The sequence below is a fragment of the Populus trichocarpa genome, chromosome 12 (genome assembly GCF_000002775.5).
Source record: "Populus trichocarpa isolate Nisqually-1 chromosome 12, P.trichocarpa_v4.1, whole genome shotgun sequence".
In the NCBI taxonomy this organism is placed as follows: domain Eukaryota; kingdom Viridiplantae; phylum Streptophyta; class Magnoliopsida; order Malpighiales; family Salicaceae; genus Populus; species Populus trichocarpa.
Window position 1 is genome coordinate 10,014,784 of NC_037296.2, and position 60,948 is coordinate 10,075,731.

General features: G+C 32.0%; 5 protein-coding genes across 8 annotated transcripts; 4 read left to right on the forward strand and 1 right to left on the reverse strand.

The window, feature by feature from the left end:
- The first annotated feature begins 3,634 nt into the window (after positions 1–3,634).
- Positions 3,635–11,941, forward strand: LOC7458017 (alpha-mannosidase I MNS5). Of its 2 annotated transcripts, none has more exons than XM_002317983.4 (15): positions 3,635–3,944; positions 4,565–4,607; positions 4,698–4,763; positions 4,844–4,905; positions 5,083–5,182; positions 5,376–5,558; positions 8,448–8,496; positions 8,586–8,765; positions 9,003–9,123; positions 9,411–9,492; positions 9,583–9,668; positions 9,803–9,903; positions 10,756–10,897; positions 11,006–11,156; positions 11,420–11,941. In XM_002317983.4, the coding sequence occupies exons 1-15, from the start codon at positions 3,817–3,819 to the stop codon at positions 11,642–11,644; spliced, it is 1,719 nt and encodes a 572-aa protein (XP_002318019.4). In that variant the 5' UTR covers positions 3,635–3,816; the 3' UTR covers positions 11,645–11,941. The 2 variants fall into 2 exon arrangements, with proteins under 2 accessions (XP_002318019.4, XP_052301757.1); XM_052445797.1 differs by having other exon boundaries at positions 3,905–3,944; positions 5,109–5,182.
- A 4,452-nt stretch (positions 11,942–16,393) lies between these two features.
- LOC7483473 (snakin-2) lies at positions 16,394–17,366 on the forward strand. Its single transcript, XM_002317984.4, has 4 exons — positions 16,394–16,555; positions 16,648–16,695; positions 16,804–16,846; positions 16,980–17,366. The coding sequence occupies exons 1-4, from the start codon at positions 16,502–16,504 to the stop codon at positions 17,162–17,164; spliced, it is 330 nt and encodes a 109-aa protein (XP_002318020.1). The 5' UTR covers positions 16,394–16,501; the 3' UTR covers positions 17,165–17,366.
- A 2,150-nt stretch (positions 17,367–19,516) lies between these two features.
- LOC7483474 (40S ribosomal protein S3-3) lies at positions 19,517–22,119 on the reverse strand. Its single transcript, XM_006376774.3, has 6 exons — positions 21,952–22,119; positions 21,714–21,861; positions 21,455–21,626; positions 20,310–20,364; positions 20,072–20,203; positions 19,517–19,943 (listed from the first exon to the last, which is right to left on the reverse strand). The coding sequence occupies exons 1-6, from the start codon at positions 21,979–21,981 to the stop codon at positions 19,779–19,781; spliced, it is 702 nt and encodes a 233-aa protein (XP_006376836.3). The 5' UTR covers positions 21,982–22,119; the 3' UTR covers positions 19,517–19,778.
- A 19,842-nt stretch (positions 22,120–41,961) lies between these two features.
- Positions 41,962–47,361, forward strand: LOC7458019 (calmodulin-binding protein 60 A). 3 transcript variants are annotated; one of them, XM_002317986.4, is made up of 7 exons: positions 41,962–42,183; positions 42,592–42,670; positions 43,900–43,952; positions 44,107–44,597; positions 45,338–45,498; positions 46,144–46,350; positions 46,453–47,361. In XM_002317986.4, the coding sequence occupies exons 1-7, from the start codon at positions 42,092–42,094 to the stop codon at positions 47,071–47,073; spliced, it is 1,704 nt and encodes a 567-aa protein (XP_002318022.4). In that variant the 5' UTR covers positions 41,962–42,091; the 3' UTR covers positions 47,074–47,361. The 3 variants fall into 3 exon arrangements, with proteins under 3 accessions (XP_002318022.4, XP_024437746.2, XP_024437747.2); XM_024581978.2 differs by having other exon boundaries at positions 42,022–42,183; positions 42,602–42,670; XM_024581979.2 differs by lacking the exon at positions 42,592–42,670 and having other exon boundaries at positions 42,030–42,183.
- Positions 47,362–56,483: 9,122 nt separating this feature from the next.
- LOC18103771 (succinate dehydrogenase subunit 7B, mitochondrial) lies at positions 56,484–59,930 on the forward strand. The gene is made up of 4 exons (XM_024582112.2): positions 56,484–56,645; positions 56,733–56,798; positions 58,863–58,965; positions 59,625–59,930. Exons 1-4 carry the CDS (start codon positions 56,586–56,588, stop codon positions 59,696–59,698), a joined length of 303 nt encoding a protein of 100 aa, XP_024437880.1. The 5' UTR covers positions 56,484–56,585; the 3' UTR covers positions 59,699–59,930.
- Positions 59,931–60,948: the final 1,018 nt, after the last annotated feature.

The window sequence follows — 60,948 nt, forward strand, 5'->3', positions numbered from 1 at the left end:
TATGAGAGAAAAAAATATGTAGAGTACATAGTTGTAGAAAAATGTTAAGTTTGAGAACTTGTTAGTTTACATAGTAACTCAAGATATTTATAGACCTTGATCACGTCAATTTAACTTGAACATGGAGAGTGTTGATTGATTGGTGGAAATGTTGGTGTGCACGATCGATCATAGTGTTTGACATTGTCATTGATGAAATGGTTACCGAACATCATTGACATGTTAGCGAGAAATATTCATTGGTTGAGAAAGAGGCACTTGTGTTGTTTAAAAAGTGGTTCGTGTTTGCATGTCGATCATTGGCTAAAAAATATGGTGCTTGCATAAGAGTTTATACTTGCAAAGAGTTTATGAGGAAATATGTTAGTTAATCATGAAAAATATAATGTGTGTGGCTCCACATTCTGACCCCTTGATACTCAAAAACACATTGAGGTGTGTATCAATGAGAGAGAAAAAGGACAGACCTTGAACGTAGACCACATTGTTTGGGTTTGGCCCAAAAGTGCCAACATATATATTGCTTAAAACCTGCACCATCATTTGCCCCCTAAGTCTTTTAAACAAATGTGTTTGAAAGACTTGACTAATTGAGGTGGGAGAAGAAAATACTTACAGCATAATGGTTTACATGTCGTGAACATGCATTGCATGAAAATGTTATTGTGCCTGCGTGTGGCTTTTTATTAATGTTTGGTGAAATTTTTGCAAATGTTTCTGCAAGATTAGGAAGAGTTTTAATTTTATGAAGAGAAGCAATCTAGAAAACAAAACAAAAAAGGCATAAGAGTGAATGCTATGATTTGTGTATGTGTTTTAGGATGCATAGATATGAGCAATCACAAGGGAAAGACCTTTGATCCTTTTGAAGACAACAAGTTTAAAGGACATAGAGACAAGCTTTCCTTTTTTCGGGGATTATCTGATCTCTAATAGCTCGTCAAATGTTCAAACTTTCCTTTTTTCATGCTCAAATTTTGTTTTTCATTTCACGAACTGGTGAAAATAACTTTTGGTGATCAAATTTTCTATCTTCTTTTTCAAGGATTTACATTCCTCAGTGTCGTGCCCATGAAAACGATGAAAAAGATAGAACTGATTAGGGTTCTTTGTGTTCGCATTACTTTTCAAGGGAGAAGGGTATTACACAAATTATTTTCCTCTAATAGCAACTAGTACTTCAGTTTGTGTAGTGGTCAAAGGTGTTGTTATAAGCTTGGGGAATGTTAGGCAATCACGAATATGCCCCTTGGTACTCTTTATGAATGCTTTTAGGGGAGACTAATGGCATTGCAGAAACTCTTCCTTCTAGAGATGATAGTGGTCTTGCGTAGTCACATTGGCTTCCTCTACTCGAATATGATTCTCTATTACTTGCTTCAGTTTGACAAAAGTTCTATTATGTAGAAAATATGTGTTCCTATAACAAGAAGTGGGGGACTCCATTGATTAGGGTTTTAGTGGTGATGAGTTCAAGCAAATTCTCCATGTTTAACATTTTCTTGTTGAATCTGTAGAGATATCCTCTGGTGCTTTCACCCTCTCATTGTGTAATGGAAAAGATCTTAATTGTGCATTTTTTTAGTTAGATATTGGTTTGAAAACAAGAGATGAGCTTCACGTAGAGATCTGGAAGACCTAGGATGGAGCTAGGTTTAAGGTTGTGATACTACATCCTAGCAGGTCAGCGAAAGGTCATATGGAAAATTTAATTTACACATGGCATCACTCTTTGTCATTACTAGCTTCAGAGATGTTTTGTATGTGCTTTCTAGGACCTATAAGGTTATCATAGTTATTAAGATTGTTCTTGTAGAGACATAATCCTTAGAAAGTGAGTGTGTAACACATGGTGACAAAGTAGAGATTCTTTCACTTAATGTGAATAATGTGTAGGAGCTGGTGCATTTTCATGCCTTGGTTTCTTGTGACGAGAGGCATGAGAGTAAGACTCAAAAGAAGATTGGTGGTGATAATCATGTATATGGCTAGGGTGTGTTAGATAATGTTTGCTCATCTGAAAAGTTAGAGCATTGTGCCTACTTTGCACAACATTGTTTTGTCTTATTCCTTTGTGAAACTAGAGTTACCTCTATGCTCATGATTTGTTGAATCTCTTATTGATGAAACGAAAAAGGACAAAGATCTTCTTGTGTTCTTGAATGGCTAGAACATATGTCGAGCATTTTCACTTGATAGGATAATTGTTAAAGATCTGTGAGATCTAGAGTCCCTGTTGTGGGGAGATCATTTACTCTCCCCTATCTTGAGAGTATCATCGGCCATATAAGGTATTTTTATGAATAATGAAAGGGAATGAACTAGTTTTTTTGTTCAATTTTCCATAAATGACACCACTAATAAAGTCAGGAAAGACTTCACACAAAAATTGGCCATCCACGATCTGCAAAGCTGGGTCTGGACTTGAAACATAGGTGGGCCTGATTATTAGGCTTAAAAGTGGTGGAGGTTTGCTTGAAAAACAAGCCCTTCATGGGACAATGGACACTCTGATACTTAAGTCAATAAACGTATGAGAGAAAGAAATATGTAAAGTTAATAGTTGTAAAAAATATATATTAAGCCATCACGTCGATTTATCTTGAACATGGAGAGTGTTATTTGATTGGTGAAATATTAGTGTGCACCATTGGTTATAGTGTCTAACATTGTCATTGATGGGATGGTTGGTAAATGTCTGTGACACATTGACGAGAGAGGCACCTAAGTTGTATAGAAAATTGTTCGTTTTTGCACATTAATCATTGACTAAAAAATATGGTGCTTACATAAATGTTTGTACTTGCAAAGAATCTATCAGGAAATATATTAGTTAATCGTGAAAAATATTATGAGCGTGGACAGTGAGTGCCATCATGTTCTAACCCCTCGATACAAAAAAATACATTGAGGTGTGTGTGTCAAAAAAAACAAATGACAAACCTAAATGTGGACCAAACCGTTTGGGCTGGCACAAACAACATCAAAGCATAAAAAAGATCATACATCATAAATCTAATAAAATAACTTATTGCATGATTGGACTATCTGGGAAAGCCTTAAGAAGGAGTATAGGAGCCTTATACAATTCATTTGTTCTCTTCGGATCTTAAGCACTGCCTTTATTACACTATTGGATTTTTCTTTTCGCATAAAAAAAAAACCATTAACAATGTTTTTTTAGAGAAGCTTATAGAAAGAAGGATAGGAGGATCAACGACTAAGTTTTAGGAATATGATTTTTAATAGCCATTTTTTTTTTTTCTTTTTTTGTGGTCAATTTTTCTTTTTTAGTTTCGGAAAAATTTTGATTTTTTGTAAATTAATTTTTTTTATCAACTAATGTTATAAATTTTTAAAAATTAAAAAATATATATTTTAATATATTTCTAAATAAAAAATACTTTAAAAAATAACCTCTACCATATTTATTAATTAATTTTCACTTTTATTGGATTTCCAAAAAATTTTATTGAACATTTTATTAAATTAGATACGTGTCATAATTTTTATGGGCTTAAGGCCAATATTTAACATAGTTTTTCATCAACTCTAACGGGATGATGTATAAGGGACGTTTAAAACAACAAATCAAAAGTATAGGGACTAAGAAAATATTAAAAATAGAGACTATTTGACCAAAAATCTGATTGGCTGTTCTTAAGAACTTCTACGGATGAGCTATAGTGCTGGAATTGCAGTCTTCTCCTAAAAGAATCCATCTTTTCCTTTTTTGTGAAACGCCAGCGTTTTCTTCCTGTCTCTAGCAAAAACCAAAGGAATACTAGTCTGTTTCGTTGAAACTGGAAAGGAACCATGTCGATTTGCAGGTTTCTGAAGTGGGTTGTGTTGCTTCTTGTCATGTTTCCTAGTTTATTTGACCCTTCACTGTCACACTTTGATTCAGCTAAGAAGAAACAAATGCGAGAGAAAGTCCGAAAGATGTAGGCAAAATTCATGCTCAATGTCACTCATTTTAATTTCTTTTTTCGTTTTGTTCTGATGGATGCTTAAGTCTTTGGTTCCTTGGAATGCATGTGTTTGAAAGTTTCTTTTTTAATTTCTTTTTGTGTGGAGTTTGGACAAATATTGCTTGCTCTTTTCAACTTATTGGTTTTTGAGTTGTAGTCATGATTTCTTAGGTGGTTCAGATAGTGTAATAAAAGATTACAGAAACTCAATTGATTTTCCTTATTTTGGAGCTTGACATTATCAAATTCTTACAAGAATAAACAAATAAATAAATAACACTATTTAGCATGGTTTGACCAACCTGAAAAAATAACTGTAAAGAGATATGATCAACTGAAATCCGAAGGTTCTGTCTTTTGATTGATTGCATGCCAAAAGCTCAATTTTTTTAGCACTTGACCATTTATTTAGAAGCTGTGTGACATAATTCCAATTCAATTTGTTCATTATTTGAGCTTGTTGATGAAAATGTGAACAAGATATAAGGCAGAAGAAAAGAGCTTTATCAACAGAAAGTTGAATTATTTTTGTTGACTGGTTTGCCGAGTCAAAATGTTTCTCAGTAGATTCGCTTTTTTGACCTTTGTTGCAGGTTCTACCATGCATATGAGAACTACATGACACATGCATTTCCGGTCAGTTGTCCATTTTCTTTATCCATATTTTTGGATTAGTATATCTGTTTCTTTTGGCAATCTTGAATTTGTTCTTTGATCAAATTGCAGCATGATGAGCTCAAGCCTCTTACCAGAAGTTTCACTGACTCACTTAGTGAGCTTGGAAATTTGAAGGTGATTGATGATGCATTAATGGGAAGTGTAAATAATAGTTAATTGCTAATAGAATTGACAGTCTTTAATCTTATTTTCAGCTTGAGCACTTACCACAAAACTATAATGGAACTGCCCTTACACTCATTGAATCATTGTCTAGGTATGCTACTTGAATACCCAATTAGTAGATTTTGACATTTAAGTCTATAATCTGTGTTTTACGTTTGTACTAATGCAAGTTATTCAGCCTTTTGTTCATTCTTGATGTCAAATAGTTACTAGTATCGTTGAATGATTACTCTGATATAAGTTTTTTCTTGATCTCTTTCTCTTACAGTCTTGTTATTTTGGGTAACTACACAGAGTTTGAAAGGGCAGTTCTCTGGCTTTCTGAAAATCTTTCATTTGATGTTGATGCAAGAGTAAACCTTTTTGAGGTACTAACTTTTTGATCAACTTGGAAATACCTGCATTTAGTTACCTGAAAGTTTCGTGCAATTTAATCTTTTTACTTGGCTCGACTTGTTACAATTTTTGGATTCTGGGAGAAGTGGTTCAGAGAATATCTTGAATATACTTACACTTTTGAATTTCTTAATGGGGTTCTTTCACACCTGTTCTATTGTGTAGGGCAACATAAGAGTTCTTGGAGGACTTGTTTCTGCTCATATTCTTGCAACTGATTCTAAGAACAGGCTGGTTCAAGGATCTTACAAGAATCAGCTACTTGATCTGGCTGAAGATCTAGGACAACGCTTCCTACCTGCATTTGATACGCCCACTGGATTGCCATATGCCTGGATTAACTTAAAGGTACAGTCTGAAAGATGCTTAATTTCAAAGGTGTATTCCAATTTCTAACAATAAAAAACTTGAGCTGAAATCCAAATTCTCTTAACAAGGAATGTTAGTGCACACAGTATTGATATAAGTTCTTATACCCCTTAAACTCCCCCCTACCAACACACAATATGAAACATTGCATTAAGCTATATGCATACGACATAAGTGTATTTTGCTTACAAGCAATGTGTGCACAATGCATTGTTAAAAGATATCATATTTTGTATTGGTTTCTACATTCACCTAAAATGATGTCCTTTTGGGGTAAATCTATGCATATATTATTATCTTATGCAGCAAATGGGTTACTTCCTAGGAGCAATGGCAAAATAGCTCCTTGGTTCATTTAGTTAATAACTAAGACTCCAAGAAGGCAGATGGTTACGTCGTAACCAAAGAATTAGATGGTTTAGATTCCATAGAATTTTTTGTGCACACTGAATTCTTTTCCATATATATATATTTAGCGCTTTTCAGGCAGATCTAGACATACCTCCTTAAGTAGGACAAGAGAGCAAAAAAAACCCAAATAATAGAAATGATGTAGGATAGAAGAACAAAATCACCAACAAGGGAGACACACTTGTTCTTGAAGGGATCAAATCATGAAAGACACACTCAATCTTGACAAAAAAAACCAGGAGAGACACCCTCGATCTCAGAGAAAGCAATACAAGAGAGACAAACTCAATCTTGATGAAAACTCAGTTTATTTTATTCAATAATTCAACGAACAAAATAACTGATGTCTAGGTGCTTATTTATACGCACCAAAGACCATATAAAATAGGAAAACCTAGTAAGTTTTAATTTAATAAGGAAACTAAAATCTTAATTTAACTACTAAATAATAGATAATAATGTTCGTAAATAATAAAATCTAGAATAGCCATACTTGCCCTTCATTCTCCATCATTCTCACTTGGTTGGAAAAAACTCAACCTCAAGTTCGAAAGTGATGAAGTAGCAAAAACTCTGTGAACTTGCACTCCATAGCCTAAAGAAATGTTTTTTGTACTTCATACCTTTTAGTCTTCTCCAATTATGATAACAATATTGGCAATAAGACAGACTATTCAAGTACCTTCTCAACTACAATACTGAATTTGGAAGGAAAAAAAGTCAATGTGATCAACCACTTCTTTGAACTCTTCAAAAATAGAATCTTCAATTTGTAACACTTCACTATCTTTTTGTATAAGACCCGTTGCTTTAACTTCGTCATCCACAGAATCGTGCTCTTCTTATGTCAGAACAATCACATTCTCTTCTAACAAGTTTTCTCCAATATCTTCTTCATTGCCATCAACTTGTTCTACAATGGCTACTTGTTTATAAAATGCCCTTTTATTTTGAACTGATCAGATGTAGTATTGAGTTGAGTGTGGTTGGCTTGCAGAGTTTGGATTTGGGTTTTCAAAGAAGTAATAGCATTAGTGATTTTGGAGACCTCAACATTACTAACCAATGGAGCTTGATAAACTGCAAATCTGACTTTCTGTTTTGGAGGATAGATGATATCAATAAGACTCACATTCTCATAATACATTCATAACTTACCCATGTTTATGAATCAAATATCCATCTTACAACAATTGTCACAAACACAAGTGACATCAAATCTAAATAAAGGCAGAACGAGCAAAAGCTAACTCCTCAAACATAAGTATATTCTCCAACTAACTATTTTAAGATAATATTTCATGTATGACATCCACATTGATAGGATAAAGAATGTACAAGAATCTAACCAATAAGACTAAACTTGGCTCACATCTCCATTCCTTGAGAACCATACTTCTCCTATCATAATTATATTCACATGATATTCAAAAGATTGTCCATGAGCAAGAGTAGTATACATTCCTTTTCCCCCGAAGCCATGATATTTTTTCTTTTAACCACTATAATTCATATCAATGAAGTAGCGTGTAGGAATCGCTTACCATAATCCAAAGGTAAAGAAATCCACATTGATTATGTCACAAGCTGAGAAAAGAATCCCGCAAATTGATTTCACAAGCCCAAAAATGAACCTATAGGAAATCCACTCTATTGTAATTGAATTTAACCAGTCTGATGACTCCCACCAATATACAGTAGTCAAAGGCAAGATGGAATTGTTGGCTTGAAAAAGTGGCTGCTAAATGCTTAGAACAAATATGGTACTCATGTAGCTTTGTGATCCAAAATGTGACCCCTTTTTGCCACCAACCCGTAGTACCTCAATTATACCCCTTTTTCTAATTTTTTTTTTTTTTTTTGAGAGAACAAGAACCATAGATGAATTCCATGGTGAATCCAAATTGATGTTGGACAAAAGAGAAAAAAAAACACCAAAATACGAGAATTGATGTAGGATAGAAGAACAAAATCATTAACAAGAAAGATATACTCAATCTTGAAGGGACCAAATAAAGACAAATCAAGAGATACGCACTCGATCATGGAGAAAGTAATACAAGAGAGACAAACCCAATCTTGAAGAAAACTCAGTTTATTTTATTCAATAATTCAATGATCAAAATAACTAAAGTCTAGATGCTTATTTATATGCAACAAACCAAAAAATAGGAAAACATAATAAGTTTTAATTCAATAAGGAAATTAAAATCCTAATTTAACTAAATAATAAATGCTAATATTTCTAAATAATAAAATCTTGAATAGTCGTACAATATTAAAATTTCTAAATTAATAAATATTAATTTTCATTGTTTTCCTTCATTCTCAATCAATACCTGTCTCTCCTTTTCAGTGAACATTTATTTTAGCTTTTCATAAGTATGAATATGTTCTGCTGGTTTTGTTTGTAAGAAGGATATATGACACTGCAGCAATGCGAAATTCTGTGGGCAGTATGGAGTCATGAAGAATGAGACTACTGAAACAAGCACCTCAGGATGTGGTGAGAGTCTGTTCCATTACAGTTTTAAGTTGATGTCATCACAGAATGTGCTATCCTGAAATTGGTTAACTTTCCATGTCTGAACATAGGTTCTCTGATTCTTGAAATGGGAGCCTTATCACGATTAACTGGTGACCCTAAATATGAGTCTGCATCCTTGCGGGCTCTTCGAAAGTTGTGGAGTATGCGTAGTTCTTTAAATTTGCTAGGAACAACACTCGATGTGGAAACTGGGGAATGGATTGAGCATTCATCAGGGATCGGTGCTGGTATGCAATTGACGGTGCTTTGATATCCTTTAGGTGCTAGATTTTGCATCATGAAGTTTACAAGGTTCCAATAATGAAGATTTAATTCATTTCATTAATTAGTACTGATAGATTCTTTAATGGACTTGAACTGTGCTATAGCTCCCGATGGAATTGCATGCTTAAATTACATTTCACTTCATGTTCATTAACTAACCTTGATGTTAGCGACCCTTGTTTTTGTGTGGTTGCATGTAGGGGTTGATTCATTCTATGAGTATCTATTCAAGGCTCACATTCTTTTTGGAAAGGAGGACTTCTGGAGAATGTTTCATTCTGCTTATCTTGCGGTGCAGAAATATTTCAGACATGGTCCATGGTACTAAACTGAGAGGAACTTTATATAGTATTGAACTTGTGTTTGGGTTCTTTTGTGACTCCTTTTTTCCCCTTCTTGTTTCTTTGTTGTTTTCCTCATTGTTGGTTGGAGTTGGGGTAGGTTGGGGATGGGGGCTTTATTGTTTAGGTGTAGATGGAATTTCGGGGCTTGCTAGACCCCATACCTATTTGGAATCTCATGTAGTGAATCAAGCAAAAGTTGATCGAATTTGTTTACTGAGGACTACAAAATACACTGTTGATGTAAAGCATCTTTCTTTAATTTAGGTACCATGAAGCTGATATGAGGACTGGAAAAGCAACGTATTGGCAACTGACAAGCCTTCAAGCATTCTGGCCTGGCCTACAGGCAAGTAACTGAAATCTTGTATGTCCCAGATGATATTATTGATTTCTCAAAAGGATCATCTGATTTTAGTTTCTATGATGTCATTATTAGGTTCTTGTTGGGGATATTGAAGCTGCTAACTCATCACACCGTGAATTTGTACATGTATGGAAGAAGTTTGGGGTGCTACCAGAAAGGTATCATGCATTTGTTTTTCTATAATCTTCTTTGATCCTGTTCTTGGAAGAGAACTATCAGCTTGTCATTATATCACACTTTCAGTGAACTTTTATTGATAGAAAAGAAATTAACATGGGTAATGAATGCTTAGGTATTTGCTGGACCATCAAATGTTGCACCCTACAGAGAAGTACTATCCACTGCGCCCTGAATTAGCAGAATCAACATTCTACTTATATCAAGCTACTGAAGGTCTTGATTGTTTTATTTTGCAGTTCTTTAGTTTTAGCTTTTCCCTGGAAGTTTTAGATTTTCACTTTATTTCTTTCAGAATTATTTCTTTAAAATGCTTGGGTCAGGTGAATGTGTGCATCCATATACCATTTGCAACTGCCAGTAACATAAGGGGAAAGTTGCCATTTACTAGACCTTTCAAACGTAGAAAATTTGCAAGGCCATCAGGTTCTTGACTCATGGACTTCGTTTGTAAATCATATATGCAATGCATGGCTTCATATGGCTTCTGATTCCCAAGTCGTGTTCTCATGTTGATATTCTTTACTGATTTTTTCTGTATTTGTTTACATATGTTTTTTATATATATATTGCCTCTGAGCATTGGATCTTGTGGGAAAGGGGTGGGTAGGGTTTGAATACATCACAAGAGTAAACTTGCCATTAGAGAAAGAGAGACAGAGGTAACGAGCTAAGAATATAGGTTGAGGTGTGCATGGATTGTTTCCCTTTACCCTGTTTTTCTGCATGAACATCGAGGCCAGACAAAAGGTTAGAATATTGATACTGCTCTTCATACAGAATAATGGCATGAGGCTGAGTGACTTCTCTATTAACAAACAACTTAACATCTGAAGTATTTTGAACATTGTTGATTCTACTATTCTCAATTTAATTGGCAAAAAGGGCACAACTGAGGGAGGACAGGCATTTTTTCTTACTGACATACATTTATGCATAAATGCATTACTGATTGCACAGCTCTTCAATTTTGCTATACAGTCTTTTAGTTGGCTGAAGTGCAAGAAAAGCTCGATTTGTCACCTCTTCTAAACTTGTATGTATATTATTGCTTATGAAAATTCCCAGATCCGTGGTACATAGAAGTGGGTGAAGCAATTGTTGATTCTCTTAATTTATACACCAAAGTCGAAGGAGGATTTGCAAGCATTAGGGATGTCACAACTATGCAAACAGAAGATCATCAGCATAGTTTCTTTCTTGCTGAAACGTAAGTGGTTTGTTGCCCTGACAACTCAAGTTTAAAGAAACTTCTTTTCAGCTATATCATTGGTATATGAGAAATAAAATTTCTCATGTAATATATTCTTTTTTGCAGGTGCAAGTATTTGTATCTTCTCTTTGATGATTCATTTTTGGTTGATCGGAATTATATATTCACTACCGAGGGTCACCCTTTGCCTGTGCTAAGTGCTTGGCACGAGAGACTGCCAGAGATATATATCCCATCAAACTGGACTTATGTCAAGGTCTTTCCTTACAGTTCTCTCCATCTCTAGTGCTTATTAAAAAATAATATCTAAAAGAAAAACCTCCTGCGAATCCAGAAACTTTCCATGCCAGATAAGAACAGTTTACTTTCGACTTTTTCAGAAGCTTGTGAATTGCTGTCATACAATTTGGTCCAACCCTTTTTTCTAAATTTCAATTTGGAGTTGTACAGATTATATTCATTTCGTTCCAAATTAAATGCGAAGACCAGCTAGGTAATGAAGTGTTTTTACTTGTGCAGAAAGAAAAGCCAAAACGAGCAAGTGCAATGTCTCTGCAAGTCTGTCCTGCATTGAGTTTGAATTCAAGACATGGTGAACAACTGGTTGAGAGTGCTTGCCACATCCCTGATGCACGAAATGACCACAAGTGTTTCAGTGATGAAGAATGTGGAGTTGACTCAACTAATTGTAGACGAAGATCATGTAGCCTGGGCGGTTACTGTGGGCTATGGTTGATCATATGAGACATTGATGGATCATGATATTCTTTCACGACACAGCAATTTTTTTATAGGTAAACGAGGGTGAGGGGAAGAGAAAAAGGATTTCTTATAATCTTAAGAACGGTGGATAGAAAGTCTGGCAGGCATGCAATTATAACATTAGTTTGATAAAATAGAAAAGGGGAGAGCATTACATGTTACAGAATTTCTTCACCATAACGCAGTTTTGTATTTTCATCTCATTCTTGAAGCAAATATCCAGAGAGTATATCACTGCTGAATCTCTTTTCTTATAAACATGACAATTTGCCAGTGCAAGTTACTCTGTCAATGTCATTATTCAAAACTACAGAAAGAAATATGGTGCTAATACAGAGTTGCCATGAAGTATTCTGCAACCCACGAGAGGTGGTCCTCTTCATTGAAGCATTTAACACCAATTCTTCAAACTAAGGTGGAATCTTTATATAGGCTTTTCTTTTTTCACTTCTGCGATGTTATCTTCCCTTGTGACCTCTGCTGTATCATACTGAGACAACTCCAGACTGATGTTTGCTGTGCAATCATTTCTTTATTCTCAATTCTTTGTAGTCTTACCTCACATATTTGAGCACTATTTACGGCAATTCTAATATTGCAACTGTGGCACAGTGGTGAAATTATCAAAATATTTTAAGAGGTCAAACGTAAGATATCCCTTCAAATTCTCTCAAGGCAAAGACAGCCTCTCAAAGTTCTCATTTTTTATTTATTTTATCCGTAAGATATCCTTAGGTCAGGTTTTGGACCTAAAACTAGATTTCTTTCTCATCGAGTTTAAATAGGTCATCTATACAATGCCTAGTATAGTTTTGAAACCCGACCCGGTGATCGACTCAGTCTAATGATCGGGTCACGGGTCAGATGAGTTGACCCGGGTTGTCAACCTAAAAAAAAAATAAAGCCAGAGAGAGTCAGAGACAGAGAGAGACGCTTTTTTCCTGTGGCATATATCTATCCCTCTATTTATTTTCTAACTCCCCTCTCATATACATTAACAGCCTGTTAATAACAGGTGTTAAATTTTAACACAAATCACCCACTCTCTCTCTGTCTCTCTAGCTCCAATAGAAGCCTCGACAAAATCCTCCCCAAGAATTCAAAGGACCCCAAGCCCCAAAAAAGGATAAGGGTCGAGATTATGGCACATTTGATGGAGAAGCCGCTGGAGCACGTTTTCAGGCAGGGGTGCCCTGCTGCTGCTGTAGTGAAGAAGAAGAAGAAAATGAGCTCTTTTTTTTGTGAATATGACATCTGAGGTGAGCTCTCTGGTAAGGCTTTTGAGTGGATACACAGATGATAGGAACGTTGTGGTGATTCTGTAGAGAGCGAATCTCAAGAATTGGACCTCGATTTGCAAGTGCCAAGTGGATGGGAAAAGAGCCTAGACTTGAAGGTAAATTGGTGTTTTCATCTGGGTTCCGTTTGTTTCTTGAGAAAATATTAAGGAAAAGAGCATCGAAAGGGTCTCAAAATATTATGATGATCATCCTAGTCTTTTGATGTTTCATGAGATCATCGAAACAGAGTTTTTGATGCTCAAGAAGAGATTTTATATGTTTTTCATGCCTGTTTAAAATTATGATTTTTTCTTCTTTTTATTTTCTTTGAATTGAAATTTAAGGGCTTTACAATTTTTTTCTGTTGGTGCGAAGATATTTTTTATTAAATGATTTACTTTGAAATCCTCTGCTCTTTGATATCCTCAGTTTGGTTTCTGAGAAAATGTAGAAATAGAAAATGAGAGTCCAAAACAACGTGGTTTCACGTCCATGTATATTAAAAAAAAAAAAAAAGAGGCCGGGTCTCAGCCGGGTTTGCCCGGGTTCCGGATCGACCGGGTTTCGCCGGGCCAACTCCCCAACGGGTTTTTACTTAGACCCGGACCGGTTCCAGGCCCGAGTCGGCCGGGTCCCGGGTCGGCCCGCCAGACCGGTCCGGGTTTCAAAACTATGATGCCTAGGACGTTCATAGTTAGCTTGCATCCTTATTTAGGATTTGAATATCATAACTATTAAATTAAAAAAAAAACTAAAATTATTCACTATAAATCAAGACACAATTTATCATGAATTGTAATTATTTTTTCCTAAAAAAAAAACCTTAATAAACTTGGTATTGGATGTAGAATAATCTATTCATGAGAGTTCATTCGTTATTATTAAATTGATAAAGGTTAAAATGGTCTTTTTGTATTTTTTTAAACATAATAAAATGATTGATTTACCCTTAAGAATAAATAATACTAAATTGGTGTATATGAGCTTTTTCATCTTTTTAATCTTTTTAGCACAATAAAAATGATTGAATAACTTTTAAAAGCAAAAGTTATTAAACTAGCTTACAAAAGCTTTTTCGTGTTTTCAATATGGTTTTTGGTTATAATCAAATTGATTTAGGGGTAACATGATATTTTGATAAATATTAAATATTATTAATAAAAAAAAACTAGTTGCACGTGCCAATATATAAAGCACCTTCATGCTCTTAGAGAGGTGTGTGAGGAATCGTCTAACGATGGAACACCAGCTTCCACAACGACATTGGAAACGTCACGGCGCCTCTTTCCATTTGGGACAGCATTTGTGATGGTTTAGGCAATAGTTTGTTGTCATTATCATTTTCTTCTTTCCCTCTTTTCTCTTTTCTTCTATTGAAATCCGTGTTGACTATTGAAAATTTCATAGATATCCTTTTATTATATTTCAACTTTGATCTTCATTTGTTTAATTTTTAATTTTTGTTATTTTTTTTTTTGTCAAATTTGAATTTATTTTCAATTTCATACTTGGATCTATGATTATGATTTGTAATTTTTTAAAAAAATTTAATCGTCATTTTTTTTTTGATTTTTTGATTTAGATTCTTTTGTGAATTTGATTTTTCTTTTTAATTTCATCCTTTAATTCAAAATTTTAGATTGTCCTCTTGTTTACTTTTTATTTCAAATTAGGTTCTCATTTTTTTAAAAAAAAAATTATCCTTTTATATCATTGACTTTTTCTCAATTTTATTCTTTGAAATTTGATTTTTTGGGATTTATGATTTTTCTAGATAGGGTGTTTATGGTTCAGTGACTCAGGTAACTGGTTTGAAAAGTTAACACAAGTTCATATCAGTTTTTTTACTTTTTTTAATTTCATCATTTGATGTTGTTTTACAAGCATTCTATACAATGAGGAGTGGTAATATTGAACACAAAATGACAACGACAAGGTAACATCTTGTCATTAGATACTATACTAAAATGCCTTAGTAAAATACTATAGAAATATTATTTTTCATCCTCAAACTATTTTTTTATTATATCCTTTCATGTCCAAATTAATGACCAATTTAAAAGTCAAGGGATCAAAGTGAAAAAACACAGAGAAACTAGGTGGTTGTTTTAACACTTGGCATAAAAAATTATCTTTCCTCCAATTTTTAAGTTTATAAATTTGTAGTTCCTAGAATTTTTTACAATTCAATTTTGATCTACGACTTCATTTTTCTTAGTCTCTGGTAAGAGAGAGAAGAGAAAGATGCTAGATTCTAATCAAAGAGAGAGAAAATAGTTTGTTCGACTTGTTTCCGATCATGAAAAAAGTTGATTTTAGTGTCAACGAATTCCTTTTGATAAAATGAGTTTTATTAAGGTGTTTTCTTTTTGTCTCTATCTTGCTTAAAAATATATATATTTAACCTTGAGAAGTTTTCCTAGTTGAGTGACAATTCTTAACACTGATTTTTGGGTGATTTTAGATCACAATTGAGTTTAGATGGATCTCTATAGTGTAAAGCATAGTGGTGACAAATATATTTTAGGGTCCAAAGACTTTTCTTTTTCTTTTTTTTCTTGTAATCATTATGGTGATTAAAATCTAGATTTTCACTTAACAAACAACTCGCCATCTATCAATTTATTTATTAAAAAAAAAAAGAGTTATTGTTAAATATAATTTAGCATAAATGATAGTTTAGAAATCTAAATAGTTTAGCATCAATTTCTTTTATATTAAAAAAAAACTGTTTCGCATCTGAGAATTTTTTATATTAAAAAAAATGGTTCAATTGAGCTGGAAGTAACCCAGTTGTATTGCTAAAAAAAATAAAAATAAAATAAAAAAGAGGAAAAAGAGCGACTTTTTTAGTGTCTATCCCCACACCAGACCTGCAAACGTCAATAGTTGTTTAGATTTTCAAGTGCTAGCTGGCATCCATCACAAGTCCAGCTGGATCACTAATCATCGTCAATCCAGAGTTGACAGGGGACAAGGGTGTGTTTTGGAGTGTTATAATGGTTATTTTTAAAAAATATATTAAAATAATTTTTTTATTTTTTAAAAAATTATTTTTAATATTAATAAATATAATTTAAAAATAATAAAAAATATTAATTTAAAAAAAATTATATTTTTTTAAAACATTTTTAAAATACAAAAACAAATTTTCGATGATATCACACATGAGTTGTACGGACCTTCCAGTTACTTCTCTAAAGTCAGGAGACAACACACCCACCCCCATCTAGCTGGGTCGGCTTCATTTCCTAGTCATGCTTTGTTTGTCGTGACTTGAGGCTACTCATGACTTTGCAGTCCAGAGGGCAAGAGATATTTTCATCTTCATGCCTGTGACTTGGCCTACCTGGAGATGGCCCCATGAGCTAGGTCATACGTGGCCTATCTACACCTGGAGATGACCCCATGAGCTAGGTCATACTGTAATTACAAATTCTATGAATGACTAGTTTAGTCAATAAGTGTCAAGACCTCTATAAAGTGCGTGTCAAGGCCAGCATTTATTTCGTGTACTTTAAAATTTGCTTAATATCAAGAAAGTAGCAGCTAGCCAGCCATGGCAGTACGTTCGCTTCTTGCTATGATGGTTTTGCTTTTCTGCCTTGCTGAGGTACAGGGTTGATCTGCTTTCACGGTTTATTCCGCACATGTATTTTGTTAAAGAGTATGAATGCATGATCTGCCTTTGAACATTGCTTGCAGGTATCGTCTGATCTCAAGATAGATACCGAAATACCCCAAGTTTTCCAGGCAAGGCTCGGCCCTTGCTGCGCATGTTTAGTTTCTGCTTCAATATTTCTGGCAAAACGTTTCTAGTTAATGCTGTTTGTTTCTGCACTTGTGGGGTTTTTTTTGCAGCTTGTTGTGAGAGGTGGAAACAGGAGGCTCATGCAAGACATAGGTACGCCTTATTTTGCTTTTTCCTTTCCAGCTTTGATACATACTGCGATGGATTCAATCCGCTGTACATGGAATGTTTGATTGCCCCTTTCCATTTCTATATCTGTAACATTTCTTTCTCCATTGATCTTCAGATTGTGGAGGGTTATGCAAGCAGAGATGCAGTCTTCACTCAAGGCCTAATCTGTGCAACAGGGCATGTGGCACCTGCTGTGTGAGATGCAAGTGCGTGCCTCCTGGGACCTCAGGGAACAGAGAAGTGTGTGGGACATGCTATACTGACATGACCACCCATGGGAACAAGACCAAGTGCCCATAGGACCAAGAACCATGAGCTTTGGGTAGCTTTCTGTCTTGGGTTCTCTTTTCAGCTTTTGTCTAATCAAATGATAATGTAGCCAAGAGATGCTGCGGATAGTGCTTGCATTTTAGCTTTTGTTCTTGTTTGATTTCATGCGTGGTAGGGATAAAAATGTTAAAATAGGTGTTTGTGAAAATCAATGTCTGTTGGTTTCGACTAATTATTGCTCCCTCCTTTTCCATTACATCATTAGATTATTGACTCGCTCGCGGGGATCGGTTAAATTTTTCTTAAATATTAAAAAACAAATGGTGATAATATTTTAATTTTTTCTATTGGAAAAATAATTATAGTGTGGGTATTGATTCTAACTTGGAGAAAAATTCTATGATGATATTTTGTTTATAATATTAAATTATTAATATATTGGATTTCATGCTAAACTCAAATTAACATCTCAAATTTAAAATTATAATTAAAATAAATTATAAATTTAATTAATTATTAATTAAAAGATAAAATTAAAAAAAAACTAAAAAAATAAATTGAGTTAATTTGAGGTTATAAGATTAATAAAAAGTAATATAAAATAAATTATGAAGTTTAATTTTTAATAAAATATAATATTAAATGATAAAATTAAAAAAAAAATTAATTTGCTAAATTTGTAATTCACCTGAATATGTCTCTAATAATAACAAATTTAATGTTGAAGGACTGATGATTCAGGTAATGAGATCGAGCTAATATTTTAAAAATGAAAAAAAACAATCTGATTTTACCAGGGTTAAAATATTAAAACTTGTATCTCAGATCAAAATATCTTCATAAGAAATAAATTAAAATATAATATAAAATTCAATTCATAATATCCTATTGAATGATAAAATTAAAAAAAAAATTTAATTAAATAAAATAAAAAAATTAAAATTAGCTCAGGTTAATCCTTTAAATAATATTCACGAATCATGACCAAAATAAAATTAATCTAATAAACTCGTAACTCGTAATATTATTAGAGTGTAATAACTTAAAAAAATATAATATTAAAAAACAAAAAAAATAATTTTTTTTGAAGCGAAAGTGGGAAACAACTGTTTATTGCTACAGTACTTCTCCCTTTATTTTATTGTACTGTTAATTAATTAATAATCTTTGACGCACACGCGCTTCCACAGCATAAATTTATAGAACAACAAGGACGATAGAAAAATATAATGCTCAATATTTGGATATTAATTATATACATATATACGTCTGGCTATTGCAGTTTTTTTTATAAAAAAAAAAAAAAGAAGCTAAATATACTAGTTTATGCGAACCCTATGGTTGGTTTGAGTGTTTTGACTTCAAATTTCAAAGTGACACAATTTTTTATTTTTTATTTTTTTTTATGCTCTAAACTAATAGAATCTTGCTGTGTCACGTGACCTGCACGTGAAGACATTCCCTTCCAATCTACCCCTGCAAAAACAATTAGCCCACCCACATCATTTTCCTCCAAAAGAGAAAAACCTCCCTCCATAGTCTCTGTAAACTTGGGGAGGATAATATATATATAGGTTCTCTGATTCTGTTGACATGAATGAAGCCGTTGGAGGTCAAGAATGCTTGCAGAGTATCCTCGTTTATTATCATCCAGTAAGAACGCTTAAGAGTCACAGCGATTTTTTCACACAGTGAAGAAACGAGTTCAAAAGGTCAAAAGTCAAAAGATGGTTTAACGCAAGAATCCAGGGCTCTTTCGAAAATTTCAGGGCTTGGTAAGATAAGCTCGGGAAGAAGCTTATTCGCAAAGCCATTTGAAATGAGATGATAGAATTTGGCTTGGTGTTATCCTCAACTCTGGAATTCAAGACTGCGGGTCGCTTCTCGAACAGTCTGGCGGTGTTGTCGTTCAAGTCGTGAGCTTTCAAAATCCGAGCGTGGATTGATTCTTCTGGATGTCGTTTTCTTTAATTTGGAGCTTCTGGGAAGCTAAATGAGCTGATTTCAAGGGAACTCAAATGGGTTAAAGAGGCATTGAACAGTAATGATGATGTTGAGGTGGTAGATGTATTCGGAATCAGAGGAAGTAGCAGCTTTCTTATGTTCCTTTTCTTCAGAAATGATGTGGGTGGGCAGCTTGGCCTCACTCCGGTTCATTTTCAGTCATAATTCAGCTGTGTCATTGGGTCATAAATGACAAAATGACGCTCTACAGAATATTCACCGGCTGCTAGGGCCAGTGCCCCTCGACTTTTTAAAACATATACTCGAAAAAATGCCTTGAAGATGAACAGAAGGAAATAAAGAAACCCACGAACACGATTTGCTACCTAGCAGAATTTCCTTTCAAAATGAATTTCAAGAATACCTAAACAAAATACATTAACAGCAAAAGGAACCATCTGAAGTAAATTTGAGATAAAGGCATTGGTCAGATCATAGCAAGGCAGTATAGCAGAAAAAAGGTCCATGACTAATCCTGGATTACTACCATCTTGAGACAGACTTGGGAAGCTAATAGAAACACAGCAAAAAACAACTCTTCGTTCATACAAGTAGATCTAATATCCTCCTTCCTCCCCCACATTTAAGGAACAAAGAGCGACTACTCATGGATACTAGGGAGAGCAACCAAACTCGGGATTTATGCTACTGGAATCTCAATATTGGTTGTCATCACTGGTGGAACATACTCTTCTTCTTCCTTGGGAGGATGGATGGTGACCAGATCAGGCAATGGTGTCATTGGCCCCACCTTGCCCTTAGGATCCCAGTCAAGCATGATCTTCACCTTGATACCAAGCACACCCTGTTACCAGAGAAGGTTTAAAGGAAAATAAGCCACTGACCAAAAGGTTGTAAACAATGAGCAAATACAACAATTACTGGATTTGTATGGCATGGTACTCTGCAGGAGACACAATACAAGCAACTAACCTGTCTAAGAAGAACGTGCCTAACAGCTGAATCAATATACTCTTTAACAGGTTGGCCAGAGGAAATCATGTACCCATCCTTAAATTTCATAGATTTGGCACGCTGTGCCCGGAGCTTTCCACTCACAATAACCTGTGACATGACACAGGTGAATGGGTTTCAATGATTAGCACATGCTGGCTGCCACAATTGCAAACAATAGGAAAAACAATCAAGAAATCAAAATCTTTAAGCATACCTCGCATCCTTTTGCCCCACTCTCCATTACAAATCTTAAGACTCCATAACAAGCCCTGTAAACATAACAAAAGTTTGACCTCAATGACAAATTCCAATGGGGTACATACTATATGCATGCAACTCAGTTTGACTATTCAAATTGATCAATGCACAAGTGACCGAGAAGCAGAAGGTAAATAAACAATTTCTTGTCTCTTAATTGGATATGAAACAGAACCGTTAAAATATAAGAACCCTGAATTCAAACACATGGTACCTGAAGGGACCAACAGGAAAGTTGTGTTCAAAATCCAACTACAGAGATAAGGGATTCAAAAAGTGCAGCAACCACCAAATATCAACAAAAGCAGAAGAATAGCAGGCAATAAAAAACAACACAAAAAACATAAATCACAAATTTCTAAATCAAACAGCAGTGTGTGAAGCTGTCATTCATGCAATTGTCTGCGCATACAATTAATACGAATAAACTACCAAGAATGAGAGACAATATTCTAAAGCCAGACAAACTCCCTATAAAGAATTTATGTGAACATTGTTTCATCATAGTTTGAAACCCAAAGCTCTCAAGTCAATCGAAGAGGTATATATAATTTGGTGGTGATGAGTACTACTGTCCATTCTGTTTATGTAATGAACAAGCATCCAATCATGAAACTTCCAAGCTCTCCATACAAAATATGATATTAGTACAGTGTTAACAACTGTAATGATCAACAACATCCAAAAATTCACAAAAAGTAGCAGGCATGAGAGATATTACTCAGAAAAAATAAACATCATAACGATGCACTAAATCATGCGTCATAAACCGTACTAGTGTAGGTATAGAGGTATACATGCCGAGAAATTATTTTCCTAATCTGCAAGGCTCACTCTGAATAATACTAAGTCATAAAAAGGTTGTATCTACCATCACAATTTCTGTGCAAGGAACAACAGTTGCATTCCTTGTATTATAGAAAATTGATGGCATCAACAAATATTGTCACCCTCAGACACGAGATGGACATTTTTATATAACCAACTCGCTGTAAAGATGACTTGTTCAACAGAAACATCAAAATTCATACAGATGCAAAAGAAACAGGTAGACATGCAGAGATCACCAAATAAGCAAACAATCAATAGAGTTGGACGCACCTGCGAACAGCAAGGCCTCCAAGGAGCTTGTAACGAAGAGACTCAGCCTGAGCAATGGCACAGAGACCCCTGTTGTTAACTTTCTCAGCATAGAGCTCAACACCATTCTCAGGAAACTTGAAACGTTTCTGAACAACGGAAGTCAGCTCTCTGATCCTCCTTCCCTTCTCACCTGAAACATAACAGCAGCAGGTAATACCGTGTTGAGTACGAGTAGATAATGTTATTCTCCCCCATAATAAAAAAGAAAAAAAATTACCAAGAACATTTTGGGTACGAGTAGCCCTGATGATGATCTCAGTGCGCATGGGAGTAACCCTAACTTCAACACCAGAGTAACCATCCTCCGCTAGTTCTCTTGTCAACACCTCATTAAGTTCCGCATAGAAAACTCCATCCGCAACAAACTACATATTTCCCAGAAACAAATTTTTTTTGTCAGATTCATCTTTTTTGTTTCCTAAGAGAACCAAAAACAAATATTGTAGGAGTTTTACCTTGCGTTTCTTACTTATTTGAGTAGCCATGATTAGGAGGGAATTCAAGGTTTAAGAAGAAGCTACGCCGCGTCCTGTTCTTTTTGAGAGTTAAGTGCAGCGAAGCGCAGGCCAAACCCTAAGGTGAAAACGGATGCGGTTTGTTTGTAAATAAAAAGAGGGGGGGTTTCTCGGCAAACTATGGGCCTAGGTTTAGATCAGTCAGATTCACATAAATTAAGCCCAAATTGGTTTTTGAAAGTTATAAACCATTTTTTCTCTTGTTTAAAAAAAACAAAAACAAAATAAAATAGTAATTAATTGACGGTTGAGTAATCGGTTTTTTGGTTTTTGTAAAGTCATTTTATTTTTATTAACCGTACCTCCAAAAAAATAAAATCAAGACCCAAATGCGATTCCTCATTTTCAGTTTTTGGAACCGAAATTTTTTGTTTTTTCAATGAAAATATTTATTTTTTTATATAAAAAATAATTTTATGATTTTTTATTTTTGGTTTTTTTAGAATTATTTTTTCATGAGTTCTATCTTATATATCCATTATCAATAAAGTGTTGATCTAGCGGTTAAAGTATTATATCCCTGCAAGAGTAAGAACACAAGTTCAATTCTTAAGAAACGCACTTATTGGGAGGGGCAGTCACGAACCCCGAACATGACTAGTCTCACTATTTATGTCAAGTACAACTAGAAAAAAGAGTAGGATTAATTCGAGGAAATCCACGGCCTCCAATACTTCACTAATTGCAAATGTTTTTCGATGTCTTTCTCATTAACAAGAAGACTTTAAATACAACTGGAATAACAACTAACCGGATTACCAACACTCAAAAATAACATAACTACTTATACTGATATTCAGCTAACAACTCAAGCTGAAGACCTATTCTTAAGCTAAAATACTTGGCTGTAAATCAACATATTAGAAACAAGTCTTAACCTAATGCCACGTAAATTATTGGAAACTCAACTGGACTCTGGAGTTAACTAAATTAAATAATAAGCAATAAATATTGGGGTCTCTATGCAGACCATAACCCAGCTCTGATGACATGACATTGTGCACATAACAAATAAAAAGGTTTTAGAATATTCGGGTAAGAACAAAAAAAAAATCTTATATATCCATTGATACATTAAAATACACCTTTATAGAGTTTTTTCATCAATTTATTTGCAAGACAAAAAAACAAAGAAAAACCATTTCAAATTTTTGATCAATTCAAAAATATCATAAAAGATTTAAAATTTTAATTTAAGTTATATAACATATAAATATAAATACAAAATTTATTTAGCAATGATTAAAATAGATATACACATACTATTCGGTTTTCAATTAAAACCAAATGAAAACTTTTTAACACTCAATTGAATTACCGATTTAAATTGGTTTAATTTCAAATAGTCAAATTAAAAAAAAAACCAATAAAATTCAACCAAAATTTTCAATTTTATTTGATTATTAAATTTAAACATAATAGCTCTCGCCTTCAATTGATTCCAATTGTTGTGGGAAAACAAAAGTATATTGAAGAGCTTTGTATAATTAATATTTTTCTATTTAAATATGTTAGATATTTTCAACTCATATTTTAGTATTAAATTTAGATCCTATTGTTAGCTTAAATGTATTTCATCATCTGGATTATCTATTTTAATGATAATAATATATTATTGCATTTAAGATACATGTCAAAGTATTATTGTTGTAGCAGGTTTTTTACATTAAATTGAAGTTATATATTTTTTGGATGCAAACTTGACTTAAAAATTCTCAAGCAAATATCATTTTGTAATCAAGTCTTTATAAGATTTAATTTGAAATCATAAAATGAATTTCATTCATAAATCTCTTAATTATCTAATTTCATCAATCTAAAATGATTTTATTGTCAAAACTCACATTTAGTGAAAAATATCTTATAAACAATTATTTTATCATACGCTTTGATATTTATCATTAAAATACTTTTAAATAAATAACATATATTTCATTGATCATGTTGAACTTTTGACCACTCTAAAAGTTTTATATCCATTTTTAGCTAAGTGGTAAAATTATAATTTTATAAAAAGTGTATTAAACATAAATAACTATTTTACCTAAGATGTCAACTCACTTTTTTAGCTTGCTGTTGCAACCACTTTTTTTCTTCCATAAACACCTCCTAATTATTTCTCATGGAGGAGAAAAACATTTGGAAGAGCAAGATTTTTTATTTATTTATTCATGTGTGTGTAACAGGTAGTTATGAATTTTGAATTTTTCCTATAAATACCCAATTGATTTCAATGTAAGATCTCTCTCAAACTCCTACTCTTTTATAATCTACATACATGATGCTTTGAACTTCTCTTATTTTAAAAAGCTTTCATTTATCTTTCTATTCTTTTGAAAAGCTTTAAATCGTACATTGCATTAAATCAATTTTCTCACCTTTATGAGTTAGATTACATTCTATAAAGACTTACGTTTAATCTTTGCCCTTGCTTGTGTAAGGTGTGATTATTCTCTCATGAGAGATAAATCATTATGAAAGTGTAAGTAATACTTGAAACCACTTGGGTAAAGAGAGGTTTTAATTTTTTTTCCTTAAAAAAGATTGTGTGAGAGGTTTTCAATTTTGATCCTTGAAAAAAATTGTTTTAGGTTTGATCTTTAACTTATAAAGGATTAGAACTTAATTTTAATCCTAAAAAATATTAGAATAGGTTTTATCTTTAGCCCATAGAAGGATTGGGTTTACTCTTAAGTCTAAAAAAAAGATTGAGATAAGTTTGATCCTTAGCTCGTAAGAGAATTGGATTTAATCTTGAGCCTAGAAAAAAAACTGTGGAAAGGCTTGGTATCACTCGTGAAGAAGACCGTGTGTGATAGTGAATACTTGAACAAAAATTCAAAGAGCGATCTAAACGATTGTATGAACCACTATAAAAATTGGTGTGTCTTTTTTTATCCTTATCTCTTTAAATTTATGCTTATTAATATTAGTTGGGTGTTTTGACTATCTTAGTTTAATTGGAGATTAATATCTTAAAGTGCCTTAAAATTAGATAAAGCTTTAATTCAATCCCCCTTAATCTTAGGCCTTTTAATTGGTATCAGAGCTTTGACTCCTTGTTTGAGGTTTAATCACCCAAGAGAAAAGATCATGGTATAAGAGGGTCAATGCTTAACTAGAGCACCATTCTTTGAATGAAAGAATTATGTTTATTAGAAAGTTAGGATGCAAACTTCTTGAGTTTATTGATATTGAATCGTGGGATCTTATTGAGAGTGGATTTACTAGATCCACAATGATAAATTTGGATGGATAAGTGATTACTAAACTCATAAGTGAATGGGATGACAAATAAAATAAAATGCATAGTTATAATACTAAGGCAATGAATGCATTCTTTTATGCTCTTAATCATGTAGAGTTTACTAGAGTAAAGAATTACAAAATAGCTTTTGGAATTTGGATACTTTTGGAAGTTATCAGGTCAAGTTAAAAAATCTAGATTGATAAACCTTACTAGAGAGTATGAACTCTTTAAAATGAAGCCTAATGAGAGTATTCAGGAAATCCGCACTAGATTTGTAAACCCTCGATGTAAACCCGGTGTAAACGTCGGACTTAAAATAGTAAGGTCTCGACGAGTAATGGAAGCTCGGGATGAATATAAATGTGTAATAAAAGGGGTGACCTCTATAAATAAATCTAAAGGCATTGATGAAGTTAAAAAGAGAATTATGAATTTTGGGTTCAAAATTCATAACGTCGGCGAAACCAATAAAAGGTTTTGATGGATAACAGAATAAGAAAAATAAGAAGATGACTCCAAGAATTAAAATGGTAATAAATAATAAACTATAAGAATGGATAGTATAGAGAAAAGTCAAGAGTGAAGGTGAAAGCACTGGTTAAAACTCGGTAACGTTACAGTGAAACCGTAATAAGTCTGTAAACAAAATAAATGGTAAGAAAGCAAAATAAATATATTTTGAAATAAGAAAATGGTGCCAAAGATTTAATTAATTGATTGATATGATTTATCCAATGATGGAATAAGAAAATTCAGATTTTTTATGAAAAATCACAAACCAACTAGCTTTATGTTATCCCGTATAATTTTCAATCTCACCGTCCTATTATGCTGAAATTTTGCATGGAGTTTCCTGACATATTTTCTTCCCTTGAGTTAAAGTCTCATGTCAATTGGAGTTCGGTAAGGTCTTTCAATTTAGGTTAACAGTCGGGTAGTACATGTGAAAAATACATAAAGGCATAAGGGGGTGACAAAATTGTAAATAACATGAACAATACCTCCCCTTTTTTCTTTAAAACATGTCCAGTAACTGAAATAAGAGGGAGAGATTGCCTTTGTTCATGAAAGAAAAATGAGTCAAATTTCTCATGTTCTAATCCATATTAACAAGATATAATTTGTTCTATACAATCAAACTTAAAACAATAAAATTAAGTACATTCAATATCAATAAAAATTGAGATACTTATGGTAAGGTATTTTGATCAATAACAATTAATCACAATGGTATAAACAAACTAAAACATTCATTGTATGTACAAACATTTTGGAACAATCTTTCTCTTCACCTTTTTTTTGCTGAATATATAGGTCTTATGTTCACTTCTATTTCTTCACTATTTTTGAATAATAAGGTCATTTTCTTAGGTTATTAACCTTTTATTTGACATAGTCATGTAATTTTTCTATTTCCCCCAAATTGGTTCAAGAACCCTATTTGAGAAAATCCGAAATTTCTATAGTTTACTTACCAAAAATGCCTTGAAGATGATTAATGTTCTTCTAACTTTCGTTTATTGCTCTCTTTGATGTTCCTTCTATAGCTTATCATTTCTACATCTTCTACTTCTCTTATTATTTCTCTAAATCCATATTACAAGGTTTCTCTCTCTATTTCTTGATGTTATTTCAAGGTCTTATCTAAATGTTTCAAACTAATCTTTTTATTTTCTTATCTTTTTAGAAAAAAGTTTAACATGCAAGAGAAATGGTGAGGGGGTTTTATTATAGGTGAAGAAGTTGGACTTTTTCTTCTTTTCACATCGTCGACTCTCTTTTAAGAGAAAAGCTCAATTTCCCTTCTTTTTTTGTCACTTTAGTCCTTCACTTTATAGTAGTTTTAAAATTATCCCCCATCTTTCTAATTTAGTCATAGTTAATTTACTAGACTTTCATTTTCACCTCTTAATAAATATTATTACTTGTATAAGCCCATTCATTTATTTCAATATGTCCTTAATCATTTATAAACTTTTGTTTTCTAAGCAAGCTTCAACCTGGTTCTACATATTTTGAGAATAAAACTAAAGATTTTCATTCAATCAAAATATGAAAAAATCTCAACATATTATCCATATATTTTGGAAGTTAGTTTAAAACTATTTTCTTGTAAAGATATGGAATTATTTGAAACCTTAACTCATAGCATTTGAGAAGATAACTTTATAATCTTATTCATTCAGAAATGGATAATATACATATTCTCTAATATTAAACCATTAAATATATTAATTCATCCATTTTGAATTTTTCATTCAATAAAAAATGAGATAATTGAAAATTATTCACACATCTTGATAAAGTAGTCTTTGACTTTCCTTCATAAAAAAATATGGAAACACTTTAACCCATCAATTTGAGGAAATTTTTTTTACGTATATAAAATAGAGAAGATACATAGCTAGCTACAACTACATCTGATTTCAACTCCTGTAAACTATCAAATCAAACTTCTTCATAATTCACCACAACTAGTTATTCCCTCCAAGGAATTCTAGCATTGTTCCAAATAAACTCTGTGTTCTTTAGGCTCAAAGCCTTCCTCTTGATTAACAATTCAATGAGCAAAATTCAACAACCTCTCAACCCTTAAGGATTTTTTTATCTCTTAAGACTTGGAGATTTTCCATACTATCATTATTAAGCCTTATTAAGATATCATGTAGATTCCTCTAATTCTCCTCTTACCTTTGGAGGTGAGCTTAAACCTCTTCAACTTGATTTTTTAAATCTGCCACATCACTTTCAACCTTTTTTTTATTCAACTAGGTGAGTTTTTCCTCTTATTGAATATAGGTGAGCCTCATATCATTCATCATTAGAGCCCTTTCCATTTCTAGTTCACTTTTTAAATCCTCAACATCTATCTTTCCTTTTTGTAATTCCTTCCCAATCAATTTCCTGACTTATCTTTTAGTTTTTAGCTTTTGGTTTTCAATCCTTGGTTGCTCTACTGTATCTTTTTCTAGTTTTTTTATTCTTTCTTGACTCATTGCCTTCAGCAATTCCTATTATGTTTATTTTCTTTTATTTTTTTGGTTTCTTCATCTATCTAGGAGGAGCTTGAGGTCGTTGAAGTGTTACAACCAAAGACAAACAATTGCTTATCTTATTCTAACACCACTAAATGTATAGCTTAGTGACATGAGTTTCCCTTTTAGCTATTTTTTGCTTAACAAATCCTTAGGTATTCCAATCCTGTCTTATAAGCTTTAAGGTGGCTAAAAAAGATGTCTCTTTGAAATTACTCTAGAATTCATCCAAGCCTACTACAATTATTAGAACACATTGTCAGCACCCATATTGTTTAGCTACCATAGAAGATGCATAACTAACAAAATGTATAGCTTAGTGATAGGAGTTTCTCTTTAATCAAAGCAATGCATGGGTGTTGTCCATAGTAAACAAGATGAGTTCCTAAGAGCATCCAAATTATGTTTCATATAAACAAGGCACTTAGCAATTTATGGAATAATTCAATCCATTTCTCTTCTGAAAACATTCTCCAAATGATTCTTATAAACTCTAGTAATATTTTTTGGTCCACCATATTATTCTAAAAATGACTACCATAGCAATCATATAACTAATCATCCACATATATAAAAGTTGCACATAACAATGTATTGACCATTTACCTATTTTTCCTAATGATTGAGAATCAGGATTGTTTATACTAGGATTGTTGTAATTGGATTAATTTGTTTCTATTTGACCTCAAGGAACACATCAGCTGCTTCAAGACTGATCATACATGATGTTGAGGGAAATAACAACAGCCTAAAAATTTCTAAAGCCAATATTCAAATCCTGTTAGTACGACCATTCTTGTTTTACAACTTTTTCTTTAAACAACTATTCATATACATTCCAACACCAACTTCCAGCACATAGTTTTTTTTTTACTCTACTCATGTTCTCGTCTATATTCGAAAGCTTTGAAATTTTTTAAGTAGTTTCATCATGTCGATGATGATAATAGATAATGTATGTAGGTTAGGGCATTTGTAGCAACTGCTGATATTCTTCGATGATGGGAACTATGTCAACTTTCCCAAATGTGAAGCACTTATATGATGGATTCTAAAATTATAACATAACTTTGACATCCTATTTTTATAAGATATCTTGAGCATTTCTATCAAGTTCTCATTCTTTTATTGAATTTTATACTTGTCATAGATATCTAGCTTTTCCTAACGTACAAAAAGTCTATAAACTTCTTTAACAAGGAGTACATATTTTTTTCCAGGAAATTTGTCTATAACTCTTTAGTTTAGACAATCCCCCTCTAGTGGTTGCAAGGACTCAAATCTTTGTAAATTCATCTTGAGTATAATTTATCGTCTTAGTCGCGTTGTCACTTATTCCTGAAATGACCAAATTATAAGTTAAGATTTCATGCTTATAGGCTTGCCAAGTGCTTTATAGAGAAATAATCTAGGGAAAGAGTCTAGCCATTACGTGTCGATAAGTTGGCTAACCTAATGGTTTCAAAGGGTCCCTTATTTCCCAGGTAATCAAACCTTAAAGGGCAGGATCGAGGCCTATAAGGCATAAAAGTATAGATTGAAAAAAATCTCATCGAGTACCAATCATGACCTTGTAGACTTTCAACTAGAGATGAGGTTTCACGAGTGCTAGTCCGAGACAAAACCCATCAAGGCACCATTAATTTCCTTATTGCTAACTTATGGTAATGTGTGTTCATAAAAGTGAGTGCAGTGGGTTAAAGGGCATAAGTCTATATCCAATCCATATGCATATTACACAAAATAATGATAAAAAAAACAAAAAAAAACATAAAAACAATATTAAATCAAGAATAACAAAAATAAATACATCATGCAAATAAACCACAAAGCCTAGCCTTTACAAAATATGTTTATCCCTAGTGGAATCGTTATTTTATTGCATCCAACTTCATGGTGAAATTAGAAATTTATAAAAATGAATAAGGAGTCGCGGCCTAATTTATGATAATTAAAAACTCTAACTGGTCTTCAGAAATTCTTAAGTAGGGGGCTGATTATACTAAATGGAAAAAACATCACTCTATAGTATCTTATTCATGATAAGTTGCATTGTGTTTGTTTCTAATGATAAATTTACCTACTTTGCTTTCACTAAAAATAGTCTAAAATGGCGTATGCATGTTTGGTAAAAGCTATTAATCTTAAAGAAATGATTTAAGATATGGGTCTAGATACAAGGCCCAATTCATACTTTGAAAACACATGTATTGGACTCGAGAGGTTGACAAATAAAAAGTTAGGCTTTAACTTGTTTCTCATATTATATTTAAAATGGGCTCGAAGGTCACCACTCACACTCAATAGGCTTTTTAAGGGTCATATTGACTTAACCTAATTTCATTTATAGTGATGAGACAATATCCTAGTAACATGAAAAAAAAACTTTAAAGAAAATGCACACACTAACATCAATAAAAAGAAAAATATTTACAAACAAATATAAATTTATTGGTATATGTTTTTAGAAATTGAATGTTTTCACCACGAGATTGACTCTACCAGTAAGATAACGGTTTATTGTATGAGAGAAAAATAAAAATAAAAAACCTTTCAACTCACAGATCAAATTCATCTTTTTAAAAGAAGTACAATATATAAATATAACTTTGTAAATAAATGACATTTTCAACTTTCAAATGGTAGGACCTGTTGAACTAAAAAAAACATCTTTTTTTTTAAAAAAATAGTAAAGTTTCGACATCCAATGGACATGACCTGTTGAGTGATCATATTTTTCAAAGGTTGAACCTTTGATAAAAACCAAATAACACACTTTTACATATATAGATATATCTATGAAAAACAGTCCAACTCTTAAAAAAATGAATAAAAAACCATCAAATAAAAGAAATAATACCACTTAAAATTTCAATTCTAGCATATGAAATTAATCACATTTTATCTAATATAATTCCTTCATCATTATGTATGAAGATTTCATAAAATATATCGGACTCGTAATTTCATAAATTGATAAAATAATCTCAATTAATCCATGTAACTAAATATTCAACAAATTAACGCATCACATGTGAATTTCCAACCTCCTCATTAACCTATCCAACTAATCAATCATCGTAAATTACAAATCAAGATAGTAAATAAACACCATTATAGATACAACACATCAAATATCGCAAACCAATTACAAACATGCATAAAATCATCACAAATAAATTACAAACAATCATCACATCATTACAAATCAATTAAGACCATAATTAAAAATAAAATAAAAAATGAACTTGATGCTTCTGGAATTAACTTGAAAAAGATGTTGTAAACACAATGAGATAGTGCTGGCGCGTATTAGACACGCATTGTCAGATTTGAACCCAAAATTGGTGGCATTGCATTCTCCTCACACGCTACTACTGAAACTTAAAAACGACTTAGAAAATTATGGGTTTTGGGCCTGGTTGATGTTTGAGGTGTTCAAGTCTCTTTTAGGGATGAATTTGGTTGGGTCTTGATTGTTTTTTCAGGTTTAATTTGTTGCAATTTTGGTTGAGATTTAACTTGGGATTTCAAGTCAAAAGGAGATTAGGTTATTGTGTTAGGTGGTGAAGTTGAAGGTTGTTATGTAGAGTGATGGAAAGGGAGCAATGTGGTGTGGAGGTGAGAGGGACTGTTACATAGAGGGGATGAAGGTTGTGGAGCTACATGGAGAGTGAGGACAATGATTGGGTTCATGATGGTCCGAGAAATTGTTAATGGCTTCAATCTCTAAAGAAAAAGGGGTTGTTGGTTTTGCTAAAATCTAGCGACAAGGGAAAAAATGTTGGTGGTTGTACAAGAGAGAAGGGAAGAAGATGAAAAAAATGGTTGAGGTTCTTGCTTTTTGTTATTTAGTTTATTTATTTTCTGTTTTGTTTTTTCTTTCTCTTTACATTTTGTTTTGAAAAGATTTTACTCTCTAGCTTCTCAAGTAAAACTTTTTTTTTATCTGGGATCTCAATTCCCTCACTTGTGTCTAGATCTATGTATATATATTTATAATAAAAAATCTCATATGACATAAAAAGTTAATCCTTATCCTTTTTTAAATTTGATTTTGAAAAGGAAAATTCGACAAAATTTATTATGACGACTTAATTTTTCTAGACTTTAGAAAAATCAACTATATACTTTATTTTTTTATTCTTCTAACAATCGATAAATCACATCTTTAATTAAGATCAATCTTTGATTTTTTTAATTTTCATTGTAACTCTTAAAAAATTTGAAGAGTAATTGTTGTTAAATTTAGGTTATAACAACACGGAAAAGAAAAAAAAATGTAGTGATGAAAATGTAAAATAATAAAAATTTAAGGTACCAAAAAAATGAAAAAAAAAGCCCTCCAAACAATGATATAAATAGTAAAATGCGAAAGAAGCCACCATAACGGTAAATTGTTTTTAATTTATTTGTTAATAAGTAGAGTAATTAATGTGAGCATTCGACATGGGTGCGAAAGAAGCTACCATCAACGTTGATATTTCATGTGTGAATGATTAAAGCTGAACTTGTGAAAGACACTCTAGTCGACGTCTTCTCATGTCATTTCCTTAGCAAATTTCTGTCTGAATAAAACTCACCCACGTGGATTTCCTTAGCAAATTTCTTCTCATGTCATTTCGTTAGCAAATTTCTGTCTGAATAAAACTCACCCACGTGGGTTTGTTTAAATAGTAAGAGAATACAAAAACACGTACAATTATATGTGAATATTTTGAAGTCACGTGGGTTTTTTTAAAAAAATATTTTATATTTAGAAATATATTAAAATAATATTTTTATTTTTAAAAATTTATTTTAATGTTAGAATATTAAAATTATCTTAAAACATCAAAAAATTTAATACCTTCTTAAAAATTCCACAATATTAAAATATAAAATTAATTTGAAAACAATGAAAATATAAAAACTAATATCAGTACATTAAAATAATCTAAAAAAATATATATATATTTTTATAACGCAAAAACACAGTGAAAATCCACGAAACATTTCCTCTAACTCTATTCATATAATTGCGAAAAATCAATGTTATTTAAAGAGATGGTATAAGGCCTACCAATTTGGCCACATCTGACTTTCTTGTTCACTTGCTCTTTGTTGTGTATCCTTTAGAGATGTTGAATTATTACTGCTCGGGCTTGGCCTCGAAGCCGACAAAGGTTAGGCATTTGTTCATATGCTACACAATCATGCACTCTAAATCTTGAAGATGATGCCGATGTGTGACAACATCAACTTCCTTTAATTTTCCCATAAAAAGACATCAAATTCTGTGGTCAGCCGCAACACGTACGTACCTCACAAATAAATATTTTTTTTTAATTAATAAAGATGTATGGACCAGTTTGGGTATATATTGACTAATTTTATGGGTTCTGAAGTTAACAACCATGTAAGCTTCCAGTGGCCTTGAGGTTTATGAGACTCGAACTGGTGACCTCTAGGGAGCAAACATAGGGCCTGACCAGTTGAGCTATACCCCTCAAGATTTTTTAAAAAACTTTTACTTGCATAAATTTGTCTTTTCTTTCATAGTATGGCGCAAGCTTTTAATATTATTTGTTGATTATAATAAATTTGATTTTTAAATTTTTTATTGATATAAATTTTGTTTTGATTTTTTTTTTAATTTCATGTTTTAGAATTTGATTTAATTTGATTTTTATATTAACTTTGATTTTTATTTTATGATTGTTATTTGCTTTTCTCTTATTATTTTTTAATTGAAATTTTTTATCTATCAAATTTGGTCCTCATTTTTTTTATTGTTACTTATTTTATTTGAAATAATTTATGAAATTATAATTATAATTATTATTTTAATTTCATTATCTTTTAATTTTTTTATCTATTAGATTTGATCTCCGTTATTTTATTGTTATTTATTTTATTTGAGATAATATATAAAATTAGATTATTTTTTTCAATTTCATTCTCATTTAATTTTTTAATTTGTAAGATTTGTTTCTCATTATTTTAATAAATTTTAAAAAAATATTAATAAATTATTTTTCAACTTCTTTTTCATCACATAACCATATACTAGAAATTATATATATATAAATATATATAAAAAAAGCAATGATGTGTGCTTATATATTTAAATTAAAAGAGTGCCACGAAGAAAAAAAAGGTAGGTGAACTGTGAAGTACTTTTCAACTTTGAGCAAAATTACATTTTGAAGGGAGAAATGTCACGTGATTTGACTTGATTTGTTAAGTACTGGATACGTGGCTTATCTTAAGTTGCGGGTTTGATATTTTTTTTTAATATAATAAAAGGATATTAATGTGATAATAGCAGTTTTAAACGAGAAAGAAAAATGGCTGACCAGGAAATTTTAATTAATTTAATAATATAATTAAAAAAATAAATAATAATGAAAAAACCCAAAGAAAAATGTTAATGACTAATAAAAAAAAAATATTTATCAATATTATAAAACAATTAAAATTTTTTTTGATTGGGATGGTGAAATCATTATGCATATAGATTTAGTGCACTATAAACGAAAATAATATAATTATTATTTTTTCCTTCTAGAAAAAACTCATTTACACAGCTTCTGGGGGCAGAAATTGTAATTATACAGTGACCAATCAATAGTTGATTTCGATTAGGGTCTAGGATGTCCTTTTCTTTTTAAATTGCATACTATAATGACTAGAATTCTCTTGAAATAAAAAAGAAAAAATCTATCTTTGATGCAGAGGTGAATTCGTTTTTTTCTTGGAAAAAGCACAATAAATTTATTTTGTTACCCATTGAATCAAATATATTTTAACTTACATCTAAGGATTTATTTTGTATTTTCATTATAATCATTTTGTAATTATTAGTTCAAGAAAAGAATCGATACACAATGAATTTACTTGGTCACCCCTTGAATTATAAAATTTTAAACTAAGGTATAAAGGTTTATTCATCTTTTCATTCGGGTCTTTTTGTAATTATGAGATCAAGATAGTGGCAATTTGATATTTTTAAGAAATAAATTATATTAAAAAAGAAAGTCTGGTGAGTTGTGCATGCGCCAACGTCTAAGGCCACTCCGCACGCTTTCAAGTGGGGCGTGCGGAGGATTTACGTGGTGGAAATTATCTATCTATGACAGTGTTAGAAAGCTCACGGTGTCCTTTTTCAAATGAGATAACATATGTGGTGGTCTGTTAGTTGGTTTGACTCCGATAGCGTTTTCTTTGTTTCATCTTCTTTTCTCTCTCTATTTGCCTCGGTAAACGCGTTGTCCAATCAGAAAATTAATGTTGTCCTTTTATTTTATCTTGATATTTTATTCAGTCCTCTAACTTTTGATTATATTATTTTTTTCTCAAGTGTGTTTGAGAATGTGATAGCAGTTGCACTTCAAAGTGCTTTTCGCTTGGAAATATATTAAAATAACATTTTTTTATTTTTTAAAATTATTTTAAACACCAACACATCAAAACGATATAAATACATAAAAAATAAGTTCAAACAAAATTAAAATTAAAATTTTTAATAAACACGATTTCACCCGCATTCCCCAACACACAATACCTATCCTAACTTATCGGAGAGGATCCATCATCACAGCAGCATATTCAACAAATTCAGATGGAAAGAAGTAAATCAACGTCCAAATCACAGGATACTGGTACCGATGCATCATCCAACTTCCAGGAATCTTCGTTTTGTCTGCCTAAAACACAGTAAACAGCCATATTCTTTTTCAAAATCATCCTCTTTTTTCATACAAGACGCACGCACGGCGAGCATTGAAGGGAAAACGTTGGCAGCACAAACAACTGGTGTGTTTCACGTTGACAATAGAAACAACAGATTTGCAGAACTCAATGATGATTGTGCAGAAAAGAAGAAGAAAAGACGATAAAGATCGATCAACTCCTGTCAAATCCATAAAAAAACAACAAGAATCCACCATTGTATCTACTCGACTCTTTCCAGGAACGTTCTTCGATTGAAAATCTTTGAACCCAACAGACAAGCCTCTCATGATCAGTTTATAAGAGGAGGAATATTTCCTTCTTCAATAATTATTGATTGATTGGCACAGCTCCAATAATGCACGCAGCTCGTCAATCTAGTATGGTACTAGTGACCCGTGACTATAATAATCTTTCAGGACTTATCTTTTGAGAAAGATTGATGTTTGTTTATTTTGATTTTAAAAATATGGAAAAATGATGATGATTTATTTTTTTTCTCTCTGATTTAATTTACATCTCTAATTCACACTCTCGTGCACTTGATTCTTGTACGGTTGTACTTACGGAAAAATATGGACTTATCTTTTATTTTTTTAAATTAATTTTTTTATTTTTTTAAAATCATTTTAATATGTTAATTTTTTTAAAAAAATTATTTTAAATAAAAAATAATTTCAAAAATAACTATTATTCCAACACTATTACACCTTCACTTCCACCTCACGAGGACTGACAACATGGTATGGGTGGTCCATAATGTTCGGTAGCCCCTCGAGTTGTGTGGTGTCCGAAAGATAGGTGGATACCATCCACTGCTACTGGGGCCGAAGGAGAATTTCTTACCAATTGATTTCGAACCCGCCAAATATCAACTGTTTATTGATTGTTGTTTGTTTTATTACTTGGCATGCGCGCTCACCAAATTGACATAGTTGCAATTAAAGACGGAAAGTTTTTTTTATTTTTATTTTTAATGCATGCTCTTCCTTTTTGTTTATTCTTTATATATATATATATATATATATATATATATATATATATATATATATGTATGTATGTGTGTATGTTTTTCCATGTTGGTTTCTTTTGTAATCTATTTTTTTTGTGGAGGGCATTATGATATTTTAACATCAAGAAAGCAGTATTTGGCTCCAATAATCCACCACACATGCACTTGAATATGACGAAGCGGTGGACTTGCTAGAGTGTGCATCGTCAATTTTTTTAAATTATATTTATAATTATAAGAATATAAAATAACCAGTCTAATTATAGCTAGAAAAACCAGAATGAAAGTGAAAAAAGTTTCTAGATGCTATTTAAGCAAAAATATGGTTTTAAAGATAATTTAATCTTTTAAAATATAAAAATACTTACTTGTTCTTGATCAAGTTCTTGATCAATCTGATAATGATTTTACGGAACAATTATACTTCTATAAGTCAGTTTATTGATTTTTTTGGAAAGCGTAAAATGTTCATTATACTTTTCTAATGGATAGTGACTAGTGAGTGCTCTTATAATAGCTGTTTTCCCCTCCTCAATTAGCTTTCGGTAATTCCGTCCTTTTCATTTGTTGTTGTATGGAAATCTCCTCTGCATACTTTTAGGTAGGGGTGCTTAAAACTCAGTTTGGTTCGGTGTAAGTCAAAAAATGCAACCGAACTAGGTTTTTTAGTAACTCATCAGACCATGTTGCACATGAATGCAAATAAACTATATATGATCATTTAGCCATCAAGCATGGATATGGATATGAAGAGAAGGGCCCCACTAAGAAACAAGACATGCAAGAAGGGCAATACACCGTGAAGCCAACGTGTCCGGTAGAATATAGAATTTCATCGATACACCGATCAAAGTTTTTTATGTAGGCTATATTGCAATGCCAAAAGTCCATGGCAAAGACTCTATTGGTGCTTGCAATAGCGCTAACATTGAAGAAAATATGACCCAATAAAGGAATATTTAATGGAGAAGTTGACGACTGGAGTAGGTTAAAATTTTTTATTTATACCTTTTATTTATATATTTTGTTCACTTTCAGTTAAACCAATTCATTCGATTTAAGTTTTCTGAAACCAGAACCGAACTGGATCAAATAATTTTTTTATTTTTAATATTTTTAATTTTTTTTTCGGTTCGGTTTATTCTATTACTTTTTTTATTGTTTTTTTCAGTTTTCTTGGTTGGTTGGTTTTTTTAAGCACCCATACTTTTAGGCATCCACAAATTGATACCTAAACTTTTTTTTTTCAATATTGAAGTAATTTGAATTGACTTTAATTTTTTTTTTAAATCAAGAATGGATTTATTTAATTCATATAAAAATCTAAAGTTATTATATTTTTTATTTTTTTTATTTAAAATAATTTTTTTATATATTTTTAAATCGTTTTAATGTACTGATGTAAAAAATAATTTTTTAATGTATTTTTAAACAAAAAACACTTTGAATCGTTACCGCTACCATAACCCCGAAGACTTTAAATATTCAATTGAATTCTAGTAAATAGATGAAACGAGTTTTCATAGCCTAAAAACGATAGATATTATTTTTAATTTAATCTAGCCAAAATACTTGTGTGTTTTGGAGACATTCCTTCACAAAGTATTTCTCAATATATATATATATATATATATATATATAGAGCTGGCCCAGGTGGGATTTTAATAGTTTTCTTGAACAATCTCTTTTGCTCCTACGTGCTCTGTTATAAATTTATAATCATTAAATGTACATGATGATCAGAAGATTAATAATAATAAATCATGAAGATTTGAATTAATAACTTGAGCAATCAAACCACTCTTATGATCTAAGCTTGTGATGAGTTGGATAATAACTTGGTATTAATCAAAATAGAGACTTGAATAAACTATAGGCTATATATATATATATAGACCTCAGAATTTCAAAAACAGTATATAAGATGATAACAAAGGATATAACTCACCGACTAAACAAAATAAATATTTTCTGACCTAAGCAATCAATGAAAAAAATTGATAATTTAATTATTCTTCACTTTTTTATATATAAATACAGCACACAAAGACATGTCTTTCATTTTACAACTATATGCAACTGTTAACTGTTTGTAATTGTTGTTGCCGTTGTCAAACCAAATCTATGACCCATAACAATTCTTCCTTCCTCTAAGATTCTTGACCTCAAGAACAACGAGTATGTCTTAAATTGCGTCTAGTAAGGAAAAAAATACTCATGTATTTAATTCATATAAAAATCTAAAGTTATTATATTTTTAAACTAATATTTATTTGTGAGTGTTTTTATTATCAAAACTTTGGTGGTTAAAAGAAGGAGAGAAAAAATGAATTTTGAGTTACTTTAAAATCTTGGGACGAGAGAGATATTTTGTGTAACACCTTATGATTTTCTAATTTCTCATAGTGAATTTTTTTAATCACCTCGCCCATGAAGTAGGTATAAGTTATCAAACCACTTAAATTTTGTATGTATTCCTGTGTGATTGATTGTGCTTATCTTTTATATTTCTCTATTTACTAACTGGTTTGAAATTTTAGGGATATTTTCATTTCAAAGAATCAAGGGAAAAATCAGGAAACTGATTATTGAGTTCTTCCAAATCTTTCCATGTAACATCTTTCTTGAACAAGTTGGACCATCAAATAAGTCTAATGACCACAACTCGATTACCCTTCTTTATAATTTGCCTGTCTAAAATAGCCACTAGACTAACCTTAACTTTGTTTTCTTAAGCAGTAATCCATTACTATTACCTCCTTCCACATCTAGGAATTCTCTTATCCCCTTCCACTCCTTCAATCATATGTATTTTCTTCATACTATACTGATGTCCAAGTGCATACTTCTTCCCACATCTAAAACATTTCCCCAACCATCTTCTGTGCTTATGTAAAATTTCAAGAGTTGCCTTGAACTATGACACGTTCATGTTTTAGAATGGTTAAAAGTCTTCGGTGGTGGTTTACTTAGTTGTTAACCTATACTATATGAGATAACAACACTTGGAATGAATATGCTTTACTTGACCATAGTATTTTTAGATTTTTCTTGCCACTTAGCTTGATCAAAGGCCTACATTAATATTGTTGGCTTAAAAGTCTTTAACATTAGCTTGATATTTTTTTTAAGCCCATCTGTTCCATACAAGAAACCTTTGCACCATATCTCTTCCTTTCCTTCCAAATACAAAGAGGCTATTTTAACCCATTTGTTACACTAATGTAAAATTCATATTGAAGAACTTCTTGTATTTTCTTATCCAACCCTTTATATTTTCTCTTCAAAAAGTTTGCAATTCCATCATAAGCAAGGTTACATTGTAGCTTATTTTTTGAAGAGTTTGAACTTCATGGTTTCCCATGCCTTCATTACGTTGATTCATTCTTTGATTGAAAATTAATCCATAAATGTATTGAGTATAGCCATTAGAGTTTTCATTTGCAAACTTCCTCTAGGTTTGCTCTGCTCTCATTTCTTAAAGTTTCTCATGCAAGTGTTATATTTGTTCATCCATTTTCTTTCCATATTCTTCCAAGGCTTTAATCTTATTATTCTTTCTCATTGTTAATTGTTATACAATGTAGAATATTTTATTGGTCGTTGATCGTCTACTCTGATACCAATTTGTTAATAATCTCTTAATAAGAAGTTGAAATTTAAAAAGAAGAAGAGAAGAGAGAGTTGACAATTTTAGTAAAGCTAGAATCTTTATTTTTTATTGCATACTTCTAATGTCTTTACAATCCTTTCTTATATACAAGTATTTTTCTACCAATCTAACTACTAATTTTTTTATAACTAAGTTCCTAAATACTAACCAACAATTAACTCAATTTCATAACTTCATAACTTTGTACATTATTTTTTTATTGTTTTAATTCTACAATTATTTTCAACTCTCGACTACTGTGATTTTTGTTTTACTTGTCAAATCAAATCCAAGGGTTGTAATAAATTGATATTATTAATATGTTATTGCAATTGTGTTCAACTATCTTTGTACAAAATTTTCACAAATGAAATTAATTTCTTGGTATCTATAGATAAAATATTAATAACTTATTATATAATATGGTATTGCAATTATGCACGCTGTCTTTGTCCAAATCTTTCACAAAAGATAAAGTATTAAATGACTAGTCAAGTGATAAATGATGAAGTGTACGATCCAAATGAAGTGATTAATTAAAGAAGAAAAGGTTAATTACCGAATCTCTCGAACATATACAAAATTAGTAGATTCTTAAAGCAAAACAAACGGTAATAAGATAAGATTTTATTTTGTCTTGTCACACGCGCTTTGTACGACCCCACTCCTCATTATCTAAAACGCGCTTTCTACGGACCCCGAACATTCCTTCTGCTTATTTTTCTTCTTGTTACTTGTTTTTTAAAATATTTTTTAAATTTATTAAAATAATATTTATTAAAATTTATTTTTAATATTAAAAATATTAATTTTAAAAAAATAAAAATTTTAGAACATCATTTTAACACTCTTTCTAGTTACTACAACTACACACATGTACATTAACTATTATGAAAATAGAACTCAGCTCAATTAATCAGGCTTTATATTTTTTTTTAAAGGTCACCAGTTCAAGTTTTATAAATTTTAGGGCTACTAGAGACTTACATGATCATTAATTTTAGGACTCGTAAAATTAATTAAGGTACACACAAGTTAACCCGAACATCATGTTAATTAAAAAAAAAACAAAAACAAGGAAATGATTAACTCGGAGGAGCAAGCATGTGTCACGCATGCAGCCAAGCTCAATGGATATACATGTACATGCACATGCACATGCACATACATAGCCCACGAGAAAGAACATAAGAAGATAAAAAGGACAGAAGAAAAGTGTTTTTGGATTCGACTCACACTCGTAGTCATTTTTTAATCCTAGCCGTGTGTTTTTGTGTATATAAATAAATTACTTATTGTGCTGTGCTGCATGTTGGTCTCTTTGCCTTTCATGAATGTTTCCTATCTTTCCTACATAAAACCATCTACAAAGGTAGTTGCTTTGCTCTTCTTCTCTTTGCTGTTGCTGGGGTGTGATTATGGCTCAAAAGAGGCAACCGGAGGAGGGTAAGCCTCGTTCTGATGGGAATAATAGCCCTGACGAAAAGAGGAGGAGGTTCGATTTGAAAAGGTGACTTTTTTTTTTATTACTACTATATTCGAAGTGAAGTGGGTTTGATGAATTTTGTTTTTGGGTTGTAAATTATGATTGAGATTATGGAAGCAATGTGGAAATATGGATTAAAAATGAAGTTTGCTTGCTCGTCTTTGGTGAACAATGAATGCTTTTGTAAAGTTTGAAAACTTTGTTGGGTTTGTGTTGATTCTTACTTGAGATTCTTGTTGACTGTGCTCTGTTAATGAGTAAATGTCATTTAAAAATTATGAGGGAAATTGTGAAATGAGTGAAGCCTGAATTGGCTCTTTATTGTGGTGAGGGAACGAAGGGTGGAATTATCGGATGTGATTCTAGTGCTCGTTGAAGTTTTCTTTCACCTTTCTTGTTTCGGTCACTAATCTATTTGTTAATGATGTCTAGTGTGGTTGAGGACGTGATTAAAATGCAATCAGTTCAGCATTTGCTAGAGCCAGTTTTGGAGCCGTTGATACGTAGTGTGGTATGTGTGTTTCTTCATGATCAATTGTATTGCAGAATGTTTTATATTACATACAGTTGATTGAGCTTTGATGTTGTAATCATCATCTTCCTGTTTTGCTCCTGCAACTTCCATTCAGTATGCAGAGCGGCGTACTAAGATGGTTTATAGTTTGTTAAATTTACAAGCTTGAATAAATGTGACGTAGAAATGAAGGCATCAAAATAGCCCTTTCAAAGTTCAAACATAACATTCTCAAATTAACATAATTTGGAGCTTGCATACTTGCGGTTGTTATCAATGGAACCTTTAGAGTAGCATATTTAAGCTACCCTTCCCCCTCCCTCTGTTGGTTGCAACTTCCTCCATAATGATATGTTCTGATCAAATTATCCCAGCTCGTGCTGCTGTTGCCTTCTCCAGCTATTGAGCCTTCTGTTAACATGTTCCTTTTTTGCTAGATGAGAAGAGGTCTACTTAGCACCAGAATGGTGTGGCTTTCAGTCTGTTAGATTTGAACATCAGGAACCCCTTGCCTAAACTTCTTAACAAGTTGCAACTGCAGATTGCAAACATTGTTTATCACCTCGCCCTTGTCTCTTTCTTAGACGGGATAAACTGTCGATCATTCTGGAACAGAGTGTCTGTGTCTAATAAGCTGGAATTTTTAGCTTCTGTTTCAAGTTGGTTGGGAAGTGCTGTGAACAAGAAAAAGAAACTGGGGTCCAACCTAGAATGGACATTGTAGCCTCTGTTAATGGTATAACAGGCTGTTGGCTACTCCAGGCCTTCTCTTCTACCTTCCATTATAACCCTCCGAGTTCATCTTACTATCATCAATAATTTTTCAATGTTATATACAGTGGCTTTACTTCAGTAACTGCCCAAAGTCTCTTGACAAAGCTTGGTCTATTGAGAATGAAATATATCCATTACAAACCTATGGTGTGTAACAAATGATGAGTGCTAACAAATTAAGATGTTTCCTTGCTTCTTCTTCTGTAAAAACCTTTGTTTCTTTTTTCTGGTTTGCATCTATAGGTCTTCCAACATTGTGTACATGATGTGTTATGTCATTGTTAACGGATTTGGATGCTTTAAAAAATAAACAAATGGTTTTTCAAATGGAACATAATGTGTTAGTTCATATTACTTGTGAACTCTCGCATCTTGTAGTGGTAGTTTATATATAAGAGATTTAATTGATCATATAGAGTGGTAATGAACTTTTTTCTATTATGCTTTTACAGGTAAAAGAGGAAGTCGAATTAGCTCTAAGGAAACATTTGGCCAACATGAAAAGGTAAGAATCAATGGTCTGAAGGTGTTGAATGGTTTATATATCCTTCAAAGGTAATAGGAAGAAGTGAGAAATGTGTGCGCTTAGAAGATTGTGATCCCTACTACCCTTGTAATGGATTCTGTATGGCTCATGTTTCTAATGCATCCTTTTTCAGGAACATCGGGAAAGAGATAGGTTCTTCTGAATCAAAAAGCTTAAAACTGCTGTTTGCAAACAACCTCTCACTTCCAGTGTTCACTGGAGCTCGTATTGAAGGAGAAGAAGGTCCAGTATTGAAAGTGGTTTTGATGGATACTCTTACTGGGAAAATTGTCAACTCTGGTCCCGAGTCTTCTTCCAGAGTGGAAATTGTCGTTCTTGAGGGTGATTTTGATGGTGATGAGGGTGAGAATTGGACACCTGAAGAATTCAAGACTAACATTGTGAGGGAGAGAGAAGGAAAGAAACCCCTTCTTACAGGAGATGTACTCCTCAATCTTAAAGAGGGGATTTGTTTGGTTGGTGAGATTTCATTTACAGATAATTCAAGCTGGACAAGAAGCCGCAAGTTCAGGCTTGGTGTAAGAGCTGTGGACAACTTTGATGGTACTAGCATAAGGGAATCGAAGACAGAATCCTTCATTGTCAGGGATCACCGAGGAGAATGTGAGTTTGTGTGTGCATTTGTTTTTGGCATTCCTTTACTGTTTTCCTCAGAGGCTCAAACTATGAAATTGAAATGGTGTCAGACAAATTTCCGATTAAGATTCTCTGTGTAGAGTCGTTTAAGATGTTTTCATTTTGAAAGCATGAACTCTCTCTTATGGAGGATATGCAATGATTATACCCTGTGAAAACTATACTACAGCAGATCAACAGAGGAAATTGACACTCCTAGGTCCCAAATATGTGGTTAATTTGGAAAATGATTGAAATTTAATTTATTTAAATTGAACCAAAATAAAAACTTCTATTCAACCTGTAGGAGATTAAAAATTTGCATGCTGAATGAAAAATTCTAATTTTTTTTTTCTTTTATAAACAAATAAGTTTAAATTTATTGTTTTTTGAACTGAGCACATATCTTTGGGACCAAGGATAAAGGTTGAATCTTTTCCCGTATTAGAGAATCTTTATTACTTCAAAATTGTGAGTTCTTAGAAATTCTGTGTTGCACATATTCATGCTATTGAATATGTATTATATATATATATATAAAAAGAAGTTATTTGATTACGTGAGGCAGAAAATGATATGATGGAAGTGAATAAGAATAAATATTGGCTCTGATTTGAACATATGATTGAAAGCTTATACAAGTTATCAGGGGAAAGAGATGTTTTCTTGGCAAAAATGTAAAACAGAGAAAAAAATTTGTGCTCTTAACCATTAGTTTGTGGTTTCAGTGTACAAGAAGCACCATCCCCCATCTCTGTTTGATGAAGTTTGGAGATTAGAGAAGATTGGCAAAGATGGAGCTTTCCATAAGCGATTGAGTCGGGAGAATATCAATAGTGTGAAGGATTTCCTGACCCTTCTTTTTATAGACCCTTCACGGCTTCGCTATGTAAGAATCTATTGTTTTTATCATAAACATTGTATAACATATACCTCCTTGACATATTTTACTTGTGCTTTTGGGTACCTGGTACAATCCTCATCATTTTATCTGTTTGCCTTTTTTAAGAGGGTCCATTCATTACATTTTTTATCTTCAAAATTAGAAAATAGAGAGAAACTTCTTAAAAACAAAAACTTCCCCACATATTGATAACTAGAATAGCTCTTAATTTTATGTTTTAGGGAAAGACTTGAGGCTTTGCAAATGTCCAAGTTGAGACCAGTCTGTTTGATAGATACAGAAGCCCTCTTTTTCTGTGACATATCAAGTAACCCCATCAGACCTGTGTCCAACTTTTCTGCTTCATGTAATTTTTTCCTAGCACCATGGTGGACACTTTATGTCCGTCTGAGTTAAACACCTGTCTTCATTGCCCTAGGCACTGCTCCATGGACGTCTTGTTGATCATCAGAAAGGAGAATAAAAAACTATTTACTTTAAAGGACCATACGTACTGCATGCCTATAGTTTTGTCTATGTCGCATTTAAGTTTTATGACCTTACAAGAATTTCAACAACTATGACTGCTTTAAATGATGTTTCCATAGTCTTGAAATAACATGAAAATAACATTTTGATGGGTATATGCAGATTCTTGGCACAGGCATGTCCGCTAAGATGTGGGAAGTTACTGTGGAGCATGCTCGAACCTGTGTGATTGATAAGAGAATATTCTTGTATTGCCCTCCTGTTTCTCAACAGAAAACTGGTGTCGTCTTTAATGTCGTGGGACAAGTTATAGGATTGCTTTCAGAATGCCAGTATGTTCCTCTTGATAAGCTTTCTGAAACAGAAAAGGTACAGTTCTCTCACAACCTTAATTTATTTTTCATTACTTTTTTTTTCATTCCTTGTTTCCACCAGTCATTTCTGGCTTCTTATACTCAACCCTGCCTTCAGGCTGATGCTCAGAACTTGGTAATCACTGCATTTGAGCACTGGGAGCAAGTCATATCTTTTGATGATGAAGCCTCTCTGGTGGGCGGCTCCTCACAATTATCTGATGTTCGTTACACCTCAAGCTCGCCCCGGACAGAGAATTCTTGTGGAAGCAAGTTTTTGGCTTCACAAAAAATAGAAGGGTTTGATTATGCACAGCCAAGTGCATCTTCTCCAGACATCATGTCATCAATATATACTGTTGGGGGTGGGAGTGGCTTGGATGATTATGCCTTGCAGGGTATTGAAAGTTTGGGTCTTAGATACGACCAGACTTTGAACTTCCCTAGCCAAGTCTCCAACTCCCTCATCTGTGACACTGATTCCTTGGTTCATGCTTTCTGTGACGAGGAGCATCTGCGGTTTTTTGATACAGATCTTCAGACTCAGAACCTTGGTTTAGAAACACAAGCTGATTTACAAAGTGCTGTTGATAGCTTCCTGTTGGCACGCTCTACAGCCGTTGCTGTTGATAAGGCTAAGAGGAGATGGGCAAAGATCTCTAGCGTGTTGAAATGGTTCTCTATCAGGAAGCTCGTGGCTACAAGAAAAAATGGTGTTCGAGGAATTTATAGATATTAGAGTGATGGGCCATAAAAAAGTTACCAGGTCACAGTGGCAAATGTAGTCTTAGTCAGTGCTTCAGCGAGCAAAGTTTCTCACCTGCAGTAGATGTGGAGGCAAGATGAAGTTTGGTAGTTGTAGATACAGCTGGTTCTTAAACCTTGACTCTATGTACTGTAGAATTAGTAAATGTTTATCCTTAAATTAGATGGTAAATTTGTATATGTGCTTAAGACTGTGAGGTCTCTGGTTTTAGCCCCTTGAGTGGAAGCTCGAATGCAAGCAATGAAACTGGTTTGCTTGGAATTCTGTAGCTTTACGTGGATAATTGTTTTTGTTGAGTTCTCAAGTATCATTAACACAGCGTAAACAATAAAAAAATAATATCTAGAAGTCCTGTGATGAAGATTTAGAATTGATTAGAGATTTATTATCTGAAAATTTAATTTTTTTTTGTTTTTAATAATTTTTTAAAGATTAGATTATTGCAAACTACAAATTGTTTAATTGTTCGATCTTTAACGGTAATTCAAACAAACCATTAGTAAGAAATCTTCTAAATTTCTATTTAGGAGAAATCACTATTTAAAAGAAAGAGATTAAAATGCTTAGAGTGCTAGCTTTTTATTTTATGACTTACATAGTTTTTTCTTTTTAACAAACAATCATTCTTAAAAAAAAAATAAGAAGCATAACTTACTATTTGTAGGGAAATCTGGAAAACCCTATAAATTGATAAAATATTAATTTGTCTTTTGAATAATATCGATATATTAATTCAAGACAATTTTAAAAATTAACTCAATCAAGTTCTTACTTGATTTTTCTAGGTTTAGAAATATAATCTATGTATTAATTATATTTTAGTCTTTAATTTCTAAAATATATTTTAATCAAGTCATACTTAATTAAATCATTACAATTTAATTTCTGACTAATGGTTCTTAATGTGTATGACCCATTAAGTTCCTAATATGTTGACCCAAATATAAATTATAATTCCAATTAAATAAATTAACAATTTAATTTATTATCAATTCAACAATTGATTAATTTATATTTGAAGATCAGGTGTATCATCTAACAACGTGTCATAATCCTCTAAATATTAAAAAGTCATTGGTGGTTTGACTTAATCTTTTAGTGATCGATTTCTCAGTGTCATTAATATCATTTCATCAATAATGTTCTGATTTAACATTAAAACATGAAGTATGTCTATCATGTTAAATCATAATTGTTCTCTACATAATAGTCATTGATTGTTTGAATAAGATTTGAAACACTTTTCAAATATCATTCCATTTTTGCCAAGAATTTCTCAGTCAATACTATTTGAGAACAGATAAAACATTTTCTCTAATTCATATAGGGTGATGAATCATCTCTTGATTATTTAAGTACCTTCATATGGTTCATATTATACTCAATGCATGCCTCTTCGTTATCTCGATTAAGATAACATGTAACAAGATCAAAACATAACATTCTTTATATAAGATAACTTAGTGATCTTAAATCTAAGGATCACTTATAAAACCGTGACGTGAGTCTTTTCATAGACATAGGTGATCTCTACAAATAGAATTTTCATATGGGTCAGTTCAGTGTACATGTCTTATGACAAGCACCTACCTATTAGTTTTAGGTATCCCTTATACCTCACCTTATGAGAACAATTGCTTTCTTTCATAAAGAAAAGAACATAATATGTACCAGTCTCTACGACTCTAATAAATGTCCAGTATTTAAGAGATGATCGACCATGAATATTTTAGGAACAATTCTTTGATACAATAAGAATCTCATAATTATAACAACTTTATAATTTTCTTTGCAAAACATTTTTGTCCTATGGATTTTATCTTTACTCTAGATTCATAAATCAAGTATTAGATTCATTAATCTAATATTATATGAATATTAAAGATAAACTAAGCCTTTATTAATAATAGATATGTATTTAATAATGTCACGTGTAACCAAACTATTAGCTACAAGGTATATTAAACTAACAATCTCCCACTTGTATTAAAGTCAAATGCCCATATATCTAATATCATATTGCTCTATGTAGCATTAATGCTTCTGCATTGATAGTAAGTTAGTAAAGGATCTTCTAAATTCTCTTTGGTGGGTACTTGTTATATCTTTACATCTTTATTTCATTGATTTATCAAATCAAATGGGATTTTTTAAGTACTTGTTTGGATCATTGATGAGACCATCGTTCATTTGCTTATGCAATAGCTCCATTGTTATTACAGTACATGGCAACTAGATCAATAATGTTAGGAACCAACCTAGTTCATTGATAAACTTCTTGATCCAAACAACCTCTTTGTTTACTCAAATATGGAGGTGTACTTTTATTCAGTTGTATAATCAATTGTGCTTTTTTGTTTGAAACTTTTCCAGAGCACTACCATTTATAATAAAACATATATATATTAACTGATATTCACTATTTTCCAACATTTCATTGAAAAGATCTTAATTCAAACAATTTTGAACTTCTAGTTTATCTTCTATATTGATGGATCCTATAGCCAAATATAGGATACCATTTTCATCATATATCTCTCAATTTATGTCTTAAAACATATGTCTTTGGAAGGTGGTGTTCTATGCAAAATAAATAAGAATCCAATTTTAGATTCTTCCATGCTAAGCTATTTTAGCATCTAATATATATAAATGGATTGAGACAATCTAAGCAACCTTCTAGATCTATCTCTATAAATTTCTAGATCCAATATATAGGTTGCTTCTCCTAATTTCTTCATGGAGAAATTCTTGGATTGCTAAACCTTTACTGATTAAAGTAAAGATATATCGTTTCTTAATAATAATAAGTAATCTATATATAATATTATGATAACGACATCACTTTCACTAACATTTTATAAACACGAGGTTTGTCCATATTTTTTTATGAATTCAAATCTGCTGATTATACCATCAAATTTGATATTCCTACTCCTTAAAGCTTGCATTGTACATTTGTACATTGCCTTTCATGTTAGTCTTTCTCTTAAAGACCCATTTAGATCTATTGAGTTTTATCCCTTCAAGTGGATCAACCAAGTTTCAAACTTGGTTATTATATGAAGTCCATAACTTCAAGTCATTTCTTGAAATAAATATCATATATTTATTCTAAGTAATTGGTAGGCTCATTAATTATGAGCAACATGTCATTCATAACTTTCGTGAGAGGTCTTTATCTCATTAATGCATGATATGTCCTATCAAATTTATAGAAATTTTGTGTTTTTTAAGGTTCGAGTTAAACATCCAATGTTTTAGCATTGAGAATATATATTTTCTCTGGATGTAGTGTTCTAAGAGGCATAAAGAATCTCATACTCTTTTAGATAATCTTTGAAATATTTATTCAAATATTATCCAACTCAATCCAATCAAAGTTTCTTAATACTTATTTCAATATGTATTTTAATTTTATTGCAATTTATATTGAACTTGAACATTTTAAATTCAGGTATATACAAATCATTCATATAATTATCAGATTTATAAAAACATCATTATTATATATATAAAAACAACATTTGTCTTCAATAATAAATTTAATTCATTTATTACTAAATAAAATGAAAACATTGTCTTAAAATACTGAAACAAAATAACAATTATAAAGTTCTAGTATCAACCTATTAAGCAAAACGAAATAACTAGTTCTTACAGCTAATGCATAACTAGTTCCTCTAGCTAATACAGTAACCCTTGCTTCATTATTCAGTTATAGGTTCACTTTGCCTTCAACTAATCTTTTACTTTTCTTTAGTTCCTGCATGCAATTGTAAATATAAAAATCACATTCGGTATCCAATACCTAAGAACTACAATGCAAAGTAGTAAGATAGTTTTTAATTATATACATACCTGAAGTAGAAGCTTCATTAAGCTTTTTTGTCTTCACAGTTGCAAGGTATTCCTTGCAATTCCTCTTCCAATGTCCTTCTTCATCACAATAATGACAAATGCCCTTGTCTTTCTTGATGTCCCTAGTAGGTTTGTTTGCTTTAGAGGCATCACCCTTATTCTTTTTATTTTCCTTATTAGACATTCTAGAAGACTGAATTAGAAGAATTGGGCCATTTTCCTTGTTGAGGGCCTTTTCAGCATTCTTAAATAATTTTAGCAATGTATTATCCAACTTGTTCATGTGATAGTTCATAATGAATTGTGAAAAGATTTGGAGTAATAACTGCAAGACCAAATTAACATTTAACTCATGGTCCATGACAAAACCTAATTGACATGATTTCTCAATATAGCCAATCATTTACAAAACATGGTGTTCATTGAAGAACCCCTTGTCATCTTGTAGTGGAACAATTCCTTAAAAGTCTCATACCTCTTAGTCCTACTAGCCTTATCAAAACATTATTTCAAATGCATAACCATAGTATGGGCGCCTATATTCTCATGTTGCATTTAGAAGTTTATGTGACATACTAGCTCATCACACATGCAGCTTGTTCATCATCATTAACATAACATTGATCTTCATTCCTAACTTTTTCTTCAGCATCATCACCATGGGAATTTGGAATTGAATTATCTAGAACACACAACCTCTTTTTTTACTTGAGAAAAATTCTCACATTTCGATGTCAATCCAAGAAATTTGGTTTAGTCAATTTATTAGCATCAAATATGTTTCATAAGGATATGTTACTACTCATTTTAATCTACCAACCTGTTTATATAAAGATAGAGAGTATTAGTTTTATGCATACATATTTAAATTCTAAATTTAGATGAAGTTTTTAATTCTAATTTGGTCTCCCACTATTTTCTTACAAATTAATAGCCCTTCCTATTAACTCGGGAAATCTCACTTAGATTTTTCTAGTAGGTTAGGATCCCATTTAATTTATCCGACTTTGAGTGACTTAACAAATCAAAATAAATTAAATTAGATAGATAACATATTTTATCAATCATATCTCTATGTGACTTCTAGATCAATTAGGTGACAACTCTTTATCTAAACATATCTTATATGTTTCACCTAACCCATGCCTCTAACTTCATATTATCATAAGTGACTCATTCAAATTATATAAGTTACTTAAGTAGGACCCAATTTTATAGCATTAAACATATTCGATTAACGGTAACCTTGAGTGACTCAACAAATTATCCATAAATAGAACTATGATTTTATGCATATAAAATTGGAAGGCAACTATTTATGTGCTTCATATATTAATGAGGGATTTATTATCAATTAATTAGGCTTCATAAATAACATGACATAACAAATATTATACATTTCATACATAACAATTTATATATAAGCATACACCCCTAGCATGCCATTTTAATTAGATGATTACGAACATATCTAAACCAATTCCCTCGAGCCATCGAAGAGAATTAGGAGGTCAAAACCTAGGTAGTTACTGTAAATCTTCATATGTTCTTTGCAAGCACCATGATTGTATCCTTCACCTCTATTCTTTTTTCATCTTGGATTACAAAATAATATTTCTATCTAAATTCTTAAATTTCAAAATTACATAACATTTACATAATTAATTATGAAACCTCAAGTTACATTTGAGGGAATTAGATGAGAAAAGAATTTTACAACCTAAAAAAAAAATAGAGAAAAGATAGGACATACAAGACCTATTTAATATTACAATCATTCAACCATAAAAATACAATCATGTTGATCTTTAATGTTCATAATCATCCATCATGCAAAAAAAAATTTAGTATCATGATAAATTACATTGCATGTTTCAATTCTAATTATTGGCTTTATGTGCTACTTTCAATTCTAATTATTTGCTTTATGTGCTACTATAAAATAATATTACTAACACTTAGAAATATTCAATCAAATCTAATTTCATAATTTCCCAAACAAAACAAATTTTATTTAATATAAATTCCATGAAAAACATTTTTCAAAATTTAACAAGAAAATTAATCAAATTAAAATTTTTATTAATATCCTAAACTATTTTAGGATTAATTAAATAAAATTTTCGGGCATAAAAAACTCTCTTTGTTTTAGAAAAAAATTATTTTTTCTAAACACTATTTCATTAAACAATTTAATTAAATCTTAATCCAATAATTAGGATATCGCAAAACATAAAAATTGAATTAAGCAATTTAATTCATTCCTAATCCTATTAGAATGATTAATTCTACAATTAATTTAATTTAGGTTTCAATTTTAAAATAAAAAATCAACATTTAATATAAGGAGGGGCAAGATCATAATTCTATACCAAAAGCCAAAATATAATAGGGAATAAATTCATAAATTAAACCCCAAAAACATATTGCAAATAATTATAAATGACATGGGTATAATAGTAATTATACTCCTTAAAACCCTGAAAAGGCACAATCATAATTCTACCCCTAAACATTCCTTCTTCATGCTTCTGCTAGCAGTGGGCTTTCTGCCCACTGTTTGCGGCTGGAGCAACAATAGCCAACGTTGCCGCTGCCAGCCATCAGCATGAGGGACCACCCCTCGCGCTAGGCTTCCAACAGCAGCCCATGATTGCTGCCTCTTGCACCTGGTGTTGCAAGCAGTAGAGGCCATGGCTTTTTTTAAGATCTCGCCAGATTCCGGCTAGATCTGCCAAAACAGTATAAAATATCCTTTTAAAAAAAATAAAAAGAGAAAAAAATAGTTTTTGGGAAAAATAATTTTGCACATAAAATTAATTTGAAATTAACACCAATAATAATTAAAACATGCAAAAAAACAACCATAATTGTCCAACGATTGTTCTAATACCACTGTTAGGTTCCCAAATATCATACATGATGTGAAAACTATAAAACAAAATTATTCGGGAGTCTCTAGGATACCACTGTTGGGTTCCCGAATATCATACATGAAGTGAAAACTATAAAACAAAATTATTCGGGAGTCTCTAGGATACCGTTAGACAGATCTAGTTGATTAGAGATTTATTACCTGAAGATATGATCTTCTTCGGCTTTAAATAATTCTTTAATTGATTGTTGCAAACCACAAGTTGTCTAATTTTCTGGCCTCCAACGGTAATCCACACAAACCACCAGTGAAAAATCTTCTAGATCCCTATTTATGAGAGAAGGATTGTGTATGCCTAAAGTGTTAACTCTTTATTCTCTAACCTACGTAGGTTTTTTTTTTTTTTTATCTAACATACAACCACTCTTAAAAAAATAAGAGGCATAACTTACTTACTATTTATAGGAAAATCTTAAAAACTCTATAAATTGGCAAAATATCAAATTTTCCCTGAATAATATCCCTATATTAATTTAAGATAATTTTATAAATTAACTCAATCAAGTCCTTACTTGATTTTTCTAGGTCTAGAAATATAATCTATGTATTAATTATATTTTAGTCCTTAATTTCTAAAATATATTTTAATCAAGTCATACTTAATTAAATCGTTACAATTTAATTTATGACTAATGGTTCTTAATGTGTGTGACCCATTAAGTTCCTAATATGTTGATTTAAATATAAATTATAATTCCAATTAAATAAATTAAATAATTTAATTTATTATCAATTCTATAAATAATTAATTTATATTTGAAGATCAGGTGCATCGTCAGACAACGTGTCATGATCCCTAAAATATTAGAAAAATCATTGGTAGTTTGACTTAACCTTTTAGTGACTGGTTTCTCAGTGTAACTAACATCCTTTCATCAATAATATTTTAATTTAACATTAAAACATGAAGTATGTCTGTCATGTTAAATCATGTTTATTCTTTACATAATAACCATTGATCGTTTGAATAAGATTTGAACTCTTTTTAAATCTGATTCCATCTTTGCCAATGATTTTTCAATCAATATTATTTGAGAACATATGAAACATTTTCCCTAATTCACCTAGGGTGGTGAATCCTCTCTTGATAATTCAAGTACCTTCATATAGTTCATTTTATACCCAATGTCTGCCTGTTTGTTACCTCGATTAAGATAACATATAACATAATCAAATTATAAAATTCTTTATATAAGATAATTTAGTGATCTTCAAGTTTAAAGATCATTTACACAACCATTACGTTAGCTTTTTCATAGACATAAGTGATCTCTCCACATGAAATTCTCATGCGTGTCAGTTTAATGTACATGTCTTATGACAAGCACCTACATATTAGTTCTATATATCTCTTATACCTTAGCTTATGAGAACAACTGCTTCATTTTATAAAGAAAAGAATATAATATGTATCAGTATCTACGGCTCTAATAAATATCCAATATTTAAGAGAGCATCGATCATGAATATTTTAGGAACAATGCTTTGATGCAATAGAAATTCATAATTATAACAACTTTATAATTTATTTTGCAAAACATTTTTGTCTCATGAACTTTATCTTTACTCTAAATTCATAAATCAAATATTAAATTTATTAATCTAATATTATATAAGTTTTTTATTAATAATAAATATATATATTTATATAAATATAATAATATCATGTATAACTATCCGATTGATTACGAAATATTATACTAACTGTTTTGTATTTCTGCATTTGTTTAATGAAGGAAACATTGTATCTTTCAAGTGTCAGGGCTTTGTGTTATTTGACTTTTTATGTGTGAAGAATGACAGCAAACTAAGAAAAATGAAGGGCAGAGAAAATAATTTGCTGGAATTACATTTTTCATTTATCTGATGCTCTCCTTGAATATACACGAGAATAGATAACGAACTCCTTAAAATAAAAAAAAAGTCATAACTCCACTCAGAGTCAGCACTACTCCACTTAAAAACATGATTGAAATAACCTAGTAGGTGGTCCAGTGATAAAAACTTGAGATTAAAGGGTTTGCTTTTCCTATAGTCTCAGATTCGAGCCATGTGGTTGCTAATATGATGGCTACTAGAGATTTACATGGTTGTTAACTTCAGGTTGTTAACTTCAGGGCCCGTGAAATTAGTCGAGGTACGCGCAAATTGACCCGGACATCCACGTTAATAAAAAAAATCCATGATTGAAATTTCTTAAAATGAAGCAAGGTTATTTCTTAAAATTCTTAAAAACTCTGAAATTTTTTAAAATTTCTAGCAAATAATTTATCTTTGTATACATATAATTTCTTAAAATTTTAATATTATTTATTAATTTCAAGTTGGATAAATTAATATTTATATGCAACTCCAAACTAACCTCTTACTTTGAGATCTTATTTTAACCTCATCAAGTCTAAAAACATTCTTGTCCATTGTGTTCTAGTAAAATTGTGATATCCAATGCCATTTCTGACACGTCAATTACACGAAGTTGGGGTGCACCGCATAAAACGAAAAACAAAAGAAAGATAGGGGCACATATTGAAAAAGGTGAAAATATGAAGCAAAAAAGAAAATAAAAGAAATGTAGGGTTAAATGCGTAAAAGTAAGAGTAGTATACTGCTCTATGTACTTTGGAGGCTCGTGTCGAAAGACGAATCGCAGTTGGCAAAAGAAAAAGAAATAGGAGAAAGGAAAGAAAGTATGGGCTTGTTACTGAAGAATTACTCGACAATCACTTCTCACTACCGATCTCAATCTCAGGTATTTGGGTTTTTAGGGTTTAGTATTTAGAGTTTGAGCTGTGTTATTTTCTTGTCCTTTGAATTTATTTGTTCGTTGTTCTTTCAGACACAGGGCGCCTTCTCTCTTTCGCGTCGCGGATTCCATGTTGAACCTGGTCCTCGCGAGCAAGCTGTTAGTCTCTCCCTCTCTTTCTTCTTAATTATTCATATCCCAAATCATTTTTTCCCCATTAGTTACTTGTAGTAGTATGCAAGCATTGAAGCATTTTTATTAGCAAAATCAGCCCACCTTTGTTGTCCCCTTTTTTTCTTTGGTTGCAAAATGATGAGGCTTCGTTGGTTTTATTCATAAATCTAGGTCGATTTGAGCTGTGTAATTCTTGAGGTAAATAAATAAATCCCAACAAGGATTCAATAAACTTTTGGATTAATCTTGTTTTTCCGATCATTTTACAACTAATTTCTCACTGAGTTCTCAATGAGAGCCATAGACATCGCCTTTGCTTTGCACTTTTCTATATGATTTTGTTGGGAAAACTTCTGAAGTGCTTTTTATCAGGAATAAAAGCCTACCCTTCTATTTAATTCCCTAAATTGCAGAAAGATACCCCATTTATAATAAATCTGTCATCTAATTCTCTTATTATCGCTTACATTTTTTTAACTTTCATTCACCTTAGAAGTTAATGCCAGTATATATTAAATTGTGTTTACAGCAAACTAGCAAGACTCTACCCTTCTTTCCTTCACATAAGGTCACGGGTCCTGCAGATTTCTTTCAAATCCTTTATGGTGAAACTAGAAATCAATTTATTGTTCCATGCTCTTGGGGCTTGTCTTAAGCAGTAAAGAGCGAGTTGTAGTCTATAAGCATTCTCTACTTTTACATTCACAACATAGCCTTAAGGTTTAATTGCTTGAACTTCTTCTAGTCCACTGAAGCTGAGTTAATGTCTTGTTAAAATACTTGACATTCAAAATGGGTTGCGAAGAGTAAGATTTGTTCTTGCAGATTCAGTCTGTGGAACAGGTACAATCATTTCGTTGCCTGGCTGTTGCAAATAACTTCTTGCCACCAGCTGAGCCTTGTGATTTTGGTTTAAAATGCCTGCTCCAATCTGTAGTGCATGGCACTTTTCTGTTCGTGTGCCTTGATATAATCCATTAGTTCATATGTTGTAAGTCAACGTCTGTCATCTTCTCAACTGCACCTATATGTTCAAGTTTCTGCTGAAAATTATCAAGGACTTCTTCACCAACTTCTTCTCTATTTCAATTTCACCAACAGCTCTCTATGTGGTTTATAATTTCAACAGCCATTCATGAAGAATTGCCAACAAGTTAATTGTCCTCCACTGCTTTCAAATTCTCTTTGCAATGTCTGCATCTTTACAGTGATTTCTTTTCTAATCCTTAAAACTCAAAAGTTTCCTACTTATGTATTGCCTTTTAACTCCACTCGTTCTTGGATGTATTTGCCTGCCATTTTCTGGATTACCCCTAATCCTCCAGCTTTTCCCTTCTCAATTTTCCTTGTAATCCTTTCTTCCATGCTATTGCCCATGATGGCTGTTCTTTGTATCTCTCCTCCACCAATTTCTGTAGAATTCCAGTATTCATGGTGATTTTCAGAAGTAGGAATCTGATATGAGGAATACAATTAAAAAAAAATGGTCTTGCACTTTGTGCAGGCATAGAAAGGCTTTCATACTAAATTTGAATGTAGCAGGTGGAAACAAAGATGGATAATTGATCTTACTAATACAACAGCAACTGTACAAGAGCTAAATGAGTTGTCCCAAAATCCTTCTACTCAAGATGGGGCAGTTTTTGTTAATTTTTTACAAACTCATCACTGTTGATACTTTACAATCTGTTTTGAAAACCAATTTCACAGTCTAGGGAATACAGAGTCATTAAAACCAGGAAACTACCTCCTGCAGTTGTAGAGACGTGAAATTTTCATAGTATAGGAAATAACAAAGTTATGTCCTTATGGAGTCGGTGATAAACTGCTGGATATGTACAACTGCTGCGCTTTATCAACTGTTTGAAACCCAATTTCATAGTCTAGGAAATATGCAGAGCCAAAAACCAGAAAAGTATAAACATGAAAATTCCAAAGTTACCTCTTAACAGGCAATTCTACTTTTAAATAATCAATTGCTAAAAATAACTGAATATGTGATTGTTGAGGTTCATATATGAGTAACGTGCTAATTTGTTTACCTTACAGCTCCTGGCCGAAGATCCATCTCTTAAGCGATTCAAATCACATAAGAAGAGTGTGTGGAGACTCAAAAGATTTGGAGATGTTCTGACACTTGTTGTTGTAGCAGGTAATCTGATGCTGCTGGTGTAACTGGAAGAAAATTGCATGTAGTTCTGAAAAATTGTTTTTGGTACAAAACTATATAAAAATATTGGTAATTGGTTAAACCTCATTGGTGGGGGTTCTTTGGTGTGCTACAAGAATTAGACTAGAGGAATTTAAAATATTTGGATGGTATAGAATTGAAAAAACATGTGGGTGTCAAACTTTTTGCGTGTAAATGTCATTGTTAATTGAAATGATTATTGACTTTCCAAAGAGCACATTTAAACAAAAAGTTGAATTGAGCATTTATTAGTGTCAGTGATAGCATGCATGTTCTTTTACCTGTAAAACTGATTAGAACAACTTTAAGCAGCAATATGGAAGCTTCAACTTGGTTGTATGCTCTACTATGCCTCACTATTTCATATCACGATGACTGGCAATGCAATCTGATGCACTGGAGACTTTGGTGTCTTGTCATGCTCTATGTTTGTTATTTTTTACTATACTTGGTTGTGTGCTCTACTTTATTTTTGAATAATAATGTGATTGCTTAAATTGAACCAGAGATCCTCTGCACAGTATAGTATATCTTCCCTGGAATTGCAGTCTTCTACCAAAGCCGTCTCTGTTACAACTGGTAGTATTCTCATACGCTTTTGTACCGTGTTTTTGTTTCAGGCTGTTGCTATGAAATTTATGTCAAAACAGTAATGCGGGAAGAAGCTCGGAAACAGGCAAAGGAAAGTGCATGATTGGGAGTTTAGTGTCTGAAATTTCTGTTTCTGCCAAGAACATCAGATCCTCTTCAATTTTGTCAGTGTCCAATAAGTAGTAACTATCATGATGTGATCAAATGCTTGCCCTCAAAAGCTTCTGTTTTTCGGTCGTGTAATAAAGTTCGTCTTTTGTCATGCCATATTTATAAAATAAGCATATGGGAAAATTACCCCAGTTGCGTCCTGTTTTTTTGGGACCCCTTAGTCATTTGAATTGGCATCTGTTTCGTTCCATCCTTCACCTATTGGAAGATCGAAGCACATAAATTAATGGATTTATTTTATTTTGGTTAAAAAATCCAATTATATAGCTTTTTTTTTTCAGTTCCATCTAAATAATATTATTAATAAATAAATAATATTTTAAAATAAAAAGTAATTCTTCTAACCACGCAAACCTTGAACAGCAAGTCAAATTCAGAGATTTCTTAAAGATTCGTTGTTGATTCTGTCAAACAAATGCAAAAAACTTAAAATGGCAAATCCACAACAAAGCTACAGAACTTCAAGCATTCCAGTTTTACAACTCGCAAACGAGTTTCAACTATTTGGACTCCCATCAAGAAAGTGGTAACCTCCTGCGATTTTACAATAATTATAGACAATCTTATATCTGAAGATGCTCTTGGTTGTGCATGATCAAGTCCACCTATCTTCTGCTAGACCAAAAATTTTCTTCCACGAATATTTTCTGTCTGAGGTGAGATCAAGGTGTATGTTAGAAAATTATGAATAGCCTCCCAGAGAGGTTTCATGATCAAGACATCACTTGCTTTCAGAGCCCGAATGTACTGATCAACAAAGTTTTGAGCATCGGCCTGAAGACAGAGCTGACAATAAGAAGCCAGAAACAAGAATCAGAAGCCAGGCATGCAAAAAGAAATTGCAGATCAAAATTGAGGTAATAAAGAGAGTCTTCCCAGTTTCAGATAGCTTATCAATGAAAGTGGACTGGAAATGTGAAAGCAGTTCCATATATAAGTTGTTCACCACATTGAAGACAGACAGTTTTTTGTTGAGAAGAAGGAGGGCAGTGCAAGTGTAGTCTCTCATCATCAAGCATGTCTGGACATTTGTGATTGTTTTATATCCTTGTAACGTGAAAAAAACACTATCTTTTGACAGGTGTTATTTATTTATTATTTTTTTTTTTTTGATTTACGTGGGGTGTCCGGGCCAGCTTACGCGCACCACGACTATTCCCCACGGCCCACTGGACATCCTGC

Coding starts and splice junctions, on each gene's coding strand:
- LOC7458017 (XM_002317983.4), top strand. CDS start 3,817: ATGTCGATTTGCAGGTTTCTGAAGTGGGTTGTGTTGCTTCTTGTCATG. Junction 8,766..9,002: donor TTCATCAGGGATCGGTGCTG/GTATGCAATTGA, acceptor GGTTGCATGTAG/GGGTTGATTCATTCTATGAG. Junction 9,669..9,802: donor TTTGGGGTGCTACCAGAAAG/GTATCATGCATT, acceptor ATGAATGCTTAG/GTATTTGCTGGACCATCAAA.
- LOC7483473 (XM_002317984.4), top strand. CDS start 16,502: ATGGCAGTACGTTCGCTTCTTGCTATGATGGTTTTGCTTTTCTGCCTT. Junction 16,556..16,647: donor TGCTTTTCTGCCTTGCTGAG/GTACAGGGTTGA, acceptor CATTGCTTGCAG/GTATCGTCTGATCTCAAGAT. Junction 16,696..16,803: donor AAATACCCCAAGTTTTCCAG/GCAAGGCTCGGC, acceptor TTTTTTTTGCAG/CTTGTTGTGAGAGGTGGAAA.
- LOC7483474 (XM_006376774.3), bottom strand. CDS start 21,981: ATGGCTACTCAAATAAGTAAGAAACGCAAG. Junction 21,627..21,713: donor TCGTACCCAAAATGTTCTTG/GTAATTTTTTTT, acceptor GTTATGTTTCAG/GTGAGAAGGGAAGGAGGATC. Junction 20,204..20,309: donor GTGGGGCAAAAGGATGCGAG/GTATGCTTAAAG, acceptor GTCATGTCACAG/GTTATTGTGAGTGGAAAGCT.
- LOC7458019 (XM_002317986.4), top strand. CDS start 42,092: ATGGCTCAAAAGAGGCAACCGGAGGAGGGTAAGCCTCGTTCTGATGGG. Junction 42,184..42,591: donor AGGAGGTTCGATTTGAAAAG/GTGACTTTTTTT, acceptor AATGATGTCTAG/TGTGGTTGAGGACGTGATTA. Junction 42,671..43,899: donor AGCCGTTGATACGTAGTGTG/GTATGTGTGTTT, acceptor ATGCTTTTACAG/GTAAAAGAGGAAGTCGAATT.
- LOC18103771 (XM_024582112.2), top strand. CDS start 56,586: ATGGGCTTGTTACTGAAGAATTACTCGACAATCACTTCTCACTACCGA. Junction 56,646..56,732: donor ACTACCGATCTCAATCTCAG/GTATTTGGGTTT, acceptor TTGTTCTTTCAG/ACACAGGGCGCCTTCTCTCT. Junction 56,799..58,862: donor CTGGTCCTCGCGAGCAAGCT/GTTAGTCTCTCC, acceptor TTTACCTTACAG/CTCCTGGCCGAAGATCCATC.